This window comes from Miscanthus floridulus, chromosome 1, assembly GCF_019320115.1.
Source record: "Miscanthus floridulus cultivar M001 chromosome 1, ASM1932011v1, whole genome shotgun sequence".
NCBI classification, from domain to species: domain Eukaryota; kingdom Viridiplantae; phylum Streptophyta; class Magnoliopsida; order Poales; family Poaceae; genus Miscanthus; species Miscanthus floridulus.
In genome coordinates, this window is record NC_089580.1 from 164,652,345 (window position 1) to 164,724,433 (window position 72,089).

General features: G+C 48.3%; 1 pseudogene; it reads right to left on the minus strand.

Annotated features, from left to right (window-relative positions):
- Nucleotides 1–34,132: 34,132 nt before the first annotated feature.
- On the minus strand, nucleotides 34,133–35,095 carry LOC136500608 (pathogenesis-related protein 1-like; annotated as a pseudogene).
- Between the last annotated feature and the right edge of the window lie 36,994 nt (nucleotides 35,096–72,089).

Here is a 72,089-nt window from a genome sequence, read left to right on the forward strand (position 1 = left end):
CATGCTCGCTCTTTCCCTCGCGTCGCCGCGCCATCGCCCAGTCATGCTGCTGCCTTCTGGTAGTGCCGCGCCAACCACTGGTCTTCTCCCTTGTCACCGGTGGCCGCTGAAGCTCTTAGGGCGGAGCCATTTCATATCTTTCCTCCCTAATCCACTGAGAATCAAAGGTGAAACCCTATTCCTTCCTGATCTATGCAATGTATCAATTCTAGTTGTCTTGGATGGTTGATTGGAAGGCAAATAGTAGTTTGGATGGTGCCTTGGGGACTGATTGAGTTAGAAATCATGATTCAATCATGGAGCCAAATTAACTACAGTGGCAGTGACACACCTTCAGCATGGCAGTGCTCAACTCTTGTTTCGATGGTTGACTCACTTTATCTATTTCACTCAGCTCTCAAAGTCAAGATTCATGATTACTAGGGTTCCCTTTCAATCATATCTAGATGAATCGATGACATAGACGTGTTTATACTTGTTGAGATTGTATAATGGGCTAGGAGTTAAATTATGAAGTAATTTAAGTAGACAAGAAGAAGCAAAATGCAGTCTTGATGAAACAGCTGGTGCAGCAGTGCCACTCCCAGGCGCGGCTAGTGCCGCATGTCTATGGGTAGTACCACATCAGTTGCTTCCCTAGCTTACACTTTGACTCTTCTTGATTACTTAACTTGCTTTATAGGGTAACTTCTACTCTCCATTTGTATAGTTCCTCATTTTGGTCCATGTTTTTGCATAGATGGCCTCCGGAGGCGAAGATGACCAGAGGGGGAAAAGGAAGGTGATGGAGCCACGAGATAAGCCTACTCCTCAGCAGTGGCCATGGGAGGACAGCTAGTGGCAGCAGCAGTGCAGCGGCTAGAGGTGACCAAAGAGACAGGGGTAGGAGGTGTCAGATGATCTAGGAGGAGGAGAACTTGGAGTTAGCTGGCTACACCATCCCTCCTGGTGCTTGGCCAGCTACCCCTCCTCACCTTGAGGAATTTGATAAAGATTACATCATAGAATATTCCGAGGAGATGATTATGAGGCATCCCAATGATACTCATGCTCATCCCGTGCTCAATTATGCGGGAAAGCAAAAGATGGTAGAAGAAGCACGTGAGAACAATCCTTATGAGCAGCCAAAGGATTTGGGGCTTGACTACAGATTCTAGAATGAGTTTCATTCCAACTTGTATGCCTTAGTGATCTTCAACTCATGGAAGTTCAAGATTGTCAAGATGCAATATGTTGACTTGGAGGAGATCAAGGAGAAGGATGACCCTAAATTCAATAAGGTGATCAAGGCTTGTGAGCCCTTTGGCCTCACTGACTTCATGAGCTTCCAGTACAATTGGAATGAGGAAGTGCTAGCCCAGTTTCATGCTACCTTCTTCTATGACATCTATACCGATGAGATACACTGGATGACTAAGGGACGGTATTACCGTGTTGACTTTGTGACTTTCAGCCAGATCCTTGGTTTTGGTGAGGAGGAGCGGGGCTTCACTTATATCCATGATGAGGCTAGAGCTGAGATCCATGATATTGCTTACATGTGGATTGACAGGAGAGGAGCTAATGGTCGAGTTAGTGGCTTGCAAAGCTACTACTATATCTTGGACAACCTAATCAGGCACACCATCAATCCCAAGGATGGAGTAGCTTTAGATCTTAATGGCTATGTGAGGAATGTGCTTGCTAGGTTTGCTCCTGAAGGTGACATGTTCAATGTCCCTCGCTTCATGTGGCATGAGCTAAGGATTGCCATGGATGATGGGAGAAAGGGGCTGCCCTATGCCCCCTATCTCATGTTCATGATTGAGAGGGTCATAGGGCTATAAGTTTGACAAAGATGGTCTCCACACCATCTACAAGATTAAGAAGGCCAAAGCCTCAGATGCTAGCAAGGCAGTGAGATGCTCTCCTTTAGTTGAGGATGTGCTCGAGTCCTCCCGCTCTAGGTCCTACAAAGGTAAGAAGATGTTGAAGTTTGGGAAGTGGATCCAAGCCATTTTAACTACCTGTACCTATGCAACAAGGACCTGCATATGAGGACCGATTGGATAATCAGTGAAGCCAACCAGGAGGCTAGAGAGCATGCAGGGCTACCACCTATGGCAAAACTACCTGAAATAACACGCTTTCAGAGGCGCTCATCTTCCACTAGACACTAAGCACCTCGAAAGTGAGCTACATTGGACAATTCCATCGAGCACAGCCTAAGGGAGAACTCGAAAACAATCCATGTTTTACATCCAAATCTGATAATGAGTACGAGTTTATAATACTTAGTCCATTTCATACAACAAGAGTTCTTGGAAATTATTTATTACAATACTAGAGTTCAGAGTGCGATAATGAAACATCAGAATAAAAATAAACATCTAGCGGAAACTGATACAAGGATCCAGTCTGTGCCCACCAGAAGAATCCTCCACACAAGAGCTACTCCTCAAGCTGCACCTGCAACTGGGTAAAATAAACCCTGAGTACACAATGTACTCGCAAGATTTACCCGACTAGTGGGAATAGTTTCCTGACTCTCAAGGATATGATAGACAATATGGGTTTGCTGTTTTCTTTTTGTTTGCGAAAAGCATTACTAGAAGTACGTCCTTAAGATCAAGTTTTATTAGCAGTCATGATTACATCATTAGCTCACCATTCTAGGTAAGCACCTGTTCTACTTTCAAGCAAGGGTTGAGCAATCAGAACCATTTCACCATCTTTCATCTTCCTAGTTCTTACTACGATGCTAGACCATAGCCAAGTCGTACCATCTCACGGAAACGATGATTCACGAACCAATGTATCCTAGCTGGGTACTCCACAACACACGCCCTCAGTTTGTATCCCAGGCACAAACAATACCAACCCATTCCACTCCTGTCATGGGGTCTAGGATCCCCAGTCCAAACTTGGACTCCAAGCCCCCACACTTGAGACCCGGTCTCAATATGGTGCTTAGACCTCCACCTTTCCTCGCCTCCAATCAGTCGGTCCGGAAAGAGCTAAAACCCACTGATAAGAGCGTAACGAGCCTTCCCGCTCCCATAAGCAAGTATGTGCTTAGGATAATAAGTCTATGACCTGACTACCATCCACAGCAACGGACAATCCTTAATCGACACGAACAGGGAAAATAGTGTAACCAAGCTAAGCCCCATTGGCCAGTGGAACACAACCTGTTACACCCACCAATACCCATACCATATCCCTGCCCTGTCTCCATTTTTCCTTTCATCATTTTATTATGAGAGTAATAATAATCCCCTATTGTGAGCAATGGTAGGTTACTCACGCTACCGATAACCTAATCATAGCATCTACTCAAACCTTCACTAGTAAGACTCATAGGACAGATATATCTATGCATGTGGTTTTCATAAAATTCCTATAACATAAATGCACATCACCCATATATATTCAGTGATTATAAAAAATTAGGGTTATGCACCAGAGCTTGCCATGGGCAAGCACGATGTCAGCTGAGTCAGTCAATGGCAGCTCTAGGACCTCCTCCTGCACGAGAATCTCCTCCTCATACTCCTCGACTGATCTCCTCGAACTCATGATCACCGATGGTCACGATCTCCGCCAACTCATTCTCTACATGCATGCGATGATGATGCAACACTTAGCATGTAGGCAATAGCAACTCTTAAACTAAGAATACGCATACTAAGCTACTAAGCTAGCTCTAATGAATAAGGTACTAAGCTAACTATCATCTTCATCAAGCAAGGTGTTGGATTCAACTAACAAACCCTTAGCTTGGCAAATTAAGGATATATCTTTGTTGGTACTAGTGATTTAATGTATATTGAAACAAAGAGCATTTAACTACCCTAATGCTTAGTCTATTCTAAGGCTACAAAAATTACTAAGTGAGCACATAATAATACAATGAAGCTACTATAAAATTTTTAGGACTCAAGCTATCACCAATTTACCACTAAAAATTCCTATAACATTTAACCTAATAATATTGAGCACTCTCAAAGGATTTAATAGCTCAGTGGTATCAACATGTATATATATGAACTAAATACACTAATAGATAGAGCACAATTTTAGGAACCTAACAAAATTTGTTTCACAATTTTTGGACACCTACACGATTTCATATTAATTGCCAAAGATCAGCTCAGAAATTAAATTAGAAAACTATTTCTAATTTCCTTATGAAAAAGAAAAACGAATTCTCCCACGCGGCCCACACGTGACACAGCAGCGCGCACAGTGGCCTGTAGGCATGGCCCACGCGGAGACAGCCCACGTGCGCTGGCAATTTAGCAAAAGAGACCTCGAACTTCTCCTGAATTACAACTAAGTGCTAACACTATTTCCCCCCTCTCAAACCTTCTCCTTAACCCCCTGGCTTTCCTAGAATTCCTCCATGCACACCCCGCGACCTAGCGCACGGCGACGCGGCAGCCGGTGACACAGCGCAGCTGCGCTGGCCACTAGGGACCTGCGACAGACCACCTAACGGGCCGGTCACCATCTTTGACCTGAGCGGCTACGCTAAGCGGTGGTGTAAGGTGACACGGTAGGTAGGGGGTGTAAGGTGACCATATTTCGTCGACAATGGCGCGCCAGGTAGGGGGTGTGCATATTGCTCTCCAAGCAAACAAGATGGTCATCATCTCCGGCTCCATGGCTACGCCAAACGGCCTCACGTTCACCATCGGCCAGATCACCTAGACCACCGGCTCCGATGACGCCATCGCCATGATTACGGAGGAAGCATGGATTCAGTCTGCACCGACCACTACTTCGCTTGCATCGGCTACGACTCCGACCACTACGGCTACGGCTCCGACCACTACGGATACGGCTCCGACCACGATGGATCTAGCTCCAACCACGGTACATCTGGCTCCGACCATGCCTACGTCACCTTTAGCCACGCTGACGACCCGTCATCCATTTCCTCGCTACAAAGGGAAGCAGATCGACAACACCGACCTGCTCGACTCCATCGATCGAGTCGGCACCAAACTAACCGAAACCCTAGCTCTGGTAAGTACGATTCAAAGTCAACCTAATGAGTAGGTAACCACTACCCACAATAGATCTACCCGACCAGCTCGGACCAGTCGTCGTACGCGACTTGGAACAGATCTCGTGGTCATATCTACTCCTGAGGGGTGCTCCGCTCGTCGCCAGTCGACCTTTGCAATGGGTCTCTCGCTCTCTGAATACGAAGCCTCGACGGAGAACCACCAGGTCCAACCCTATGGCCTGCGAAATGCTGCTTCCATCTACGTGTACAACCTACAACGCCGCTCGGATCTGTGCTTTATGCACCGACCTCAGCCAAAGCCACGCAACTTCGTCAACATGGTCCGAATTGAAGATTATCAAGAAGGATCCATCCACATAGTCCGAGAGGGCAAATCCAGCTCCTCATCTGGCATCGCATCTAATGCATCTGTCCACACCGAGCTTCAGCATCGCGTAGATGAAGGCGTCAAATACGACCTGGATCTGCCAGACCACGCCCCGAGTTTTCCCCAATTTCTGTCTTTCCCACCAAGATGAGGGGATTTGATCCATGTTGTTAGTAATGACGAGCTGCCAACAGTTGGCGAAACAGAACAAGAAAGAACTGCTTGCGAAGCACGCAATATTGACCGGTTTAATCGCCGATAGATCGAAGCTGAAGCAGACCAGGAGGCACGACACATAAGGGTCCAGCCACATGACCTCAACAATGCTTTCGACAAGGTGGGGGACAAACAAGTCTTCAAGACTTTAAGCGCCAATGTAGCCATCACCATGGCAACAATACAGCGGCTACCCAATACTCCTGAGACCCAGGTAGTTCACGACGACATACAAGCTTATCTGACGGCTGCTATGCTTAGACTGCAGAGATGATGAACCAAGCCCGGGCTCCATCCATTTCAGTCGAATCAAGCCACAGCCGCCAATACTCAAGTCGCTCATAGCCACTCAACCAACGTGGCTCGCGCAACAACGACCCATCGGACAACCGACAGGGCAGAAATGGCGGTCATGATGGTGGTCGGGACGACAACTGCCACCGGGAGGATAACTGTCACGACGTTTGAGATGACAACCGCCGAGAAAACCATGACAATCGCTGTGATAACCACGGTCGTAGGGCTAACCCAGATGGCAATCGAGATCGCTGCGATGGCAATAACGATCTCCGGCATTACCTCGGTGGACGTGACCTGCGCGCTTGCATCAACCAGAGAGCCAACGATCGTGCATCTCATGAAAGCTATCGCCGTATGGAATATGACACTGCCCACGGCCCGCCGGGTCTAAAGCAGTTTACTCCACACCTTCGCTAAGTCATATGGCCCAAAAATTTCAAGCTCGAGAAACTCCAGAAGTACGACGGCAAGGAAAACCCCAAATTATGGGTCATGCTCTATGAAACTACGTGCCGATCAGCCATGGCCGATGAGCACGTCATGTCTAACTACTTCCCAGTCGCTGTTGGTCATGCAGGTCACCAATGGCTGGTTAGCTTGCTGGCAAACTATTTTGATTCTTGGCAGGAGCTCAAGCAGGCCTTCATCGACAATTTCATCGCTACTTGTGAACAACCCAGCAACAAGTACGATCTGCAACGGATCCGAGATCGGAAGGATGAACCACTGCGCGAGTACGTTCAGCGTTTCTCAGAGATGCGCATCAAGGTCCCGTCAATCTCCGACAACGAGGCAATCGAGGCTTTCATCACTGGCCTCTGCTTCCACGATGCCCTAAGGGACAAGCTCCTCCGGAAGAGACCTGAATTAGTCACAGTGCTCCTAGCCACTACCAAGAAATACGCGGATGCTGATGATGCTAAAAAGATAATTGTTGAAGAAGTAGTAAGGGTTCCACATTTCGATCACCCCCGCACCGTGACGATTACCGCGACAGTCATGGTCAGAACAACAATTTTGACCACCACAACCAGCGCAACGACCCCTGCGACCACCGTGACCAATGTAATTAGTGGCGCAAACGCTGTGACGATTACAGGAGCAAGCACGCTCAGGAAGACGACGGCGAGGTCAATACCGTTAAAAAGGGGGGTGGACATCGTAACTATGAAGACGACTACGCCAAAGCATTGAAGGGGCCCTGCCAGCTCCATCCTAAGTTAAACCATACCATGGAGAATTGCCGTGTCCTCAAAACTATCTACATGCATCAATAGGTTCTAGATACGTCTGATAAGCCTAATGACGTAGGGGAACAGCGCAACGAGGATAACGACGACGATGATGCAGACCCTCATCATAAATACGTCAAGCCAACTGATCGCGTGCACACCATCATCGGCGGCAAGGTGTCCATTGAGACCAAATGAGAATGCAAGCTGCTCGCCCGCGCTTGCTTGAACATGGCAAACACCGACAACCTTCTCACCGATCTGCAGCTCCCTTCGTGGTCTCACCATGAAATCTACTTTAGCAGGAAGGACCAATGGGCAGCCATACCTAAGCTAGGGCGTTTTCCCCTGGTCCTCGATCCTTGTATCAACAAGGTTTAGTTCAACAGGGTACTTATTGACAGCGGCAGCTCCATCGATATACTGTTCAGGAACAGCCTGCCTGCCCTGAAAATAGCCCAGGCGGACCTAAAGCCATACGAGGCACAGTTCTGGGGCGTTCTCCCCGGATAGAGCTCTACACCTCTCAGGCAGATCACGCTACCTATGCAATTTGGGACTCCGGACCACTTCCGCACCGACTACATTAATTTCGTGGTCGCTGACTTTGACGGCACCTACCATGCTATTCTCGGTCGACTGTCGCTCACCATGTTCATGGCCATACCTCATTACAGGTATCTAGTGCTCAAGATGCCTACCGAGAAAGGAGTCCTAACCCTCAGGGGCAACGTATACGCAGCTTACACCTGCGAGGACGATAGCTTCAAAATAGCAGAGGCCCACGACCTCTCTATTCGCATGGCCGAGACCATGCTCGATGCTAAGAAGACCTCAGCCGACCACCTAGAGATCCCAGACCTCGAGACTCCACGCAAGAACATCAAGTCAAAGGAGCACAAGGTGCTCCAGCTAGTCGATGGCGACTCCAGCAAAACGGCCCTTATCGGGGCCAACCTAGATCACAAATTGGAAGACGTGCTCGTTGGGTTCTTGAGGAGCAACGTGGATGTGTTCGCATGGAAACCTGCCAACATGCCTGGTGTATCTCGAAACTTGATCGAGCACTCCTTAAATATTAATAGCAAGGCCAAACCAATCAAGCAGAAGCTACGACGGTTCGCTCATGACAAAAAGGAGGCGATTAGGGTAGAAGTTACACGGCTTTTGGCAGCCAGATTTATTAAAGAAGTGTATCATCCGGAGTGGTTAGCCAACCCGGTTCTTGTACGTAAAAAGAATAATGAATGGAGAATGTGCGTTGATTATACTGATCTCAACAAACACTGCCCTAAGGACCCCTTCGGCTTACCTCGCATAGATGAGGTCGTAGATTCAACCGCCGGTTGCGAGCTGCTTTCCTTTCTCGATTGCTACTCTGGTTATCACTAGATCGCTCTTAAAAAGGATGATCAGATCAAGACGTCTTTCATCACGCCTTTCGGCGCCTACTGCTACATGACTATGTCGTTTGGGCTCAAGAACGCTGGGGCTACATACCAACGCGCCATTCAGGCCTGCCTCGTAGACGAGATAAAAGATGACCTAGTAGAGGCCTATGTGGATGATGTAGTTGTCAAAACCAAGGAAGCACATACCCTTGTCGACAACCTAAAACGTACCTTCGCGGCCCTCAATACATTCCAATGGAAGTTAAACCCAAAGAAGTGCATCTTTGGTGTTCCTTCTAGTATATTGCTAGGCAACATCGTCAGTTACGATGGCATACGCCCTAATCCAGAGAAAGTCAAAGCTGTCTTAGACATGAAGCCCCCAAAAAGGTGAAGGATGTCCAGAAGCTTACTGGATGCATGGCCGCTCTAAGCCGTTTCATATCAAGATTAGGAGAAAAAGGGCTACCATTTTTCAAACTGCTCAAAACATCCGAGAAGTTTGAGTGGTCGGAAGAAGCAGACGCTGCCTTTACGTAGCTAAAACATTACCTTACATCACCTCCAGTCCTCACTACTCCTAGAGAAGATGAAACCCTCCTACTTTACATTGCAGCAACCAATCGGGTGGTCTCCACTACCATGGTGGTCGAGCACGACGAGCCAAGCCATGCCTATAAGGTACAGCGGCCAATTTATTTCATCAGCGAGGTACTCAACGAATCTAAGACCAGGTACCCACAGATTCAGAAACTGCTCTACGCCATACTGATAACATCCCGAAAGTTGAGACATTACTTCGATGGATATCGTGTGGTGGTCATGACCGAGTACCCTTTGGGGGACATCATCCACAATAAGGATGCGAATGGGCACATCGTCAAATGGGCAATGGAGCTATGCCCCTTCTCCTTGGAATTTGCAAGCCGTACTACAATCAAGTCTCAGACACTCATCGATTTCGTCGTCGAGTGGACAGACTTAAGCACGCCTGCCTCTCCAGGATCTGACGAATATTGGATGATGTACTTCGATGGCTCTCTCAACATTAACAGTGCAGGAGCAGGAGTTCTTTTCGTGTCACCATCCAAGGAGAAGCTCTGGTACGTCCTCAGGATTTATTTCCCAGCATCTAATAATGCTGCCGAATATGAAGCATGCCTTCATGGTTTACGCATCGCGGCTGAGCTTGGTGTTAAACGCCTCCACGTCTATGGAGACTCGGCTCTGGTCATCAACCAACTCAACAAGGACTAGGACACGACCAGCGAAAAGATGGATGCATACTACAAATCGATAAGAAAGCTGGAGGGTAGGTTCTATGGCATTGAGTACATACACGTGGTCTGGGACAAGAACCAAGTAGCGGATGCACTGTCAAAGTTAGGATCATCCCGAGCCAAGATCCCACATGGCATATTCGTCCAAGACCTGCTCACGCCTTCCATTAACGACGAGGATTCCACGGTCGACCAAGCTCCAGACAAGCAATTAGTGGCTACGGTTCTAACGCTGAGCACAACCAAGCCGCCTCTGACCACTCATGAGCCAGACTAGAGAACACCTTTCATCAAGTACTTAACAGATGGCAGTGGTTATACTGATTGGATAGAAAACGAGCGCCTGATGCATCATAGTAAACAGTATCTACTCATCGATGGCAAGTTATGGCACAAAAACGCAAAGGAAGAAATCTTGATGAAGTGTATAACCCAGGAGGAAGGCGAGCATCTCCTGGACCAAATCCACTCTGGCTCCTGCGGCAACCACGCGGCCTCAAGAACACTGGTCGGTAAGGCTTTCCGAGCAGGGTTCTATTGGCCGTCAGCAGTAGCCGACGTAGAGAAGCTAGTCCGCCACTGCGAGGGTTGTCAGTTCTTTGCCAAGAGAATCCACGTACCAGCACATGAGATCTAGACGATTCCAGCCTCTTGGCCCTTTGCATGCTGGGGACTGGATATGATCGGGCCTTTCAAACTGGCTCATGGGAAATTTACATGCGTCTTCGTGCTATTGACAAATTTTCTAAGTGGATAGAATACATGCCTCTGGTACAGGCATCCTCTGAGAAGGCTGTCACGTTCCTCGACCAGGTCATCCACCGTTTCGACATACCCAACAGCATCATTACCGATCTGGGTACTCAGTTCACCGAGAACGCTTTTTAGGACTTCTGCGATGAAAGGAGCATAGTAGTAAAATACGTCTCGGTGGCGCACCCTAGAGCTAATGGACAAGTCGAGCGAGCAAATGGCATGATCTTGGACGCACTAAAGAAGAGGATGTACAGAGAAAACGACAAAGCTCCCGGAAGATGGCTCAAGGAGTTACCAGCCGTGGTCTGAGGCCTCCGAACTCAGCCCAGTCGTAACACCGGCGTCTCACCATACTTTATGGTTTACGGCGCTAAGGCAGTCCTCCCACCGGATATAGCTTTTAGATCAGCACGGGTAGAGAATTTCAACGAGGGCAAGGTCAATGAAGTATGGGAGCTAGAAGTAAACAGCACAGAAGAGAAAAGGCTCGATTCTTGTGTACGTACGGCCAAATACCTTGCTGTTTTGCGTAGGTACTACAACAAGAATGTTAAAGAACGGTTCTTCATGATCGGGGATTTGGTCCTAAAGTGGAAGACGAACCAGGCTGGTGTACACAAACTCGTAACTCCATGGGAGGGACCCTTCATGATTAAGGAAGTCACATGACCAATGTCTTACAGGTTAGCTCACCTGGACGGTATGGACGTACCAAACTCGTGGCACATTGACAAGCTCAGATGTTTCTATGCTTAACTACTGAGATATGTACTCCTCTTATACTTTTGATTTAATTCAATAAAGCAATTATGATTTTTCCGACCACTCTAATGTGTCACTTCGAGTTTTATGGTTATTCTAACTTAGCCAGTAAAAGCCGACCGCCACTCCTTCAACGGTTTTCAGAGCAGGCCTTGTCTTTGGTTCCTCCCAATATGTGCATGGGATCCGCTCTCTACGTTACGGGTGATCGACAGGTCCCCCTTGGTTTAACTTGTCTGCGTCTACGTGTGCATAGGTCACCAGACCTCACACTCCGACCACATGGAAAACTAGGGCCGCACAAACTTTTCAGGATGGTGTGTCGAGCATGATGGTACAACTAAACAGAACGTTAATATGTTCTTACTTAGTTACACCAACATAAAGTATCAAGCTTAAATACGCTTTATGCAAAGCAAACAAGCTTATAATAATATACAGTTACGTTATTACAAGCTTGCCTCAAGAGGCTCAAGTTCACAATAACACAACTATGTCCTCCTTCTACAGCTCTAAGCCTATTACATTGGCTGGTCGGGGCGCATGGCACTTACTGCTCGCCGCTTCCGATACCCTACTCGAGTCTCGGGGACTCTTGGGCTAGTCGAGCTGAAGGGGATGGCCCCACCGGTGCCTGGCTGGTCGAGACCGTAGGCTTCATTGGTTGGCTTGCAGCTGATGGCATTTCCAGCTGACTCGTCGATGGCATACCCTGTACAGGTGCTGTCCCACCTCCACACAAGTTAATATCACCAATTATCTTTGACGACAAGTCCAGCTGGGCCGTCCGAAGCTCCTCTGCCTTGTCTGGGTCTACCTCCTTCGGGTACCTAGCCTCTAGGCGCTTGAGATCGATCAGGGGGTAGTGGGCACGCACCATGCTTAGTACATGGGCACCCATGTACTCACCAGCCTCCTTCACGAACTCTTGGAACCATCCCCATGCTTGTCTGCATCTCTCGACTAGTCCGAGCTGGGGCGTCCTCGGCTCTTCCTCTGTGAGCGCCGGGTCGATAAGGTCGAGGACGGGCATAATGCCAGTTGCCACTTCTTGGCACTAGTTCTTCCACGTGTCCCGCTCCTCGGTGGCCTTGAGGCACCATGCTTTCCAGTCATCACGCTCTTTGATCATGGCCTCTAGGTGCTTCTTGGCATTGACTTTCAAAACTGAACACAGTACAAGACATCAAATGTGATAACACGACAAGGCAAGGTGGGCAACAGAATGAGAAAGGTGATCTGGAATACTTACTTTTTAGTTCCTCCTTCATTTTGTTGGTGTGGTCTTGGAGTTGAGACTGGCTGCGTGCTAGCTTCACGTTGTCCTCCTTCAGGCGACCACACTCTGCGGTCACATGGCTATTTTCCCCTTGGAGGCGGGTCACTTCAGCTTCTAAACCTACATTACAGCTGTTACTGCCAAGAATACAACAACACAAGTCCTGCACTTACAATGATAAGATGAAAATTTACTTGTTTTCTCCAGCTCTTTGTTATTGAGCTGGCCGACCAGGTTTTGGTTCTGTGTTTCTTGCTCTGTCCTCTCCTGGTCGGTGGCTTCAAGTTGGCACCACAAGCGTTCCACTTCGGCCGCCAGTTCTTTATTGGTCACCGTGATCCCTTCAATCTGGTCGAAGCACCTCTTTCGGTATTTTGCGGTTTTCATCAAGTCCTGCATACAGACAAGCTAAGTCAGATAGTTTGACTACATAACAGGGTCAAGGATTCAAGCCAAACATACCTGGACTTCTATCACCAGATGCTTGGCCGCCCGTTCGACTCTTAAGGTCTCTTCGACCTCTGGGATTTCTTCATGCATAACCCATTCGTTGTTCCGATAGTGCGACACATATACATGTTGTCGCCTATCTTGGGGATGGCCCAGGACCTCTTCTACTTCTTCCTCTTCAGCCTCTTGTTCGGGAGGCGGCGCTGGTCTAGCGTCTGCAGACTCCACGACCACCAGGGCTTTTCCATGAGCCGTCGCGTCGGCAAGAATGCTCTGTGCCACTTCTGGCTACTACTCCTCGGCTAGATCCGGTTCCCTCGGTGCCAAGGTATCCACCTTAGTAGGGTTTGTGCTCGGAGCACTTGTACTCTGCTCGGCTATCTTCTCGACCAGCCGCTCGGGGACTGATGTCTGGTCGTCTGCCCGCTGAGGTCCCGATGGAGTTCCTACTATAGGCTCCTCCATGGCTGGCTGCTGGGCAGTTTGTCCCACCATTGCTGGCAAAGTTGTGCCGCACCCGGCTAGCTGGTCGGGGTTCTCGGTGGACGCCGACCTAATATATCAGAGACAAGTTCAGAAGATAATAGTATCCAATGCAAATTACAAGCTTACATCAAAGATATAGATACTTACAGCTTCGATTTGCGGAATGATGTGGCGAAGGAGCGTCTCCTCGACCGCCCCTGCTCCGCATGCTCGGCAGGTTCCACCGGGTCTCTTTCCACCTCTGGTACAGGCGTCAGGGTTTGATGCTCGACGTTTCCCTCGCTTGTCCTCTGTGTTGTAGTGGTCGGTGATGCAACCACTGCTAGCACAAAGGAGCCACCCTGCTCCGACAACCCCATTTGTCTTCTCCTCTTTCAAGGGACAAGCTGAAAGATGTCCGCATCCTCTGCTTCATCATCCGACAGGGGGAAGATGGCTTGGTGTCGTTTGCTGGCCGCCGAACACTTGCCAGCGGCTCTGGTTGATGCGTCCTCCATAGTCTCGAGTGCCGCCCAGTGGACATCGTCGGTCCTGGCGCTGGTCTGGGTGGCTGGGCCGGTAGCTTGCGGCCAATCTACACCGGGGGGAGGCGACACGAACACTGCTGCCCGGTCACGACCATTACACTAAGACACAAAGCGGGGACAACAGTCAATTTCTGGTTACAACATGACTCTAAAGTTAAAAGGAGGCATCATTTACCTTTGGGGGAGGTCGAGCCAGCTTGAAGGCGTGCTCGATGTTGTTCAGCCGGACGTAATTGGGATCGGCCAGGTTGAATAGCCCCCCAATCCTAGCCTTGATTTCCATCTTGTCGAGCGGCTCCTTCCTGGTCCTTGTTGGATCGGCACTCCCCTGGTACTCAAAGCCTGGATGAACCCTCTTCTGGCAGGGCTGGATCCTTCGGCTGATGAAGTTCCCGACCACACTTGGGCCATCTAGCTTTCCCCACGGGATCATCCAGAGCAGTTCGGCGATCTGCTCCAGGTTCTCGGGCTTCTTTGTCTAGCTATTCTTCTTCTCTAGAATCAGCCCCATGTCGCACAGGGTGAAGGTGTTTGGCTCTTCATGGATGTAGAACCACTTCTTGTACCACTCATCCAGTGAGGTGTTCCAGGGGCAGTGCAAGTATTGTGCTTTCATGCCGTCGCGCAGATTCAGGTAGACGCCTCCGGCTATCTTCGAGCCACCACTCCCTTTCTTCTGAAGACAGAATAGGTGGCGAAAGAGGTTGAAATGGGGCTGGAAGCCACCATAAGACTCGCTGAGATGGATGAAGGTGGAGATAAGAAGAATCGAGTTGGGATGCAGATTGCAAATCCCAATCTCGTAATACAAGCAGAGACCCTGAAGGAAAAGGTTCAGTAGAATCCCGAAACCCCGTTTGAAGAAGTCTTCAAAAACCACAATCTCACCTGGTTGTGGATCGGGGAAGCTTTCTCCTTTCGGCGCACGCCATCCCGCGAGTGCCTTGTTGTGGAGCACTCCCATGGCGATGAGGTCCTCGATGGTCTGCTCATTGCTCCGCGACTTCCACCATTCCTTCACCATGACCTCGCCTTTCTTCTGGGCGTCTCTCTTCGCCATTAGTCTGTCCTTACTAAGGGGGTGGATGCAGTGGCGAGGGGATTGGCGATGATTTTCAAAGGAATAGGGTTTGGCAGGAGGAAGAAGAAGGTTGCGGCGGCGAATGACAATGGGGAACGGTGTGAGTAACTTACTAGATCTACATTATATAAAACAAAGAGCTCCGTCGTTTCATCCGCCCGAGATTATTGGGAGACGTGCGCACGTGCCTCAGATGGTTGTTCACACAACCTCGAGATCTACACCAATAAACGCGCTCCTTCGTTACCAGTGTACGCGCCTCTTCGTTGATAGTGTAAGACGGCCCACATTGACGCACCTCCATACAGGTGCCAAGCGACTGTTTGCTAGAAAAGAGTAAGAAGATAGAATGACGTACTATACCCATTTGCTTTTTTGACTAGGCGTGTCAGACTGGACTTGGTAGAGAATAGAGATAAATAAATACACTGAATAAATACATCAATGGCATTCGCGTTTTCGATGCCTGTTTCGCGCTAAGGATGGATCAAACTCTTACAATGCTCTGGGACCACCCAGACCACTGAAGTGCTCGGGGACTGCCCAGACCACTACTATGCATGGGGACTGCCCAGACCACTATCGTGCTCGTGGACTGCCTAGACCACTGAAGTGCTCGAGGACTGCTCTGACCACTAATGTGCTCGGGGACTACTCCGACCACTATCGTGCTTGGGGACTGCTCCGACAACTGATGTGCTCGGGGGCTATCCTGACCACTGATCGGAGAATCGTTCTCCTCGGCTACATGTGATTTGTACTCACATACAGTTGAGAGACATTTATTTAGACCTTGCTACAAGGCTCATACTTCGCCTTCCAGCAAGCTCGGGGACTACATCGGTACGATGCACCTGCCGGTGCATCTCGTATCGCCTGTACGACGATTGGGTTCTCAACTTAACTGGGAATTCTTTTTAGACCCTGGCACCACGTGCCTACTTCACCTACTACTAGGCTCGGGGACTAAGTGGGCACACTTCACCTTTCGGTGAATGTGTTTGTTTTTCGACCACTACGCCTCTGATGATCAAAGATGCTACGCTTAAAGACGCACTTACATTTCTTTTCAGAAATACAAGTGGGCACACTTCCTGGGACAGAAATCTTTTTCATTTTTCTTAAGAGCACCATACATTCTTCGGACAACCTATTTCTCCGGCGACGACGGTGGTCGAAAGATGTCAAGGACTTGGGCATAACTTGTCGGAGAAGGTCGAAATGGCATGTCGCAGCATAATACATGGTGCTCGGGGACTAGCTGTGGGGGTATTAACCCCTATACCCTTATGGCTAAGCTTGGGCCAGCCCAGATCGATGGGTCCGGTCCATCCAAAAGACGACGTGCGGCTCGACCAACCTGGTTGGAGTCCCACGCAAGGAGTCAAGGCAGATTTGGCGATCAAGCAGGATCCTGGTCGGTTAGAATAGGAATCCTTATCCGACCACATATGGCAATTGTAACTAACTAGGATTAGTTTCTAGATCTGTAACCCTGCCCCCCGGATTATATAAGGCGGGCAGGGGATCCCTCTAAAAAACATCTCTCATTGACATACAACAATACCAATCAGATGCAAGACATAGGTATTACGCCTTCTTGGCGGCCGAACCTGGATAAAACCTCATGTCTGTCTTGCGTCACCGTCTTGTTTGTGACTTGCGCATCTATCTGCCGACAATCTACTACCTTGGGCATACCCCTAGGTAGACTGCCGACCATATTTTGTCGACAGGCTATAGTGGTGTGCGGCCATCCACGACGGTGACACCACTGTTCTGGTGAGCTGAGGTAGCTACATGCCTAATTGGTTAGCGCGTGAGCATCAAGAGGCTACCATGGGCCAGGCCGAGGTGACGGTTGGGGTGGAGGATGACAGAGGAGGGATGGCCACGTGTGGCCGAGCTATGTGACGGCACACCATAGCGACACGGTCGCGTCAGCAATGACAGGGAGGCGGTAGCAGTTCCGCTAACGTGCCCAAGGTGGAGAGGGAGGCAAGGTGAAGCTATTGGTGCAAGTGAATTGGCTTAGGAGGGACGGTAGGAGGGCTACCCTCATCCATGGCCAAACATGACCTTAATGGCACGTTGGTGGAAAGGAGCCAAATTGGTGCTTGGCCAGGGCATCATCATGGCTATCTGAGGTTGGGTGGTGAGAAGACAGGAGGGCGAAGGTGTCGATGGGTGGAATTGAGTAGAGGTGACCGCTCTCTGGCTTGCACATGGGTGCGGCTCGACGGTGACAGAGAGATGAGAAACAGAGAGAGTAGTGGGGTACGGCTAGTGGCTTAGTGTGTGCATGCCTTGGCTGGATGTGGTTGGCACGACCATGGAGACCCACGTCTAGGCGCTAGCGGACAGGCGCATGTGTTCGCGACCGGCATGGCCCATGCGCCGCAGTGCCATCATGACAAGGCGACGGTGAGCCCGGCCATGTGCGCGCTATAGAGGCGGCATCACACTAGGCGGCAGCGGCGCAGAGACATAGAGGGAGGCACAGACATGATGGTGAGGCGACGGTAGTGGCAACAGCTGCGTCACGACGCGGGGCGGTTTGACAGTGCGGCAGCGCGGCAGGGCCGACGGTAGCACCGGCTCCGCGCGCTAGGATTTAGCGGTGGGTAGGCCACAACTAGGCCAGAGCAGCCATGGCCAGCCACACGCGGTAGCGCTCATGCATGTAGGATAGCCAGCGTGGCGACACCGAGCGCCCTAGCGTGGTGACCGATACCATGTCGTGCATTAATTTTAAAGCGCCTATAAAAACTAAACGGTTGCTTCTAGATCTTAACCATCTTCACCATGCTCAAGATGGCATATGAGGCTACCAAAGCAAGCTAGCACATGACACCTTTTCTTAACCCAATCTCGCAAAATAAATTACCAAACATGGCATTGTCTAACTGTCAACATACTTAAAATATTCTGAGTCTTTTGAGCTAAACTTGATTCCAAATTGCATTTCTTGGCTATTAGAAATGTTGGCTAGCAATGTTATTTTTCTACAGCAAGTATTTCATTGTCATCTACAAAGTTCATATTCCAATCTTTATTTAAGCACCACATATATGTTCTATATCATTTTTGTTCAATAAAAATTAGTTTTATACCCTACTTGATATATATGAGCTATTGAATCAACTTTCGTTTAACATTTTTATTGGTCATTTTAGGTTACAAGAAATTGATCTACACACTTTATCACATGCATGAACACATAAACATGATGCTCATGACATGTGTTAGTTAATGGTTTAGGGTGTAACACCGTACACCACCCCTTCCTCCAGTAGAGACATCGCCGAGGTTTGACAACCTCCCTAGCCTTTCCGACACGGAGTCAGAGGATGAGGATGAGGAGGAGGAGCAGGTATAGCTGGACCTTGAGCCTCACATGACCTTGGCCTCAACCTTGCAGTCCTTGAGGAGGAGCACCAGACACCAGCACCACACTTCGACCACCCATCGCCAAGGGAGGGCGGTAGTATCCTCCTCTAACAACGACGACAATGATGATGATGGTGGTGATGGTCTTGCTGCAGGTGGTAGTAGGGCTGCTGGTGGAGATAATGTCGACTGGGAGGGCATCCAAGAAGATGAGGAGTGAGTTCATTAGTTTTTCTTCTTTTTCTTCTCTTTTCGGTGCTTTATGCCAAAGGGGAGAAAATTAGAGGGATCAACAACTTTTCGACGCCATGGAGAGGTCGCTGCAATAGGAGCTTTCATGTTCCATCCGTTGAGAGTAGTCCGTTGAGAGTAGTCTTCGCTAGGTTGAGAGTTTGAGAGTCTCTCAAAACTCTATTTGTGTAATAATGCTACCTATGTACTTTATATATGTGAGATATGGACATGTATTGATCTATGTTGTAGCTTGTCATATAACTCTGCTAGAATGTACCTCTTTATATGTGTTACATACTGTGTGGTGCATGTTTTTACCTATGCTATTACAGCAAGTGCGGTAGTGCCGCACCCAGGCCCAGCAGTGCTGCTCTGCTACAGTGCTGTGGCTATGAAGCAACAGTGCCGCACCCAGCTATCACAACTATCTTATTGTGCATGAACTGTCATTTGCATCGCGTTTATATATTTGACACAGTGTGCAGCACCCCACAACAGCATGGATGTAGGGGGAGCCCCTTCACTTTCACTAAAGTGTGAATCTTGGCTTCTTATGCCAAATTGAGAATTCAATTCTCCATTCACATATTAAGGGGGAGGCTCTACACCCATGGCTCGAAAATCTCAGTTTTTATTCATATCTTTTATAAGCTCTAATTGGGTTGTCATCAATCACCAAAAAGGGGGATATTGAAAGTACAATCAAGCCCTATTTGTGGGTTTTGGTGATAATGACCACGTATTAGAGGACTAATGAGATTTATCGAGATGACATACAGGGAATTTAAGATCGAGGATGTTATATGAAATGGAGGTGCCCCATTTACAAATGTTGACGGCTTCAAACTCAAAGGAGGTTTAAATTCTTTTATATTTTGAATTTGAGTATAGGAAAAGCCGTACTATAAATGGGGACACAATGCTTAAGCTAATATGTGCTGCCAAGACAACCAGCACCTCATTCTTTACCCTTGCTGTCTTGCCTAGTGTGGTAGTGCCACACCTAGAGAGAGTCACTGCCACTAAGCGACATTGCCGTGACTTAAGTGACCATTGGAGGAAGGGGGTATTTATAATTTTCCCTTTCCCCTCCAATTGTTCTTTTCTTCCCCCAACCGTTCAGTTCGCACAGAAGCTGAAAAGTGCTCTTCTCTGTCCTCTATTGGTGACCTTGAGCTCCCAAGCTTCTCCATTGATTTTCCCATCAATCCTTGAGAGAAAAAGGTGCCAAACTCTATTAGAGAGCAGATCCACTAATTCCCAAACTCTAAAGAGCACTTGGTTCATGTTTTGGCCGGTGGTTGTGTTTGTTACTCTTAGAGCTTGGCTCCTAGCCGACTAGAGCATCACTCAAGGAGATTGTCAACTTATGTGGCAGCCTCGGGAGGTTTGTAACCAACTCTTTGCAGCTAGTAGACTCACCCCTCATATCAAGAGTTAACTCTCTTGACTTGAGAATGAGGAAGGATTGGAAAGCCCTAAGACTTAGTGGCTAACCTCAACAATGTGGACTTAGGCAAGCCTTAGTGGCGAGCTAAACCATGGGATAAATCATTGTGTCACCATGTGCCTGCTTTACATTCTTGTGATTCATATTGTTGTTGAGGTGATTTCTAGGGTTTGTGGCCGATCTACTTGTGTGTGGTGTTCCTACCACTTCTTGCTGTCGATCTGTATTCTACGCACCTACAGGGACCTCTGTAAACTCTTAGATTCAAGTGTCCTTTCACTCATTTTGAATTATATCTCAAAGTTGTCTGCAGATGCGGTAGTGCTATGGGCATAGAGCGGCTATGCTGCGGGTTGAATTTGACAAAAGTTCAAGTTTTGTTTTAACAGGCCTATTTAGCCCCCTCTAGGCTAACCATAGATCCTACAACATCTCTTGAAGCGTAGAAGCCGGATGAAGGCGCGCAGCAACCTTCACCTTGCCTTTGAGTCTTCATGAGCATGGATGATGCCTTAAAGATGCCACGAGGAGTGATGCCTCGTGGAGCTTCCTCTAACATCCAAGAGGGGGAGCACCGCGAGGAGCCTAGCCTACACCATCTTCTTCGATGTTAGGGAGGAGCGAGCGGCGATGAGTCGGTGGCTCCAAGCCTCCAAATCGGTACATGAGAGCTCCTAGGTCGAGATCTATGGGGCAAAGGGTTTCCTAACAACAACAAGCCACCCTTTGTCCACCAGAATTTTCTACAGATATTATGGCCTAGAAAGCCCCCGTTCACCGACCACTGGCCAGCCTGACCGCCGCGCCTTCGATGACCTAGGCCACCGATGGTATTGTTCCTCCCCATCTTCGCGAAACTTCCTATAACACCCAAGAAGAATAGCCACCGCCAGGCCACCATGGAACCTGATCTTGAAAGCCTTCTCCTAGCAATGGCGCGACCATCGGAGAGCATCATGATCCATGGCGCACTGGCAAAATTGCCACTCTCGCACTTAGTCTAAGACTGACAGATTTGGGAAAAAGGAAGGGTGAGACTCACTAGCCTCCATACCCCCTGCTTAAATAGGTGCCCTAAGGACGGTAGTGGGGGAGTTGGTGGTTGACATTAAAGGTAGACTCATGCATCGAGAGGGCTCCACAAAGTAAAGGCATGGGAAACAAAACAGTTCAAGTTCCTTGGCACCACTATCCTTATCTTTTATAGGATTCAATGACGCGCAAACGATGCATTCAAATGGGTAGGAGACTCCCACCCAAATGGTTCTTGAAACTTGGGAAGGCATTACTGCCAGCCAGTGCAACGCTCACAGTCATCCTGATAGTCGGGGCCCCTCTGATTGTACTCAAACATCTCGACACCCGAAGGCTATAGGGACTTGTGGCACCGGGAGGATTCTTCAGCTCCACGAGCCCGTCATCAAATCCTACAGGGGCTATAGTCAGATATATGCGCCTGGAGTACCCTCACCGACCATGTATCTAGCCCATCAATGGAGGATGACCGAGGATGAAGCCCGTGAGCAGTAGGCGTAGCTACCAACTTGGAGGTCACGACGTATCAAGGATATCTGCCACCATCATAGCTATGGTAGGATAGAATTGATCTGTTGTAACAAACTAGGAGTCTAATTCATAGCGCTGATCACCCTTGTTGTAACCCTACCCCTCTACCTATATAAAGAAGGGTAAGGACTCCATGGTCGTAGGGGCTAGTTCTATCTCGCGTGTCTTGACCTAAGCACCACCACCACCACTGCCGCCACCTTCCACCACCCCTGGTCCCCCTTCCTTCCCCTCTGGCATCTCATCGAAGGCCGAAAGGAGTGGGGATCCACTATTTTTCATGTTTTTCTAGTAGATTGAGTCCTTAGGGTTAGGATTTCTCTATGCCAAATATGTTGGTATTGGGGATTTATCTCCTCCTCTCCGGCAATGACAAAGGGGAAGGAAGGAATTGTTTTCTCCATGGTGGCTCTGTTGAAGATGAGGACGACGACTATGGCATCAGCAACTTCACCAGCTTGATGACATGGAGACCTTTCTTTCCGGACGACGACATCAAGGTGGAGATGATGTCCCTGCCATGGAATAATTTTCTTTGGTCTCTTCTCCGTTTTGTCATGGTTAGATCTGGCCATGATAAAGGACTAGGGAGAATAATTTTTAGATCAGTCTTCCTCATTCTTTGGTGGCTGAAAGAAGAAGGAAGACACCAGAAGGAAGAAGTTTCTCAACGCCGCCTATATGAATGTTGGACGTTGTTCATTGGGCATCTATTCTTAGGCCTTTTGCTGAGTGTTTGCCTATGCGGTCATCCAATCTGCAAAGCGTCATACATGTTTGGTTTTGAGATTTGGAGCTATTCACAGCGTGGGTATAATTTAGATGAAAATCAGTTTCTGGATATTTGTGTAATCCAGAGTGCTTGTAATGTGTTGATGTACCCAGCTATTATCTAATATAATTCTTCTTTTGTCGCAAAAAAGACTCTACGATCATCATGTCTGCCACAACACCATTATCTCATTCCAATCTACCTCGTAGGTAGGAGCAACAGCCCCTGTAACCGAGCATACGAATACAAGAAGAGTAGCAGCACCCATTGGATTAGGGTTTAGCGCGCCACCGTGCCCTGAACCAGTATAAATCCTTTTGTCTTGTGTGCTACCATCTGGATCCGTCTACGCGATCACGATGCTAGGCATTGCCAGAGCTAAATAATTCAACACCCGCCATCTCCGACGTGGTCTACAGCGGTGACCCCAATGATGAATCTGCACTGGTCTTCCATGACTTGAGGCCAGAGACCTTGTAAGGAGCTGCTAGAGATGTAGCTTGATACCCTCGAACTTCTTATTGGTGGTCTTCGCGTTTGCCGCCATGAGAAGTTCAAACTTTGTCGGCTTCATCTTCGGCGCTAGAGCGAATCACCATGGTGATGGAAAAAATTTTGGCCAAAAATTAGCCTGCTCTAAGTACTAATTGTGACGAGCTAAGATAGCAGAGGAAGAATTAGAGGTAGATTCCACAAAAATGGATAGGAATAAGAGGAATTTCAACAGCGGGAGCCCATGAGGAGGTACCTTGGTTTTAGAGTTTGGATTTCAACTAACAGAGCAAGTTCGTTACATGCCGTTTTGGCTCCCTATAAGGTGACGCAGTGTCCACTTCCCATCCAGTTTGGGTCCACCTGTCATTCCCTCCATCTTCTAGGTCCACTAGTCAACAATTGCGTTCCTCTCTCTTGTTGGATCCCAAACACCTCCGCTTCTAGCCTACTTTCATCGCAGTCTTCGCATACCCCACGGAGTCATGACAAATGCCTACTTGACCCACCTCTCTAGTGAACACTATAACTCTGGAGTCTTCATATTATTCAAAAAATAATTTCAAATTTCAACAATGACATATACACCAGAATGAAAAGTCTCAAAATATCTATTCGAAATGAGCAAACATTCCTTATTCAGTCAAACTTGCATATGATTCCAAAACAGAATACCTCATATAAACTATGCATGCCCTTTTTCTTCCCACATAGAAAACCATGAGGGTATACATAATCTCTCACAACTAAAAAGACTAAAGAGGAGACACTGTTTTGGTGCGACAAAAACTCCGCCTCACCTTCCTACCCTCCCTCGTGCGATCCCACGAGGTGATACGTCGCACCGCCAGGTGGGACCTCATCCCCACACCGTTGATCATAGCTCCTCTCCTCCCTATGGTGTTGAAGTAGGAAACAACGCTGCTCACGATTGCAGCACCTGCCCTCTTCCTCACCTAGCATCAACATAATTTGTGGAAGCAAAAGAAAATGTGAAAAAATGGGCACAAAAGGGAACATATATCAAACGATACATGCAATTACGGGAAGAGAAAAATTAGTCCCATCCCAATTGGTGTCCCCTCTGGTTTTGCATGCGTTGCATGGAAGGAACTAATTTTCTCCTTTGGAGGAAATCTACGGGCAAACAAAGAAAGTCACGGACTCCTGATTTACATAACAAACAAAACATATTCATCTCCTTTCCACGCTAACAACCAACGAACGCAATCACCTGCCGCCATTCTCATTGCCTGATGCCGTCACCCATCGTGCTCTGCCCTCGACCGAGGATGCATCCATCATCCACGTGTCGCTGCTTTGCCACTGCCTCACCGACAACACCATCTGTAAAGTAATCTACTATTCTCCCTCTGTACGCATGGTAGGGAGCCTTTCAGCACCTGCCCCTACCATGGCTACAATACAGCAATAGGGGAGCCCTTTTGGTGCCTGCCCCTACCACGCATATAGAGGGAGAGCAGCAGATTACTTTACAATTCTTCCCTTAATCCTACTGCTAACCCTAGAACCTCCACCATGCCGATCATCTTCTTCAGCTCCATGAACCAAAGACGACCGAGTGGCTTGGTGAGGACGTCCACGAGTTGCCAACCAGTTTTGATGAACTCAATGATGATCTGCCTTCCATTGACACAGTCCTTGAGGAAGTGGAACTTGATGTCAATGTGCTTTCTCTGATTGTGGAGAATCGGATTCTTCACGAGGGCGATGGTGGGATGGTTGTCCACCATCAGTGCTGCTGGGTGAGCTTCCACACCGGTTAGCTCACCCAGTAGCCGACGTAGCCACATAGCTTAGCACACTATTGTGGCCACCGCCACATACTCTCCCTCTCATGTGGACAGCGCCACCACCTTCTGTTTCAGTGATAGCCATGAGATTGTAGCTGACCCGAGGAAGACAAGCATGCTAGAGGTGCTCTGCCATCCGTCAATGTCCCCTGCCATGTTTGTATCTCTAAACATAGTGAGCTGCAGCCCACTTACACCAGTCTTGGGGAAGACGATCATCTAATCCACCATCCCCTTGACATAGCATAGCAACCGCTTCATCGTGGCCCAGTGATCCTCTCGGGGATCTCCATGAAGTGGCTAATGTAGCCCACATCGAATGCAATGTCCGACCTTGTGTGGACTAGGTAGCATAGACTACCGATGATGCTCCGATAGAGTGTTGCATCTACCTTCACTGCGGTACTGGCCTTCATTAGCTTCAGGCGCTCCTCCATCGGAGTCATGCATGGCTTACACTCAGCCATGCCGCTCCGCTCCAATAGCTTTGAGGCATACACGCTCTGACTGAGCATGAGCACCTTCTTCCCCTGTCTCACCTCGACTGAGGTAGTAGGAGAGCGCATCGAGATTACTCATTCAAAAATGAGCCACCATCTTACGCTTGAAGCTGTCTATGTCCTCCGCACATGCGCCGGTGATGATCAAGTCATCCACATAGACGCCGATGATGAGCTCCTCCTTCCCCCATCGCCGCATGTAGAGCACATGCTCGGTTGCACACTGCGTGAACCTAAGCTCGCCCAGCGTGGTGTCAAGCTTGGTGTTCCATTCTCATGGGGCCTGTTGTAGCCCATAGAGCACCTTGCGCAGTCGGAGCACCCTATGCTCCCCTTCCTTGATGGCAAAACCCGGAGGTTACTTGACGAAGACTGTCTCCACTAGCTTGCCATTGAGAAACATAGACATGATGTCGAGGTGGTGGACACACCAATCCTTCGCTGCTACAATGGCCAACAACAAGCGAACAGACTTAATTCGCACCATCAGAGCAAAAACTTCCTCAAAGTCGATGCCCTTGTGTTGGACAAAGCCTCGGGTGATGAGGCATGCCTTGTGCTTGACAATGGCGTCGTGCTCATCCTGCTTGACCTTGTACACCCACTTCAAGTCGATCTGATGACATCCTAGAGGTGGATCGACGAGCTCCCAAGTCTCATTTTCCTCGATCGCCTTCATCTCCTCCAGCATCGTCCATCGCCAATTTGCATCGTGCTCGACCAGCGCGAACATGGGTGGTTCCTTTACACTAATGAGAAGCAGCTCTAGGTTATTGAGTAGCCGACCCACCAGGCCTGAGGACCCTGTGCCACCAACGATGTCATCTAGCCTATGGAACCGCACCTCCTCACCATCATGGAAGTCATCCATGAATTCGGTGATGTCGCTTAGAGGTGAGGCAAACTCGATCGACATCGATAGAGTCCCCTATTCCACCGGAATGGTTGGCACAACACTTGGAGTGCTCAGCACCCTGGCTGCAGTGCTTGGCACTACTCCTGGACCGCTCATCAGCACTCCTAGAGTGGTTGGCACCACTGTAGGAGTGCTCAACACCAGTCTTGGAGTGGTCGGCACCACTGCAAGACCTCTCGGCTCCGCTACGGGAGCATTTGACACCTGTCCTAGAGTGGTCAGCACCACTACTGGACTGCTCGGCACCGCTATGGGAGCATTCAGCACCTGCCCTGGAGTGGTCAGCACCACTATAGGACCACCTGGCACCACTCCTAGAGTGCTCAGCACCCCTCCCGGAGTGCTCGGCACTGCCCCAAGAGTGCTTGGCTCTGTTGCTGTAGTGGTCGGCACCTCCTCTCCAGTGTCTCCACCACCGTGGATGACCAAGTGCTTGATGACGAAGGTGCTGGTGAAGCCACCAGCTTCTCTTGTGCCTAGAATGTCCTAGTCCTAGGTCGGCTTCTCATCAAACACGACATCACACAAGACAACCACCTTGCCTCTACGTGGGTCATAGAGCCGATATGCCTTGGTGCCTTCCTCATAGCCTAGGAGCACCATCGGTGTGCTCCTGTCCTTCAGCTTGGTGAGGACCGGCTTCATCTTCCTGATAGGGCCGATGCAGCCAAATGTCTAGAAGAAGGACACGCTCGGCTAGCGCCCATACTAAGCTTCGAACAGCGTCATGCCCTTCAAGGCCTTTGTGGGCGCACGGTTGAGGATAAACACTGCTATGGTCACCGCCTCACCCTAGAACCTTACCGGCATGCTCTTGGCCTTCATCATGGATCTAGCTATGCCGGCCACCATTTGGTTCTACCGCTCCACCACGCTATTCTGCTGTGGCGAGTATGGCGCGGTGTGGTGTCTACCACACCTTGATCCGCATAGTACGCAGCAAACTCCACGGAAGTGAATTCGCCGCTACGATCAGTCTGCAGCACGCGTAGCTTCTTGCCGCTCTCTGCCTCCGCACGTGCCTTGAACTTCTTGATCATCTTCGCCACCTCGTCCTTGCTCGTTAGGAGTTGTAGCCACATATAGCGACTATAATCATCCATGAGCAGGAGGAAGTACCGCCAACCACCATTTGTGGCTAGCGTGATTGGCCCATAGAGATCCCAGCTAGGTAGCTATCAAACAGCTCGCCTGCATGCTTGATGTGGGGTAGCCCTCGGACTATCTTTTCTAGCCGACCAAGCGCATCGAAGCTGAGATGGCTGAACCGGGCATGCCATAGCCATGGCTCCTTAGTGTGTCGTACTGCCAGGCACACCGGGTGCTCCACCTTCAAGTCAAGCATGTATAATCGATTATGTGAGTGTTTTACCTTCGCGAGAAGACGCCGCTCCTGATACTAAATCTTTAGGATCCCGCTCTCGATTAGTACCTCACATCCACGCTCGACTAGCTACCTGATACTGATGATGCTTGAACATAGCTAAAGATGATGGTGTCATGCTCTCAGATCACCACCCTTGAACCATCACCGAACACATCCGTCAGTGCACGGTGCTCACTGTTCTGGCACCTGAAGATGATGGTGTCACGCCCTCGGATCGCCACCCTTGAACCATCACCGAACTTTACCATGCTGGTCATGTTGCCATTGAGCTCAGAGAAGGCTTCCTTGGAGCCCGTCATGTGGTTGCTGGCGCCAGAGTCCAGGTACCACCGCTGCTCCTGCTCGTTGCCCACACGTCTAAGGTGGACTTGGGTGCGTGGTTCATCAAGGTTGACAGCCTTCAGAGCCTTGTCGTGCCCTTCCACCGCCATCACTTCTCCCTTCTCGTTGGCTTCAATGTCATGCAGTGCATAGAACATCGCCATCAGGAGAGTGGCCTCATCATCCTCATCAGCCTGTGCTAAATGAGCCTTAGCCTTCTTCTCCTACTTGAGATTTGGGCACTCCTTTGCCCAATGGCCCATCTTCCCGCAGCGCCGTTAGGCGATGGAGTCGACCTTCTTCTTCTTCTCCAAAGAAGCCTTGCCGCAGCGCCTGCCATCGCCACCGTGGCTGGAGTAGGCTTCCCCAGAATTCTTCTCCTTCATCCGAGCAGCCTACTCCTCCTCTGTCAGCAGTAGCTTGCCGCTGTCTATCGTTGCTATGGCCTGCTCCATGCGCTCGTCCACCACCCATAGATGGCCTATCACATCCTCAATGGTGAGGGTGGACAAGTCCAGCATCGTCTCTATGGAGAGAGCGATCTGGATGTACTTCACCGACACGGAGTGAAGGAACTTGGAGACCACCTCTTCTTCATCGATGGTGACGTCGTGGCTCCTCAGCTTGCTGATGAGCGACTGTAGATAGAGGGAGAAGTCTTCCACCGACTCACCATCCTTGAACTTGAGGTTAGCGTACTCCTGCTTCAGCAGCTGGGCCATCGCCTTCTTTACGCGGTCGGAGCCGACGTGCATCGCTGCAATGGCCTCCCACGCCTCCTTAGCAGAGTTCTTCGCCCCCAACAGCTCCTTGTAGTCCGCTGGCACAGCAGCGAGGATAGCCTCCAATGCTGACATGCCATCTTATTCTTTGTCGGTGCCCTTGTTAATGGCATTACAGAGCCATCATGCTCTGAGCTTGACCTTCTTAGTCATCACCCACTCGCCATAGTTGGTGTGAGCCAGCATTGGCCAACTGGTGCCACTGACCTCCTGCACCGTCGCACAACGACCTCCTGTCGTGGCTGGACAACCACAGTAGCGCCACTGCTGTCGCCCATCTCTAAACCATCTGTCCTCGCCAGCGGTTAGTCTGGCGACGGCGCTTGTACGGTTAGTGCAGTAGCAGGGGTAGGCGCCGAAAGGGCTCTAGTGCAGCGGCAGGGGCAGGCGCCAAAAGGCTCCCCTGCCGCACTGTAGCCACAATAGGGGCAGGCGCAAAACTCAGCCCTACTGTCACATCTAGTCACTGTAGCAGCCTGACAACATGGCATGTCTGTGTACTAGGATTAGATGGGTAGAGTTGTATATATAGCTTTCCACTCCAACTCAATGAAGGGAGAGAGTTTAGTTTTGCCATCTCCTCTGCAGAGCTCCGACCAACGCTGGTGCTTGTGCTGTGTGTGTGCGCTTTGTTCTCCCTCTCTCTTCTACCTCCAGCCATAGTGTGTGGTCAGGAACGACGGTGAGCGGTCGGCTCACTGGTACGGGGGATCCCTAGCCTAACACCATCCACCAGACTACCACCGTCCGCGTCACACCACCACGGTCCACAAACCTAGGGCACGACATCTCTATCTCGCTGTGGTCGCCGGAGGACTCAGAGGGGGCAAAGAGTTCGGAGGACAGCCGGTAGGGTGCTCGGCGTCTATTGTTTGCTTCTTAGTTCATAGTTGATTCGTCTTACAGTTGTCTGGCCTCTCAAATACCCTCACTCGCTGGGCTCACATACACAGAGGTTACGTTCCCATTCTAGGCCGGACACCTTAGCAGGCTGGGCCTTCCTTTGGACGCTGTGCCTTGGCCTTGGACGCTAATAGGATCACCAGGATGGGGGAGCTAACATCACTAGATGGAGTTCTAGTGAAAACAACTAGGAATGTGTTTGATTTGATGAATATCTTAGATGGGACATACTGGTTTAGGATGAAAACAGTCGGAAAATCCCTCAACCGTTTTCTACTTCTACATTTGAATACGAAGCGACACTACTACAAAAACAATTTGTAGCAACGCCTTCCTTTCTTTGTAGGGGCGGCTCTATATTGAGCCGCCCCTACAAATGGTTGTCAAATGAGCCGCCCTTACAAATGAATTTGTAGGGGCGGCCGGTGTTATCAGCAACACCTACAAATGGCCCGATTTATAGGGGCGGCTCTATATCCAGCCGCCCCTACAAATCGGGATTTGTAGGGGCGGCTCAATATTGAAGTGCCTCTACAAATAGACGTCGAGTATTAAAAATTAAGCACTAAAATTCAAATTTTGTAAACAACCTCGGATGGAGAAACAACCAAAATGAAAGTTGTAGATCTCAAAAAGTTATGAAACTTTGTAGTTGACAACTTTTTGATTTGAAATTATCTTGTCAAGGAAAACTACGTTTGAATTTTCTAAAAATTTAAAATTTGAAATTTTTAAACGACCTCGGATGGACAAACTGTAAAAATGAAAGTTGTAGATCTTGAAAAGTTATGAAACTTTGTAGTTGATAACTTTCTAATTTGAAATCATCTTGTCATGGAAAACTACGTTCGAATTTCTTAAATTTGAAATTCAAATTTTATAAGTGACCTCAGATGGAGAAACTACCAAAATGAAAGTTGTAGATCTCGAAAAGTTATAAAAACTTTATAGTTGATAACTTTTTCATTTGAATTAGTTTATGACCTCAAATAATCAATTTATGCTTAGTTTTGTATAAGATGTAGGGAACCAAAATGAAATATAGACACAAGTGATCGTGAGGTGTAGTGGTAGAGGAGTTTACGCGCGAGTGAGAGGTCGCGGGTTTGAAACCCGACCAACGCAAAGTGTGCAAAAATCGTGAAAAAAATGCTGCAACGGTGGTCCTCGGAATAATTTTTTTTTGCTATTTCCCCCTTTTATTGTTTTTTCTGAAAATTGATTTGTAGGGGCGGCTCAATATCTAGCCGACCCTACAAATCAACGATTTGTAGCCACCCTTTTATAGGGGCAGCTGGCATAATCGCCCCTACAAATGATTACCAGCCGCCCCTGAAAAAGGTTTTCTACGTAGTGCGAAAGCGGTAAAGCCGAACGCGAAAACGAACACAAACTTAGAAAATATCGAGAATTTCGAAAACGAACTAATTCGAACGGAATTATGTTGAACACGGTTGGTAAAAAAAATCAATACGAAATAGTGACCTTATGACCAAGTGCATAACAATTAACAAGTGCATGATCAAATGCATAACAATTAACAAGGGCTACAACTTTCATATAGAAAGTATCTCTATTTGACACCATATAAGAAACATATGATTTTTGTAAGGCAACAAGGGTTTGCACGCAATTAATATACTGCACAAAAATTATTTAATTTTTTAAACATCTTAACGACCTCAATGAAAAAATTGAAAACTAGAAAGTTGTAGATCTTGTCGAGACCTACAATTTTCATATAAAAATCATCTTTATCTAAGATAGTATGAAAAAATATACAAATTTTCTAAGGCCGGACTTCTGATGGGCCGAAAACGGTATAAGCCGAATTTCAAAAACGGGATATTCCGAATAAAAAGCGGAAAAGTAGAAAATGGTCGGCAAATACCTAAACCATTTCCGTCCCGTTTTCGAATTTGGTTTCTGCAGCTGATAAGCCGGCTGATGTTGATTTTTTGTGAGAGAAAAACACTGTATCATGATTGATAAGCCAAGCTAATAAGTTCAACTGTTGAAGAAGTAGCTCAATACCCTCGAACTTCTTCTTGGTGGTCTTCACGTTCGCTGCCATGAGAAGTTCAACCTATGTCGGCTTCATCTTCGACACTAGAGCGAGTCACCATGGCGATGGAAAAAATTTGGCCAAAAATCATCCTGCTCTGAGCACCAATTGTGATGAACTAAGATAGCTGAGGAAGAATTAGAGGTAGATTCAACAAGAAATGGATAGGAATCAGAGGAATTTCAGACGTAGGGTATTACGTCGATCAGACGGCCCGAACCTGTCTAAATCGTTGTCTCTGCGCCTTGTGTCACCATCTGGTTCCTGATTACACGCACCGTCTACCGATAATCTACCACCACGGGCACCCCCTCGGTGGACTGCTGACCGTATTTCGTCGACACAGGGGCAGACGCAAAAGTCAGCCCTGCTGTCACATCTAGTCACTGTAGCAGTCTGACAGCATGGCATGTCTGTGTACTAGGATTAGATGGGTAGAGTTGTATATATAGCTTCCCACTCCAACTCAATGAAGAGAGAGAGTTTAGTTTTGCCATCTCCTCTGCAGAGCTCCGACCAACGCTGGTGCTTGTGCTGTGTGTGTGCGCTCTGTTCTCTCTCTCTTCTACCTCTAGCTATAGTGTGTGGTCGGGAACGATGGTGAGCGGTCGGCTCACCGGTACGGGAGATCCCGAGCCCAACACCATCCACCAGACTGCCGCCGTCCGCATCACACCACCGCGGTCCACAAACCTAGGGCACGACATCTCTGTCTCACTGTGGTCGCCGGAGGACTCAGAGGGGGCAAAGAGTTCGGAGGACAGCCGGCAGGGTGCTCGGCGTCTATTGTTTGCTTCTTAGTTCATAGTTGATTTGTCTTACAGTTGTCAGGCCTCTCATATACCCTCACTCGCTGGGCTCACATACACAGAGGTTACGTTCCCATTCCAGGCCGGACACCTTAGCAGGCTGGGCCTTCCTTTGGACGCTGCGCCTTGGCCTTGGACGCTCATAGGATCACCAGGATGGGGGAGCTAACATCACTAGATGGAGTTCTGGTGAAAACAACTAGGAATGTGTTTGATTTGACGAATATCTTAGATGGGACATAATGGTTTAGGATGAAAACAGTCAGAAAATCCCTCAACCGTTTTCTACTTCTACATTTGAATACGAAGCGAAAGCGGTAAAGCAGAACGCGAAAACGAACACAAACTTACAAAATATCGAGAATTTCGAAAACGAACTAATTCGAACGGAATTATGTTGAACACGGTTGGTAAAAAAAATCAATACGGAATAGTGACCCATAGGACCAAGTGCATAACAATTAACAAGTGCATGACCAAATGCATAATAATTAACAAGTGCTACAACTTTCATACAAAAAGTATCTCCATTTGACACCATATAAGAAACATATGATTTTTCTAAGGCAACAAGGGTTTATACGCAATTAATATATTGCACAAAAATTATTTAATTTTTTAAACATCTTAACGACCTCAATGAAAAAACTAAGAACTAGAAAGTTATAGATCTTGTCGAGAGCTACAATTTTCATATAAAAATCATCTTCGTCTAAGATCGTATGAAAAAAGATACAAATTTTCTAAGGCTGGACTTCTGATGGGCCAAAAACGGTATAAGCCGAATTTGAAAAACTGGATATTCCGAATAAAAAGCGGAAAAGTAGAAAACGGTCGGAAAATACCTAAACCATTTCCGTTCCGTTTTCGAATTTGGTTTCTGCGGCTAATAAGCCGGCTGATGCAGATTTTTTGTGAGAGAAAAACACTGTACCATGACTGATAAGCCGGGCTGATAAGTTCAACTACTGAAGAAGCAGCTCAATACCCTCGAACTTCTTGTTGGTGGTCTTCGCGTTCGCTGCCATGAGAAGTTCAACCTATGTCGGCTTCATCTTCGACACTAGAGCGAGTCACCATGGCGCTGGAAAAATTTTGGCCAAAAATCATCCTGCTCTGAGCACCAATTGTGATGAACTAAGATAGCTGAGGAAGAATTAGAGGTAGATTCAACAAGAAATGGATAGGAATCAGAGGAATTTCAGCAGTGGGAGCCCACCAGGAGGTACCTTGGGGTTTCAGAGTTTGGATTTCAATTAACAGAGCAAGCTCATTACATGCCGTTTTGGCCCCCTTTAAGGTGACGCAGTGTCGACTTCCCATCCGGTATGGGTCCACCTGTCGTTCCCTCCTGTCTTCCGGGTCCACTAGTCAGCCATTGCGTTCCTCTCTCTTGTCGGATCCCAAACACCTCCGCTTCCAGGCCTGCTTCCGCTGCTGTCTTCGCATACACCACGGAGTCATGACAAACGCCTACTTCTCCCACCTCTCTAGTGAACACTACAACTCCTGGAGTCTTCATATTATTCGAAAAATAATTTCAAATTTCAACAATGACATATTCCCCAGAATGAAAAGTCTCCAAATATCTATTCGAAATGAGCAAACATTCCTTATTCAGTCAAACTTGCATAGGATTTCAAAACAGAATACATCGTATAAACTAGGCATGCCCTTTTTCTTCCCACATAGAAAACCATGAGGGTATACACAATTACACATAATCACACAAACAAAGCATCGTACATACCACTTATAACATCTCAAGTCCATACACCGCACACTGCATAGAGCAGCTTTATTTTGTTTTGTATGAAAAAAGAGGAAAACTCCAGGAACGAAAAAGAAAATTAAACCCAAACTTCAGGAAGGGGAATCGCATCCCAGTCCACCGATCTAGTTGTAGGCGTCGGGGTTGGCGACGAGGTAGGCCTCGGCACCCTTGAAAATGGCGGTGAGTGACTCCTTGGCCTTGGTGATCTCGTCCTTCACCTCCACGCCCGGCAGCTGCTTGAACGTCGTCTCCACCTTCGCCACGCTGCCGCCGTCGGCTGCGGGCTCCACCTTGATGTGCGACGTCGCCGTCTCGATAGCAACGCCGATGCCGCCGCCCTCGAGGAGCGTTTGCTTGCACTCGCACTTGTCCAGGTCCAGGAAATCGAGCCTCTCTTTCGTGAAGGTGAACGGCATGACTGCAAGAGCGATCGATCGCACGTCATGAGCTAGCTGTTTGATCCATCAGGCGAGAGAACATGTTGGTCTGGGCATGCCGCGGACACTTACCTGAGGTGAAGTTGAACTGCCTGACGCTGCCAACGCCGCCGTCGCCCTCCACGGGGTGGGCGCTCGCAACGACGTGGGAGGCGAGCTTGGGCGCCAGGTTGTGCCAGTCCAACACGGCGGCGCGGAACAGGCGCGGCGCGGCCACCGGCGACGCGATCTCGAGGGTCCAGCTGTTGGCGGAGGCCATTACTTCAGTGATCGTCGGCCGATGCTTAGGTGCTCAGCTACTGCTGGTGGTTTTAGGCTTGCAGCTTCTGCCTGTGTTGCCATGAGAGTGGCGGACTGAGCGCTTTAAATAGGCGGTTATGGCGGGGGTTCGTGGCGTCCGGGTTGGCTTGGCACGGTACCTTTGCTCGTCGGTCCATTAGTCCATTAATGTGGCCCGGGTTGCGGACACAAGTCAAGAAACGTGCTGCCATTCCGTCAACGTTCAACCCCTGAAGGTGTAGAATAACGCTGGTTTGGGATGATGAGCTTCTAGACCAAAAAGCATGTAAGCGTGGTGGGTTGGTGTGATTAGAAAAGAGAATTATATTGTGAGCGTCCTGACTACTTGCATCACTCTTTTTTTTTGGAAGTTAAAAGCGGCTCTAAGGGCTTGTTATTGCATCATAGGTTTGACAAAGTCGCGAGACACTAAATTTTTCGGAAGGACTAGCGCCCAGACGACCAGATGGGATGTCGTGTCTGGACGCGGCTCCAACAACTGCACCGGTCCCGTGTCAGCACCAGCGACAGCCACCAGCCGTGCCATGCAACGCTCGATCTACTCTTGCAACATCCAGATGAAACATTTGTAACATACGTCGAAAACAGATAAAACATTTGTAATATACAGTTGAAACATCATTGCAACATGTGCAACATCCTGATCTACTTTTGAAACATCTAGATGCAACACTTACAACATATAAAAGAAGATAGATGAAACACTTGAGACATGTGTATGAAAACTTGCAACATACGTGTACAAAAAATAGATGAAACATTGAGGATAGACGCTTGCAATATATGTGTACAAACATTGCAACATATGCAACATCCCGATCTACTTTTGCAACATCCGCATGAAACATACATCTGAAATAACTAAAACACATGAAACATGGGCTTGCAACATGTCTGAAAAAGCGTCTAGAAACACTTGAAACACAGCATTGTTGCGCGGCCTTTACCTACCTGGTGGGCAACTGCGGTGGCGCAGGCCTACCCTTCGTGCCGACGGCGCAAGGTGGATGGGGGCGCACGCGCAGGCCTCCCCTGCTTCCCCTTTCGCGACGGGCAAGGTGGATCGGCGCGACGCTGGATGGTGCGCGCCCGCACGCCCCCACCATGCCCGCCGTCGGCCGAGCAAGAGGAGACGCTGCCGGATTTGGAGAGGGCTCCGCCGGCCGGGGTAGGGGAGGGTCAGCAGCTTGCTTGAGCCCGCCGGCCGCGCGCCAACGGCTTGCTCAAGCCGCCATGGAGTGGGGGAGTGGCCGCCGTGGAGTGGGGGAGCGGCTGTCATGGAGTGGGGGAGGGTCACGACCGCAGCGGCGGAAAAGGCGAGCGAAGGGCGGTGGTGCGTTGGAGACACCCGTAGAGACCGATGCGAAATGGGGAACATAGTGTCGATCTATTTTATTTATTTCCTTTTTTTAGGAACTCTGTATGCGGGAGCATGCTGTGGGTCGGTCCGCAGGCCAGCTAGCCGCGTTTGGACGGACCGACACAGGATGAACGCCCTAGCCGAAGCATTATTGTAATTTTTTTACAAATTCTGGGAGGCGGTTCGTCTAAACACAAGACTCGCCAGCGTTGCAACTCATCCCCATCCTAGCTAATTCATGAGCAACCGAATTACAGACTTGAGGCACTGACATGACATCATTACAAATGAAATGGCCATGTAGTAACTCACGAGTATCCCGCTTGCAGCTAAATCCATTGAGGATGAAAGAAGGGCCTTCTTGAGCACCGATGAATCCATCTCTAGTTGTATCCGGAAGATCCCAAAATCTATCGATGATTGCAGCGCCTTTGCACACGCCGCTGTTTCAGCAGTAAGGGCATCCGGAACTGCTGACAGGCGCCCCGCACCAGCTGCCAGGGCATCATTTTGATGGTCCCTGATGATGAATCCCCAACGACCATTCAAAGTATCCTGTATGAATGCACCATCGCAATTGATCTTCATAGTCCCCGGTGGCGGAGCGCACCATCTTTGAGCTGTTAACTCCACGCCCTCGCCTCCTTCCCCTTCAGGTCCATAATGAAATTCAAAACTTGGCCAGTAACTTCCTCTCTTGTTAAACCGTGCTCCCCTTTTTTCCTCTTTTGGTGTCGCACTGTCGCTATTAACCTTATCATAAACTCTTTTCCGTTGTTTGCTTTCTCAGTTTACCATCATACAATAATTATACAATAATCCTGTAAATACACCTTTTTTATTTGTTTTGGCCAAGGGAAAGGGGATTATATTAAAACTCGGCACGGTACATTACCAAATTATATATGAAAAAATTTGAAATAAAAAAGACATAATATGCTATCCAGATTCTTCCATCGTCTTCTTCCGCAATGGCTTCCCTCGAATGCCGGAGCCAAAGTACAGTCCTTATGCCGAATACAACGACTAACCCTAAAAAATTAGAAATACCACAAGATCCAATGCTAAACGCATCTGAATAGATGAAAAAATATCGACAGTTGCATCTCAGGTACAACATATGATGCAGATTCATCATCTCTGTTGATGCCATGCCCCCATGTATCCCGATTACAGGATTTGCTGAACACCAACTCTGAATCAGAAGAGACTCGACTAGGCGCGACGACCCTATTCGAGGAAGGATATCTCCGGATTACGTGAAAACTCCAACTAGGGCACGACTACTTAGCTTGGGGACAAGTTGATCCCGGATATAAATAGCTAGCAATATCCCATGTTGTAACCATCGAATCTCAGATCGAATATCTCATCGCCCATAGGCATAGCTACATTGTAACAGCAATCTCACCGAATACAAGAATACAAAAGTAGCAACTGGACATACGGCTTTTACTCGTTTCCTGGGGGGCCTGAACCCATATAAATCTCGTGTCTCTACTGTGATTGATCTTTGCACTAAGTAAGATTCCCCAATAACCAAATATCTGACATTAAAAAACACCGATAGAGACGCGTCAGTAGGAGAATTCTACGTGAAGATCGATCATACCAATCGTCGGAGGAATTTTGTTCTCAAGATGCGGCCATCACACACCGGAATCCATCGGGTTTGCTCCAAGCTTCGACCGGACGTGACGTCAGGATTCGGGGCAGCACGCGACGTTAAGCGTGAGCAAGCAAGGAAGCTCCCATGTGGTGTATAGGGCCATGCAACAATGGAGTGCGTATACATGTATACTGATTTCCTTGCTTGTCTACGCCCTTAAAGACTCGACGTCAACCCGGATCGAAAAACACCAAACAGCTAAGTTCCATGTTTCGGTTAAATATTCTCGTATATATGCATGTCTCCAAGTATCTCTACCTGTCTTCATGACTCTTCGATGGCAGTTGCGGCTCTCATCGTCAACTCATCAGGCAAGCCAAACCAGGATCAACTCGTATGCACTCGGGCATCACGTATATGCAGGAAGACATACACTCAGGATATGGACAAGATCAACTTGCATGTACATACATCAGGCAGACCGATCCCGACTCCAACACGAGGGCAATCAGCCCCGACCGACTACGACTTCCGCGCTACCTGCCCCCGCTACGGCAAAGAATCCGGCATCTCCACAGCACGCTGCAATTCCTTTGATGGAAGGTAATTTAGCTGGTGTCAACTACGGCAAGAATTCTAGAGCTATCCATCTCAGATACAGCAACAAGACGATGCGATAGCCGGCCATGCAAGACGAGTTGATTATCAAAAGCCATGCATGTTAATTTTGGCAAGTTGCACAACCAAGCTGTTGAAGCGTGCGTAAGCCAACCTGGTGACGTCAAGCGGATCGTCGAGCCGCAAGCGGACCACGAGCGAGCCAAGTCGAGCAGCCAGCGAGCCGTCCGGGCCTCATCCATCAACACGGATATCATGACACGCCGACTACTCCACTCAGCGTCGTTCGAGCTAAGTCAAGCTCTTTATTTTAATTAAAAATTCTATAATACATGTATATCTCTCGATATCTGCACGTGTCTACACAATTACTATTGGCAGGAGCCGACCACAACCCTCATCATCGACACCCCGAGGCGGCCGTCGTCAATGTTTCGTGTCATTTTGTCGTCATTATATTTCGACTTTTGATTCCTCGTTCCGAGTGGCCCTCGTCATCAGCACACCGTGGCTCGTTGATTCGTCATCCACGTTGGCGGACGCGTCATCAAACCGGGTATACGGCGGTAGCATCACTGGCAACGGCCTATTGAGCGCACCATCGATGGACTACTTCGGGCTGTCCATGCTGTTTCTGACAACGTTATCGACAAGTACTACTCGAGCAATGTCGGCAGGCATTCTCGGGACGGTCATGCACGGCTCTCGACCTCCCGCCATCTCTCGCCATGGCAGTACTCGACAACAATTGCACCAACGTCCTGTTAGACCAGCTAAGTCACTTCCATAATTATTTTTATTATGTAACTTTTGCTCTTACTTACTATTAAATTGGCCTCCAACTTAATAGAACAAAGTCAGGGGCTACTGCACATAAACAACCATGCGCCCTCGTGCATGCCTGCTTTTTTCTTTGCGATTTAAGTACCTGCATGATATATCTATGTGTAAAGCTTTGTTAGCAACAACGACTTGCGCCATAACCCAATGCGATACGGATCACACCATCATATGGCTAGTGTCCTACGCACGGGGCTACGGTCAAATGAACAAAATGAATAACACAAAGGGAAACAACATCAAGGAGAGAAGACAACAACCCTTAAAACCACTCTAAGTACTTTTGTGACACATGTTCCACCACCTATAGTGCTTGATTGTAAGAGAGTCCATTGTGCTTAACGAAGCACTCGATCTCGAGCGAGTCCAAAGTACATCGAAGTAGTCATCATGCGAGGGTCCGAAGGCTCGACGGAGTCTTGACCTCAAGTGATCGAAGTACTCATTAATCTCGAAGTACACAATCATGCGAGGGTCCAAAGGCTCGACGGAGTCTTGATCTTGACCTCAAGTGATCGAACTACTCATTAATCCCGAAGTGCCGATCATGCGAGGGTCCATAGCGCTTGACGGAGTGCTTGACCTCAGATGATCAAGGAACTCGTTAATATTTTCCAAAGTATCATCACAAGAGGCACATTGCGTTTGGCGGAATGTTCGATCTCAAGTGATCAAAGTACTACAAACCAATAAGTCATAAAGTACCCCTTTTATTTTTACCAAACCTGAATACAATGCTCGGGGGCTACCGCAAACATTTTGGCCCGAGTATGATGGCTGGGGCTACAGAGTCACGACGCTTTCTAGTCGTTCATATAGCCCTAATTATCATATTTGCGAGTCAATTTTCTACTTTGCAGATTATCTATTACTGTTAATCCGATCGTGCCTATCACGCTCTTATATTTCAGATAAGTTCTTCAACTTTTTAAGTTTTATTTCTTGCAATCTTTTGCTCTACTCTCTACTCGGTTACCTGTTAACCCGAATAGAGAGTTGGGGACTACTACAATACTCATATCATATAACCAAAAGTTGCTGGACTAAAGCAAATCGAGCTATTTGTAGTATGCTTGTTTCAAGGGACTAACGCATGGAAGACCGCTCGAGTCTCAGCTGCTAATGCCCGAACAAACTTTGCGTACTACCAAAATAGCCTGAACAAGCTAAGGGCACTTCGTTTGGTTATATTGATTAATTTTCATTTTCGTCAATCAAATAAGCAATTTTATTGTCTTATTTTTCTTTAATATTTTTCTCTATATAACCCTTCAAGTATGTAATCGGGCTGGTCGCTAATTATTTTGTTTTAAGGATTTAAAACATGATATATTCAAAAGCTCCATCATTGACCCGAATTTACAACCGGGTTCTATCGCTCATCCACCCGAACACGTGTCCGGGCCTCGACGCTGATATGATTATCTGCTAGCACAAATATGTGACAATATCCAGAGCGTGTTCTTTCTGGAAATCCTAAGCGACTCTATACGCTCAAAGTCAGCCGCGCGGAATACATAGTGCGGCGGACCGCTCGAGTCCCGAATGCTATAAATTCCCAAATATGACTTAAGCATACTAGATAGCTAACGGAAGATGCAGACAGTCACCGCAGCGTTTACCACAGCATGCTTGCTAGCAGATATGACAGCTCAATATATGTTTGGGAAAGTCAAAGTCAGGACAATAAGAGTGTTTTGGTAATTCGAATTACCAAACACCAAACTCTTAACTCCTGAAGTCTGCATACCCGAATAGCAAGATCACGAACATTGTCAATATTCTTGAAAGAAGAGCTCGGGGCTGACAACAAACTCCCGACCAAGAATACTCGGTCGCAAAGCACCCGATTGTGAGGTGCCTGAGAAATTCCAAGAAATAAATTTTCCTAGATCCAGAGTATCTGATTGCGAGGTACCTGATCACGAGAAATTCCAAGAATAAATTTTCTCCGATTCAGAGGATTAGATCGTGAGCACCCGGTCAAGATGCCCAATCATAAAGTTCTCATCGGCCAGTCAAGAAGGCCAACCACAGGCCCGATCTACAGGAGCCGACAATTACACCAACCAAGAGGCACGGCGACGTTTTATCTAGATGCGCTTCGCCTGGAAGTTGGCTGATGTCTCGTGTAGATCGGGTCCGGCCTCCACAGCAACGTTGAATATGGCGCCCGCATGGTGCTACTCAGCGCCGATTGACACGCACACTGCACGGCAAGAAAGCTGCCCAGCCGAGAAGGATGCTTTCGGCCCCGAGGGATCCTCGTTCGGCCTCGACCAACAGACAAATACAAAACCAATCAACAGCAAGCAAAGCAAATAAGGAGTCCGTATGTCTTACAGTGCCACGCAAGCAATAAACATGTTGTGCTTCTACGTACACATGCATGCATACATGCACGAACGGCACATGACAAATTTCACACGGACCCATATTTAGCAAACTCTAGAGCCGTCAACGAGCCACAAGCGAGCCGTCGACGAGCCACAAGCGAGCCGCCGTCGAGCCGCAAGCTGTGGTGTTCGACTACTCGGCCGCGGTGACCGACTACTCACCCACAAAGGTCAAGCTGATGCTCGGGCCTCCCAAGCCCAAAACGCCAGGATCGCGTACCGACTCCTCTACTCGGCCATTACTAGAACAAGAGCTCGGGGCTGACGACCCGACTAAAAAAAGAGTTTGATCGGAAAATACCCGATTGCAAGGTACACGGTCACAAGTAATACCGAGGTGGAAATTATTCAGAGTTAGAGAACTAGATTGCGAGCACCCAATCTCAAGGTGCCCGATCATAAAGTTTCCAAATGCCAAAACTTAATTACATAAGTCTCGATGACTACGAAATGTCCGATCTCAAAGGATCCCGAGGCATATTACACCACTACCAGGGGATTGCACTATTCAAATAAGTTCATCTCTCAATGGCACAACTTTCCGACTTCCACTGATTCGGGTCTCCGCTCGAGAGTGGTTACTTAGAATTCCCCAAGAACCAAGTGCAAAGCACCCGACTTAAAAAGTCCTGAACATAAGCGAGCAATAAGTTGCGTTGACAAGTCAAGACAGCCTGGGTATGGCACTAGAACAAGCTCATCTTCCAACAGCGCACCTTTCCATCGATCTGTATAGATCGGGTCTAAGTCGCAATTGGTTACTCGGGCTACCTCTTGGTACCCAAAGTACAAACCACCCAACTAAGGCAATCCTGATTTCTTGCAGACAGTTAAACTGCTTTTGACAGACAAGCTTGGGGGCATATGTCGATGCCATACCCCCGGGTATCCTGACTACAGGCTTTGCTGAACACTGACTCCGGATCAGAAGAGACCTGACCAGGCACAACGACCGTATTCAAGGAAGGATATCTCTGGATTACGTCAAGACTCCAACTAGGGCACGACTACTTAGCTTGGGGGGCAAGTTGATCCCGGATATAAATAGCTAGCAATACCCCATGTTGTAACCATCGAATCTCAGATCGAATATCTCATCGCCCATAGGCATAGCTACATTGTAACAGCAATCTCACCGAATACAAGAATACAAGAGTAGCAACTGGACGTATGCCTTTTACTCGCTTCCCGGAGGCCCGAACCAGTATAAATCTCATGTCTCTACTATGATTGATCTTTGCACCAAGCAGGGTTTACCCAAGAACCAAATATCTGGCGGTAAAAAACACCGACAATCTTCAAACATTGATTTCCTTTCCACGACCATCGACAATGAGATCGACGACCCAGAGTAGCTGTCCTCGTTGGGAGAGCCCACAAGTACCCCTCACGTTGTAGATAAAGGCCACAAATTGGCCACCTGCCGATGAAATCAACGGCCTCAACGGTGATCTCGTCGTGGCAGTCACCGAAGCCATCGCATGAAACATGATCCTGACCGATAATCATCTGATTTTGCTAGAAGATTTATTTGGACTAAACGATAAGCAACTAGATATAAAAATTATGGTAAAAAGGATATGATGGGTCCCCTCCCATTCTTGTTCCCCGTAGATGCACCGGAAAAGAAAGAGGAGAGGGGCCCTAGGCGCAATGGTGATGGCGGTAGCAAGGTGTCAGAGTTGCGGAAGGCGGCGTCTCCTTATGTCTTGGTGGCGGCGGCTCTACGAATGACTACTTTGCATACCTCTTTTTATTCATCCTGTAAATATCATATAGGTGGACAAAGCTATATGAAAAAAAATACTTAGTGCAAACTATTAATGCAAAAAAATCCTGTGCAAATCATCAATTAGGTACAAACATAATACCCTCTAAAACATACTTCAGGTAGATGTGTTTTTTTATCGGGTACAATTTGGACGCACACAACCCACGCACTCCACATGCACACGTATGCGTGCGCGTCCGTACACACGCAAAGAAGAGATTGGGAGGCGTTGCCTCCAGTGCGCGGGAAACGCGCAGTACCACCGAACACGCACGTGTACGTGTACCCTGAAAATTCTAGAAAAAGTTCATAAAAAGGTGCGATCACCTGGGTTGAACCCTAGTGGGTTACGTCCTACTGGACAGCCCTACCACTGGACCACAGCCCATTCACAGTTGATTTTATCACAGTAGATGTATGTCGGGCCCTTAATTTGGGTCATCTGTGCATCATGTATCAGTCCCTGGATTAGTGGCTAATACGCATGATTCAAAAAAGATTGATATCAAAAGCCATTGTCATGGGGTCGGAACCGCGACAAGCATTGTTGTTCGAGTTGGTGTCAGAGTACATTTCTATGGTGGCTCGGGTGGACTCAAGAACATAAGAATCATAGAGAGGACGCAACGGCTTATCCTGGTTCGGGCCGATCGATGCCCTATGTCCAGCAACTAATGTTCCTTATACTCAAGACCACCCAAAATTGGGGGGTTACAACAGAGTGTACAGGGGGAAAGAGAGAGATTTGGTAGGGGGTTAGCTCATTGCTAATCCTGAGGTTGCCTCATCGCCGGTGGAGCCTTCCCCTCGTCGAAGAGGAGAAATATGATGGATGCGGTGGAGGGGCTCTCGGCGCCCCTCTCTGGGTTGCTCTGCTCTTGGTGCTGAGTAGGAGCAGATGGATCATGAGGAATGGAATGATCTATCTAGGATCATCCTGCCCTCTAGGATCCGACCTTATACCTTATATATTGAGATAGGTTGGGTACATATCGTTGTGGCAGCACTAGGGGATCACCGACCCAATGATGGAGTTCCCCTATCTCATATCAAAGGAGTTGCTCATGGTGCTAATGATTGGGGTTATCGGCGTAGACTACCCCGGGGCGAGTGTCGGCCCTGTCCCTTTCAGCGTCGAGCACCCCTGGCCATCCGTTCACTAGGATGATCTTGGAGCCCCCCTCTCCTCCTTCTACAGTGGAGTGGGTGTGGATGGCCGTGCCTCCGATAGGGACGGTGGACGCACCGGTGCTGGCATTCGACGCACCTTCAGCGGTGACTTTGGCTCTGGCTCCGGCGGCACACGCGATGGTGGCCAGCGGAGGGTCGTGGAGGTGCCAGATTAGTCTTGCCCTACGTGGGTGTCGGATATCTATACCTAGGTATCCGAGCCAAGGGATTATTGAGCGTCATGTCGCCTCATCCGATGGATAAGGATGCAACTATGGCCTCATCCTACCCCTAGGGGCCACGCCGCGCCTCGTCCAACTCTGAGGATGAGGTTTCTGCCTCGACCGACCCCAGGGGCCGAGCCTCGCCTCGTCCAACTCTGAGGATGAGGTTTCCACCTCGTCCGACCGCTAGGGGCTGGGCCATGCCTCATTCGACTCTGAGGATGAGGTTTTCGCCTCGTCCGACCCCATGGCGTGGGCTCTAACTCCAAGGACAAGGTTTCTACCTCATTCAAGCCCAAGGTGTAGACTTCGACTCGTCCATTCCCATGGGGAGGGCTCCGCCTCGTCCGATCCCTAAGGGTCGGATTCCATCTCACCTGGCCCCTAGGGCGAGATTTCTGCCTCGCCCATTCCCTGGGGGTCACCCTAGGGTAGGACCCAAACCGCTTCAACCACTACAGTGTGGAGGCGCACACCTAGGAGGATGTCTCGGGCATAACCTAAAGCGACCGGTGGTTGCATCAGGCCATGCTGGGAGACTCACGTCGCCCATCGCATCAATAGGCCAGCACTGTGCTGCCAACTCCCTACCTGACCAGCGTCCAACGTCTGTCAATTGGCGTCAGTTGACTGGCACTGTACCACCAGCCCCCCGTATGGCCTCTGTTAGGGGACCCTTTGACCATTACCGTCTGCTCGGATGGGATGGAAGACAAGAACGGTGCACGACGCCCGCACGTATGCAGCAGCGGCCAATAGGACCCTAGTGTGATGCCGTTGCCACCACGATCTATAGGGTCAGCGGGACCGACGTGAAGAGGAGGACGGCATGCCTCCAAGAGCCTTATTTCTTTTTCTTTTTCCTCTTCCCTTTGGCGGTGACCCCTGCTTTCCCTTGGGTTATAAAAGGGAAAGCAGGGCGTCCCACTAAAGGGGGGACCGAGGACATTGAACAAGTGCATCACACAGCATCAGTTCACTGCACCTCACCACAAACAACACATCACCAGAGACTTGGGACCAGTCCCTCTCTCGCCCGTTTGTAACCCCTACTATGAACTTTTCCATGCTAGTAACACGAGCAACAGCAACGAACTGGACGTAGGGACATTCAGTCCAAACCAGTATAAACCTCATGTCCTCTTGGTACACCATCTGAGCTAGACGCACAATAATACAAATTTACTCGTTGGTGCTTACTCAAAACACCGACAGTGGGCGAAGTCCGCCTCGCTCGTCATCCCCCCGACGGGATATGTAAGGATCATTTTTTGCTTCTTACCACACCTGTTACCATTCTTGACTCCGATGTTCACGCCGTGTGCAGGGGATTGCCCAGGAGGATGGTTGTCGAGGTCGGTTGCTCGAGCACCGGCGAGCCTCCCCGACACCGGGTTCGCCTGCTGCCACCTTCCCCATCGGTGGCCGGACCGGATCAGCGCGCCCTTCGTCGGGTGTGCCCTCCCATGGCACCCCCACTTATGCCTTCTACGGCAGCGATTGAGGCACTGTATAAGGAGTGGGAGGATGCCATTAGGGCCACGGAGGATGCCTAGAGGGAGGCCGAAGAGGAGCGGGTGACGGCGGCAGCGGTGGAGAACATGTGTGATGAGGTGCAGGCAAAGGCGGCCCATTTGAGGGAGGAGTCAAAGGTGTGGGTCAATCCCTTTCTCTATCTTTTCTCCCTGCGGATGGTGGACTTCGGGCCACGTCACGCACAGTTTTGATGTCTCAAACTTTTGCTGGTGCAGGCTCAAGGATGGAAGCTCGTTGTCTGGGCGAGCAACTTCGAGGGCTTTAGGAGGAGGTAGGCAGGCTACGGGCTTACCTTGACACCCGTGGTGTGGAGTCGAGGGAGCTCTAGGTCACAACCCTAGGCGCCTGCCACACCTTCTTCCCTAGGGAGGTGCACGACAACATGGTGGAGGTGAATGCGTGGCTCCATGCTACACCAGAACACTTTCATGAAGCCATGGAGGGTGGCATCCGGTAGGGGGCGGCTTCAGCGCTGGCCGCAGTCCACTTCCAGTTCCCAGCATGATGAATGTCCACGAGGTGGCGAAAGGCTTCCCTAGAGGTGTCAACCCCGTCAACTTGGCATTCTTGATGGCCCGCCTGGAGGACGCCACCGACGCTGTCATAGCGATCACACCCCTAGACAGGATCCTCTTTGGCCCCTCGCCTGATCGCTGAGGCGGACCTCGCATAAATAGACCAGAGTTGGAAGGTAGGGTAGGCGGCGACTAGCGAGGCAAACCTCATGATGCTCTGCGCTTACCAGAAGGAGGGGGGATTCGTAGCAATAAGAAAGTGAACCCAATATTCAACTAAAAAATGTAAGGTATGGGAATGGAAAAATGGACTGGGAAAGTTACATAGCTTTGCGTCTCCTTCCTAGGTGCTTTGTCGAGGCGGAGGACAGGCATGATGTAGCCCAGCTTGCGTTCTGGGCCCCTGGGCAGTGATTTTGGCTATGGTCTTCCTTCACGGGGAAGGTCCAATACCTTCCTCGATCAGGTCGGTCCCATCTAGGGGTCCAAGTGCCCGGATGGAGGGGTCTGTCGTGCTGCCGTAGTCGCCGGGTAAGACCGGGCGCATTCGTCTGGCTTAACCAATCGAATGCCACCGTCATCTTGGCCTCCTTCTTCACCGTCGATAAGTACCCAAGGCTCCTGAGGAGGCTTTGTTGTTGTCGCTAGGGGCTGCGTGGCTCCTGGCTATGCAATCCCCCACCTTTGGGGTTAGAGCTCTACCTCGGCGGCCTCCGGGTCGCCCTACCGAGCCTGCAAGTGGGTCACCTTCTTCTCGTAGGTGGCTTGCGAGGCTATGGGGCCCTTGGTTCGGTGGCATGAGCCCTGGTGCCTTCTTGACGAGGACTTCACCACTGGTGTGGTATCGCATACACAGTGGGGTGTAGTAGTCGATGTCGTCGGAGTCGTACTCTGGGCCATTCCCTAAGAGGATCTTGAGGAAGGTGCATGTTAAGGGGACGTTAGCCCCCATGGCACCGAAGAGGATGGCGCTACATGGCACCTCACAGCTGGTGAAGTGCTCTAGCTCCAGCTAGAAGGATGCCGCCGCATTCTGGATCCCAAAAGGTGGGTCCGGGAGGTAGTACTAGAAGCGATCGGGCAACAGGAGCACCTCGCCGATGGTGATCTGGCGGTGGATGTTGGCTAGCATGTAGAACATCTTGCACCAGTCTGACATGGTGGGGTGCAGACCCAGACCACACCAGATCTACTAGGCTAGGAGCTCAAGATCTACTCCTAGGAGGCCCGGTGTAGGCGGTGACGCCGGGAGCTCGTTACCCGTCGGCGCGACCTTGTCGAGTGGATCAAGCTTGCCATAGGAGTTGGTGACGTAGATCTGGCTCCTAAAGTGGAGGACCTGGCCCAGAGAGAAGGCACCAGCTATGATAAAGAACTCACTAGGGAAGCAGACACCGCCATCTAGGATAGTGCCGCTTGCTCTAGTGACGAGGCGGGTGGCTCCGGCCACCATAGAGCCTAAATCGCACATGACGTTGCCCCCTACCTAGCACACCAGCTGTCGTGGGGTTAGAACCACGGCAAGCATTGTTGTTCGAGTTGATGTCAGAGTACATATCTGCGGTGGCTCGGGTGGACTCAAGAACACAAGAATCACAGAGAGAACGCAACGATTTATCTTGGTTCAGGCCGATCGATGCCCTATGTTCAGCAACTAATGATCCTTATACTTAAGAGCAGCCAAAATTGGGGGGGTTACAATAGAGTGTATAGGAGAAAGAGAGAGATTTGGTAGGGGGTTAGCTCGGTGCTAATCCTGAGGTTGCCTTGCCGTCGGTGGAGCCTTCCCCTCATCGGAGAGGAGGAAGACGATAGATGTAGTGGAGGGGCTCTTGGTGCCCCTCTCTAGGTTCCTCTACTCTCGGTGCTGAGCAGGAGTCGATGGATCATGAGGAATGGAATGAACTATCTAGGATTGTCCTCCCCCTCTTGGATCTGACCCTACACCTTATATATCAAGATAGGTTGAGTACATGGCGGTTTGGGGGGTTGAGCCTATGGTCTACATGCACCAGAGTCTAGGAGGGTCTTGTAGTAGAGCTCTGTGGACCATGTCGATATTGTGGAGCCAAAGAAGCCCTGGGCATTGTCAGGCTACTCTATTCTAACACTCTACATGTCAGGCTATGTCGGCTTGGACCGGCCTCCCCTAGGTGGACCTTCTGTAATCTTCTTGGTGGCGAAGGAGGTCGGCTCTAGGGGCTGACGAGCGGGCTCGGGAGCTCCCGAGCCCCTGGAGGGCTGAAGGAAAACTTGTCTTCTTATGTCATGCCCAGTGCATGACCCTCTTAGGTGAGCAGCCGACAAGGCCACGCCCAAAGTGCTACGTCAAGGAGCCCTTGAGCCTTGGTGGCTCGTGGCGTGTCGCCTTGTGCTAGGGCCTTGGCTGGCGTCGTAGGCAGTGTTGGGGCCGAGGGCCGACCTTAGGTTTCTCGTCGATCGGGAGCCTAAGGCTCAGGCAAGCCCCCAAGCCCTGAGCAGAGGCCTTGGCATGCTCAGTCTTAGGCAAGTTCCTTAGTCTCGGGGTGCGTGTGAGCGTACCCGATGGGTATAGCCCCTGAGCCCCCGAGCAATCCTAGGGGATCGACTGGGGGGTCTCTTCGGTTGGGAACCATAGATCTCAAGGCTTAACATACCCATATGTTAGGATCTCATCAACCATACTTTTATTGCTAATGGGGAAAACACATTATAGGGTTTGGGGTTACATAGCTTAGGCCATTGGCCTTATATCATATGTTAGGGTTCTAAGATAGTGTTCCTATGTCATTGTGGCTCCACTCCTATAGGGAACTTGGAGTGCGGACTTATTCCTTAAGCGTACTCCTATATCCCAATGGTTATAGTCCTAGTGTAGCTCCTTCGTCTAGTCGTACGACTCCATCTTTGGATATACTCCAGGTATGTGCTCCTATAGCTTCTCTCCGAAAAACAAGAATGGAGGGGGTTGAGTACATAAAGTATCCCGCAAGCTCTAACTTTGGGTGGAGGTAAGGTGGATAGAGAAGGCTATATGTGGAGGTAGTTAAGGTGGTTTAGGTGGAGGTAGGGTGAAGTAATTATAATTATAGGTTGGGCCCTTGCAAAGTATTACCATTCTCACCAGTTCCTAGGGTTAATTATAATTTACCAATTTAGTAAATTGCATCTTGCCAGATTATCACCGTTTTAAGAAAAGTCTAATCATAGTATCTCATCCTAGCATCTGCCTATTCCAAGGACGTGGCTATTTGAATAGATTCAATACACTCTACAGAGGCTGTACAAATTTCCTCACAAGATAGGCACAGTCCGCCACCATCGTCATGGCTTAGACAGGTCTAACGAGACCCCGTACCTGAATGTACGTGGCCTTATATATCCATATAACTCTACCATGGCTTCTCAGGGGTTGGACAAAACACTAATATCAGGAGGATACCAAATCGCCCCATCGCATAATCTCGGATGATACCAAATCATCCCATCGCATACTTTCAGATGATACCAAATCATCCCATCACAATAGTGCAGATGTTACCAAATCATCTAGTTAAATCATAAATATGGGCTCAAATGTGGGCAAAAATCAAGGGGCTTAACGTGGAGGATCACATAGCAACCATGCCAACTGGACCATGGAAGATCACATAGCATCCATGTCTTCTCCTGATATTTCGCTGCCAACACCGGCCTCTTAGTAGAAATTATACTTCTATCTAATGGGGTGTGAGATCAAGTCTACCCATATTAGACATGTGGTTGTACATAATATCTGACTAGGCGAGAGGGACTACGAACTGGTCCTTATATGACCGAGGCGAGTATCTCCCACAGGAACCCTCACTAGATGATTCTGCCAAGGTAATCTATCCCACAAATTACCCCACTCGCCCCTTGTTAGGGTTTAGTTCAGGTTTACCATTTTTAAGTTCACAGTTATTATTCTCATGTTCATAGAGCTCATATCATATCAAGGTAGCCATTACCTTATAATCAGTGTTCACATTATCATAACCGAGCTAATGATCCATTATAATTCCATAAATTCACAAAAGAGAGTTTAGGTAATATAAGTTGAGTTGATTAATTAATGGAGATGGAGTGTGGTGGGTTCATGGTGGAGGCTAGCAAGATGTAGTGGTGGTGGAAGGGGAGTAGTTAATGGATGGTAAATGAAGTGGAGGGAAAGGGATAGGTAGGGGTTAGGACTTGCCTCCATTCGCTGATGATTATATCCTTACTTTAAGACTCCGATTCCTGTGTCTCCTGCTCCTATCTTCTAAACTCCATCGTGTTATCTCCATGTCTTCTATCCTACGCGGTCTAGCATCGACAAGCAAGAAAACACAAACAAGGAAAATAACAAGCAAGGCATGTAAAACAAGCACAAGCAATCAAAGAAAGGGAACGATCCTAGATGGGTTGGTCCTATTTGGTGATGGGTTGTTATCTAGGGTTATCATTATTATGTCAATTTGAAGTAAGGTTTGGATGAAGGGATTTCATCCATAGGGTATGGCTTATACAAGTTAAGTTAAGGTGGTGGGTTGGTCTGATGGAAAACCAGGCCACATTATTATTAGGTTACACTATTATGTGAACCTAAAAGAGAAAGCCTACCCAAGTCATCATAGATGACTTGTCTGACTTCTATAGGTCCACTAGGGTTAGTGCCACATACGCACATGTATATGTATGTGCCTTGGATTAATTAGGTTGGAAAAAGGTGGGATGTAAAGTTAGCCATACATAGGCGTATACCCGGGTGTATAGGTGTCCTATACTCGGGCATATCCATGTATGTATACATATATGCATTATTATTTTAGGTGATTGGGTGTGGGTATATTCGAGTATGTGTCATGGTGCACACACATATGTGAATATACGGGGTTAGATACTACTATGGTGATGGGTACTACTATAGTTAGTATTAAATTAAATATAAGAAAGGAAAAGCAATCAAACTAGAATTTAAATGGGCACCAAATAATAGAACAAAGGGTATGAATAATAGAGCTTGAATTATAAGATTTTTGGTGGAAAAAGCAAGTGATTTAGATTTAGGATGAAGAATATATGATTTATCAAAGATTTTATTAAGAAAAGAATATGTGGAATATAGTTTGGAAAATATTTCTAGAAATTGGAATAATGGAAATAGTATGAAATGGCTTAGGTAGGATCTAGGGTGTACCTAGTTTATTAAGAAATTTTCTAGGAATTTTCTGATGTCTAGAAAATGGATTTTCACTCCTCTGTGTACACTCTCTGGGTGTACCTAGTGTTTTGCTCCTTAACTGAGTGGCTGACGTGCAGGCCAGGATGTGTAGGGTCAGCCTAACGACACTGTACTGTGCTTCGAGCCTATACTACTCTGTGGACCTACTCTTCTCTACCCAAGTTCATGTGGACCGAGTGTTGATGTTTCTTAGCGTAAGCAGAGGAATCCGCAAACGCACGGATGCACCGTTGTAGTACTTCACCCAAAAGTATTCAGATTATCGTATTTTCCTAAAGGAACAAATGTGAAAGGATCTTAGATAGTTTGCCTAAAGAAAACAAGTAAAATGGTAGCTTGGGTAGTGAGTTTTTTCTAAGGATAGATATCCTAAGTGAAGATAACCTTGACACTATAGACTTGCTTCGGGCACCGAGTAGCATTTGGTCTGCCAAGTGAGCCCGGCCTGTAGCTCTACGTCGAACTTGGACATGGGGGATTACAAGGGACGGATAGGGCTGTCACCACCTATCGCCTACTCCTCAACTGTGGGGAATGAGGCAAATGAAGATAGCTTCTAGCCTAGACACCAGGTCTACGCTATCAACTATTACTCTAGCGCACATGTAAGGGTTATCCATCTTTATTAGGTATCTTCTACTAGAGTACCCACCACAAGGATGGATGATGAACCCACAAGTTTATAATGAATAAAGGTAACTTTCTTAAGAAATCAATGCGAAGTTAAACATGAACTTCTTACTCCAAGTAGTAAGAGGATCGTAGAGGTATAAGTGGAGGAGCTGCTAGCTCCAACACACCTTCTGCTAAGTGTAGCAAGCACACTAAGGGAGCTTGCCAACAGCACTGGCACTTTTCCAACTCTTTCCTCACCCACTCCCACTCTTATTCTAGCTCAAGCTAAGTAGTAATGAGGCGCTTTCTCTTCTCTTGCTCTCTTGTTGTGTGTTGTAGAGGGGAGCTCTACCCCTCTATTTATGCAGGGAGTAGGGCGGTGCAGCAGCTATCTTTGGTGTGAAAACCTAGCTTCCACCGCCTCTACATGCCTCCATGCCACCGCCATACAAAGGAGGGACTGAGCGTCACCACCTAGGGGTCGGGCGCCCCTTTACTGACCCTAGTGGCCACCACCTTCGCATGGTGGGTTCTAGGCTGGACTTAGAGTGTGTCCCCATGGTGCCTTCTATCTAGAATTGGAGTTCGGATAGGCTACTTTGTGTTCCTTGGCCCAGGTACGCATTCCACTTTTCCCTAATTGCACATTTTCTCATGTATTTCATAGCTGTGTCCTGAAAAACATACTCATACCAAAACTTGTGGAAAGTGTGAGTTAAAAGCCCTAATTCTAAGTTTTGGCATTCTTATTTGTTTATTTTGTTTAAATGTTGGCGGTAGGACCATGAGTTTAAGCACCGCCAACAAGCTCCCCCACACCTGGTGTTTGCTCGTCGTCGAGTAAAGTCTAAGGACTAAGCGGGTTCATCTCCTTGATTTGAAATATGTATACAGGTTTTTCCAAGTTTCACCATAAACTTGTGAACTTCCAAGTGTCTACCAAAATATCTTGAGTAATTAGAAAGTGGAACAGCTGGATTCAAATCTTTTGCTCAACTCATGTTTAGAAACTTGGGTTTTTTGCATGGTTTTTGAAAATAAAGATAGTTCATGTTCCTTGAGTGATTCTCTCAAGTCACTCAATTTTGTAAGTAGTTCCTCACCAAGGCATATTTTTGTTGTTTGCCTTTTTTGAATCATCCTACTTCTAAGGCTTATATGGAGCGTAGGTGGGGATGAAGTTTGTGGCACACTTACCTTGTGTATGTTGTAAGGTCAAATCCTAGATCCTCTGGAGGGAAGCGTCATACTCTTAGATCAAAACAGTTCAAGTGTGTGGAAATGTGGTGGACCTATACTCCTCTTTTTGATATGATCTTTTCTCCTAGCTTTATTTTGTGACATGGCTAGCATTATATTTTTATGAGCCTTCATTGTGCTCATCTTTTGTTTTTTTCAACACGTTGGAACCTTCATGTGTTCCAAAAATTTTTGGGGACCTTCATGTGTATCATTTTTTTCAATACTTTGCATAGCCTTTCTGTCTCTCTTACTATGCTAGGGAGATCATATCCTTAGAACATGGAGTATTTATGTGATGGTAATGAAAGCATGTTTTAGCGTATCCCCAAAGCAGGAAGAGCTGCTATATGTGGCGTGTACATGAGTTTTGATCTTGGGAGCATGAAAAATCCCTCAACAGTGATCAGAGGACTTGGCAAACTCAACACAAGATAAGTTGCATATGTAGAAGGTTATGTCAACCATGAATATGTATGGCTTTCGCGGGACATTTAATTTTTCACTCAAGGAACATGCTATTTGCATTTTAATTTTTCAAAGATAAATCCCAAGCATTTTACACAAGTGAGCAAATTTCATATCATCCTGCTATTTGTCAAATTCCAATTACTTAGATAAAGAGGGGTCCCTAATCTGAGTGTTCACAAATCTTAGGAATTTTAGCAAGGAATAAACAGTATACAAACTTTTAATCATAGGAAGATATGGAGATGGAGCATCACTTTTTATTTTAATGTGTTTGATTTCAGTTTTAAAATTAAAATTGAGCGAGAGAGAATTGTACAGACCGTGATTTTTGCGTGTGTTGTTTATCTATGTGAATTGGAGGTGATTGTGGTGCCTCCCCCGCACTTGTACTTGTCTTTATTTTACGTTTTGACTGAAAAAGAGTCCAAAAGACAAGTGTAGACAAATAATTCTAAAAGAAATCTTTATTCAATCATCAAAATGAGAGGCGCATTACATGATTGGAATTTAAAGAAAATGATCAGAATGAAAGAACTAAGAAAGGTAAAACGCGCGCCTATTTATTTTGGGTAAGAGGAATCTATGGGTCAAGAGCGTGCTCTACCCTTGTAGTTCTTGCCACTTTAGCCAGCCTACGCCTAAAGCTAAAGCAATAAACGTTCAATTCATGCTCAAGGCCTTTGATCTTAATCTAGCTATCATCTACATGGCCTCTAAGGAATCTCACTTGCTCGTGGACGCTTGTAATTTTGTTATTTAGCAAGGTAATTTTAGGATCTTGGGGAGGTAAAGACTCTTCGTCCTCTTCGAAGATGGCGCATGATTTTAGGACTGGATGCGTATTGAACCTCTTAATCCTAAGGGGCTTGGATGATGAGCCAGCTGTCTCTTTTGAGCCAGACTTTTGAGCGGGGTTTATTGCCGACCCTTTGCCTTTTCCTAGTTTGCGCATGAGCCCCTTCTCTCACCCACCATCAGGCTTTTGTATGCCCACTACAGTATAGCTATGACTAAAAATTGTGTTGCCCGAAGGCATTACATGAACACTTTTCGTCGCACTTTCTAGAATTTTTCTCTTGAGGCTATCGGCCCCCAAAGCCGATTTGGACCACACACTCGAGCCTCCACTTTCCCCGCTAAAAAGTGAGGGCATGACGGCAAGTGGAGCCATCAAGACAGCTCTCGCTTCCTCTCTCACAAAAGTGTTTTTTGGGACTGGGTTGATGGCCTGTGGAATTCCCTCTAAATTGTAGGTGGAGCTAGAGCTGGTGTACAACGCTAGTCTTTTGTCGGCCATGGCTCAGCTAGGATTGCTTGGAAGCAATGCTTTGTGAGGAGGGAAGAGGAAGGCTTTGTGTGATATGAAGAGAGGCCTAAGGTAGCTTTATATAGAGGTTTGGCTCTGTGAGATAGAGTTATCTTGTGCCAAAACCCTAAGGATAGCATAGCACCGAGTCATGAGAGTCTATCCCTACGGACAGCGCGCGATAGGAGCCAGGAGGGGGTCAACTGACCCTAGGGGTCGCCCGCCCCCTAAGGAGTGCTGCCCTGACCAGGGCTTTTTCTAGATGTTCTTCCATGCATGAAATATCTATATCCCTCAGTTTTCTAATTTTGTCTTTCAAATTTTTAAATATGCTTAGCAATTTTGCATGTATTTCTCTTAAACAAGACATGAGCAAGGTATTATTTTCATATAGTCCATGATGATGAATGAAAAATACATGTGAGTAGTGCAAGAATATTTTAAATTTTCATATATTTGCAGTGAATTCATTAAAAGAGATTAAATCTATTTTGTCAATTTCTTGATCAATATCATGGGAAGGTTCTAGGAAAATTTTTAATCTTTGACCATTAACTTTAAAAGTGTTACTGCCATTGTCCTAGATGGTGATTGCGCCATGTGTTGATGAGTTGACGATGGTAAACGGTCCTTCCCATTTGTTGTAAAGCTTTCTGTCGATGAAATATGGTCGGCAGTCTACCTAGGGGTATGCCCAAGGTAGTAGATTGTCGGCAGACAGATGCGCAAGCCACAAACAAGACGGTGACGCAAGACAGACAAGAGGTTTTATCTAGGTTCGGCCGTCAAGAAGGCATAATACCTATGTCCTGCGTCTGATTGTATTGATGTATGTCAATGAGAGATGTTTTTTAGAGGGGTCCCCTGCCCGCCTTATATAGTCCGGGGGTAGGGTTACAGATCTGAAAATTAATCCTAGTCAATTACAATTGCCATAGGTGGCCGGATAAGGATTCCTATTCTAACCGACCAAGATCTTGCTTGTTCGCCAAATCTATCTTGACTCCTTGTGCGGGACTCCGAACAGGTTGGCCGAGCTGCACGTCATCTTTTGGTGGACTAGACCCACTGATCCGGGCTGGCCCAAGCTTAGCCGTAAGGGTATAGGGGTTAATACCCCCATAGCTAGTCCCCGAGCACCATGTATTATGATGCGACACGCCATTTTAACCTTCTCTGAATAGTGAGGCTTGAGTTCTTGATATCTCTGACCACCATTGTCACCGGAGAAGTAGGTTGTCCAAAGAATGTATGGTGCTCTTAAGAAAAAAGAAAAAGATTTCCGTCCTGTGAAGTGTGCCCACTTGTATTTCTGAAAAGAAATGTAAGCGCGTCTTGAAGCATAGCATCCTTGATCATCAGAGGCATAGGGGTTGAAAAACAAACACATTCACCGCAAGGTGAAGTGTGCCCACTTAGTCCCCGAGCCTGGTAGTAGGTGATATAGGCACGTGGTGCCAGGGTCTAAAAAGAATTCCCAGTTAATTTGAGAACCCAATCGTCATACAGGCGATACGAGATGCACCGGCAGGTGCATCGTACCGATGTAGTCCCCGGGCTTGCTAGAAGGCGAAGTATGAGCCTTGTAACAAGGTCTAAATAAATGTCTCTCAACTGTATGTGAGTACAAATCACATGTAGCCAAGGAGAACGATCTCCGAGCAGTGGTCAGGACAGTTTCCGAGCACGATAGTAATCCTTACAATTTAGTCAAAGCATAGGGGTCGATTAAATAAACACATTCGCCGCAAGGTGAAGTGTGCCCACTTAGTCCCTGAGCCTGGTAGTAGGTGACGTAGGCACGTGGTGCCAGGGTCTAAAAAGAATTTCCACTAGAGTTAAGAATCCAATCATCGTATAGGCGATACGAGATGCACCGATAGGTGCATCATACCAATGTAGTCCCCGAGCTTGCTGGAAGGCGAAGTATGAGCCTTGTAGCAAGGTCTAAATAAATGTCTCTCAATTGTATGTGAACACAAATCACATGTAGCCGAGGAGAACGATCTCCGAGAAGTGGTCGGGATAGTCCCCAATCACGGTAGTGGTCGGAGCAGTCCCCGAGCACGGCAGTGGTCTAGGCAGTCCCTGAGCATTGTAATGGTCGGAGCAGTCCCCGAGCATTGTAGTGGTCGGAGCAGTCCCCGAGCATGGAAGTGGTCTGGGCAGTCCCCGAGCACGGTAATGGTCAGAATAGTCGCCGAGCATGGTAGTGGTGTGGACCATCCTTTAGCACAAGACATGCAGCGAAGAAACGAACGCCGCTTGTAGTATTATTTGGTTTATTTTTTTATCTCCTTACTCTGTCAAGTCCAATCTGACACGACTGGTCAAAAAAGCAGACGGATATAGCACACCATACTGTCTTCTTGCCCTTTCTAGCAAACAGTCGCTTGGCACCTGTAAGGAGGTGCGTCAGTGTGGGCCCTCTCACATTAGCAATGAAGAGGCGCGTACACTGGTAATGAAGGGGTGTGTTTATTGGCATAGATCTCGAGGTTGTGAAAACAACCATCTGCAGCGCATGCGCACATCTCCCAAGAATCTCGGGCGAACGAAACAACGGAACTCTTGGTTATTTATAATATAGAACTGGTAAGTTACTTTTTACTGATCCCCATTATCATTTGCCGCCGCAGCCTTCTTCTTCCTCTTGCCAAACCCTATACCTCTGAAATCATCACCAATCCCCCTCCACCGTATCCACCCATTTAGTAAGGACAGATTAATGGCGAAGAGAGATGCCTAGAAAAAAGCTAAAGTCATGGCGAAGGAGTGGTGGAAGTCAAGGAGCAACGAGTAGACCATCGAAGACCTCGTCACCATGGGAGTGCTCCACAGCAAGGCACTCGCAGGATGGCGTGCGTCGGAAGGAGAAAGCTACCCCGATCCACAACCAGGTGAGATTGTGGTTTTCGAGGATTTCTTCAAGTGGGGTTTTGGGGTTCCAGTGCACCCTTTCCTTCAGGGGCTCTGTTTGTATTACGAGATTGGGATTTGCAATCTACATCCCAACTTGATTCTTCTTGTCTCCACCTTCATCCATCTTTGCGAAGCATATGGTGGCTTCCAGCCCTATTTCGACCTCTTTCGCCATCTGTTTTGTCTGCGGAAGAAAGGAAGTGGTGGCTCGAAGATAGCAGGAGGCGTATACCTCAATCTGCGTGATAGGATGAAGGCCCAGTACCTACACTGCCCTTGGAACACATCGCTGGATGACTGGTACAAGAAGTGGTTCTACATCCGCGAAGAGCCAAACACGATCACCCTGTGCGACGTGGGGTTCATTCCGGAGAAGAAGAACAGCTGGTCGGAGAAGCCTGAGCACTTGGAATAGATCGTGGAACTGCTTGGGATGATCCCGTGGGGGAAACTGGATGGTCTAAGCGTGGTCAGGAACTTCATCAGCCGAAGGATCTAGCCTTGCTAGAGGAGGGTACATCCTGGCTATGAATACCAGGGTAGCGCAGATCCAATGAGGACTAGGAAAGAGGCGCTTGACAAGATTGAAGTCAAAGCCAAGATTGGAGAGCTATTCAACTTAGCCGATCCAAATTATGTCAGATTGAGCGACCTCGAGCACGCCTTCAAGCTGGCCCGACCTCCCCCAAAGGTAAATTACGCTGCCTTGTACCCGTAGAGTTATGTTGTAACAAAAACTTACTGTGTTGTTGCCTGTATTTTTCTCATATTAATGGTCGTGACAGAGCAGCAGTGTTCATGTCTCCACCCCCTGGTGTGGATTGGCCTCAAGCTGTCAGCCCAACCACCTAGACCAGCGCCAGGATCGAAGACGTCGACTGGGCTATACTTGGGGTTGGGGAGGAGGCAATGGCCAGGGCTGCTGGCAAGCGGCCGGCAGCCAGCAGGCATCGTCAGGCCATCTTCCCACTGTTAGATGATGAAACAGAGGATGCAGACATCTTTCGACTCATCCCTCGAAAGAGGAGGAGACAACTGGAGTCGACGGAGCAGGGTGGCTCCTCCGTGCTAGTGGAACTCGCATCACCGACCACTGCAATGCCGAGGACAAGCGGCAAAGGGGTCGAGCATCAAGCCCCGGCGCCGGTACTGGTCGTGGAAAGTGACCCGATGGCACCCGCAGAGCACGTGGAGCAAGCATGGACGAAAAGACGCGCCTTCGCCACATCATTCCGTGCTTCCAAGATGTAAGTATCTGTAACCTTGATGTAAGCTTTCAATTTATATTGAATACTATTGTCTTCTGAACTTATCTCTGATATATTAGGTCAGTGTCCACCGAAAATCCCGACTAGCTAGTTGGGTGCAGCATGGCTTCGCCAGTAATGGCGGAGAGAACTGCCCAGCAGCCGGCTATGGAGGAACCTGTAGAAGAAAATCCACTGGAACCTCAGCAGACGAGCGGCTAGACGACAGTCCCCGAGCAGCTGGTCGAGAAGAGAGCCAAGCCAAGTACAAGTGCTCTGAGCACTGACCCTACTGAGGGGTATACTTTGGCGCTAAGGGGACCAGACCAAGCCGAAGAGCAGCAGTCGGAGGTGGCACAGAGCACGCTTGCCGATGCTACGGCTCGTGGGAAAGCCATAGTGGTTGTAGAGACTACAAACTCCAGACTAGCGCCGCTTCCTGAACAAGAGGCCGAAGAGGATGAAGTAGAAGAGGTCCTGGGCCATCCCCAAGACAAATGACAACATGTATATGTGTCGCGCTGGCAGAACGACCAGTGGGTTATGCATGAGGAAATCCTAAAGGTCGAAGAGACCCTAAAAGTTGAACGAGCAGCAAAACATCTGGTGACGGAAGTCCAGGTATGTTTGGCTTAACCACTTGATCCTGCTATTTAGTCGAATTGTCTGACTTAGCTTGTTTATATGCAGGACTTGATGAAGACCGCAAAGTACCGAAAAAAGTGCTTCGACCAGATTGAGGGGATCACAGCAAGCAATAGAGAACTGGTGGCCGAGGTGGAACGCTTGCGCCACCAACTTGAAGCCGCTGACCAGGAGAGGACGGAGCAAGAGGCACAAAACCAGAACCTGGTCGTCCAGCTCAGTAACAAAGAGCAGGAAAAAATAAGTAAGTTGTCATTTTATCACAGCAAGTGCATGACATGTGTTGTTGCATTGTTGGTAGTGACAGCTGTAGTGCAGGCTTAGAAGCCGAAGTAGTCTGCCATGTGGCTATAGAGTGTGGTCGCCTGAAGGAGGACAATGAGAAACTAGTGCGCGACCAGTCTCAACTCCGGGACCGCACAACTAAGATGAAGGAGGAACTGAAAAGTAAGTGTTCCAGACCACCTTGTTCATTCTGTTGCCCGCCTTATCTTGTCGTGCCGTTACATTTTGATGTCTTGTATGGTTTGTAGTTTTAAAAGTTAATGCCAAGAAACATCTAAAAGCCATGATGAAAGATCATGACGGCTAAAAGGCGCAATGCCTAGAGACCACCAAGGATCGGGACACATGGAAGAACAGGTGCCAGGAAGTGGCAACTAGCATTTTGCCCGTCCTCGACCTTATCGACCCAGCGCTTATAGAGGAAGTGCCAAGGACACCATAGCTTGGACTGGTCGAGAGATGCCGAAAGGCATAGGGATGGTTCCAAGAGTTCATGAAGGAGGCGAGTGAGTACACAGGTGCACATGTGCTAAGCATGGTGCGTGCCCACTACCCCCTGATCGATCTCAAGCGCTTGGAGGCTGGGTACCTGAAGGAGGTAGACCCAGACAAGGCTAAGGAGCTTTGGATGACCCAGCTGGACCTGTCATCAAAGATAATTGGCGACATTAACCTGTGTGGAGGTGGGACAGCACCTATACAGGGTATGCCACCGACAAGTCAGCTAGAAACGCCATCAATTGCGAGCCAATCGACGAAACCTACGATCTCGACCAGCCAGGCCTCAGCGGGGCCATCCCCTTCAGCTTGACCAGTACAAGAGTCCCTGAGACTCGAGTAGGATATCGGAAGCAGCGAGCAGTGGGTGCCGCGTGTCCCGACTAGCCAATAGAATAGGCTAGAGCTGTAGAAGAAGGACGTAGTTGTGTTATTGTAAACTTGGGCCTCTTCAGGCAAGCTTATAATAACATAACTGTATATTATCATAAGCTTGTTTGCTTTGTATAAAACGTATTTAAGCTTGAAACTCATTTTGGTGTAACTAAGTGAGAACATGTTAATGTTCTGTTTAGTTGTACCATTTTACTCAACACGTCATCCCGAAAAGTTTGTGTGGCCCTAGTTTGCCATGTGGTCGGAGTGTGAGGTGCGTGACCTGTGCACACATAGACGTGGACAAGTCAAACTAGGGGGGACCTGCCGATCACCCGTAGCGTAGAGAGCGGATCCCATGCACGTGTTGGGAGGAACCGGAGACAGGGCCTGCTCCGAAAACCGTAGAAGGAATGGTGGTCGACTTTTATTGGCTAAGTTAGAATAACCATAAAATTTGAAGTGACACATTAGAGTGGTCGGAGAAATCATAATAGCTTTATTGAAGTAAATCTAAAGTTCAAGAGGAGTACATATCTCAGTAGTTAAGCATAGAAACATCTAAGCTTGTCGATATGCCATGAATTTGGTACGTCCGTACCGTCCAGGTGAGCTAACCTGTAAGACGTTGGTCGTGTGACTTCCTTGATCATGAAGGGCCCCTCCCATGGGGTTGCGAGTTTATGGACACCAGCCTGATTTGTCTTCCACTTCAGGACCAAGTCCCCGACCACGAAGAACCGCTCTTTAACGTTCTTGTTGTAGTACCTGCGCAAATTAGCAAGGTATTTGGCTGTACGTACACAAGAATCAAGTCGCTTCTCTTCTGCACTATTCACTTCTAGCTCCCGTACTTCATTGACATTGCCTTTATTGAAGTTCTCTACCCGTGCTGATCTGAAAGCTATATCTGCTGGGAGGACTACCTCAGCGCCGTAAACCATAAAGTATGGTGAGACGCCAGTGTTACGACTGGGCTGAGTTCTAAGGCCCCAGACCACAGCTGGTAACTCTTTGAGCCATCTTCCGAGAGCTTTGTCATTTTCTCTATACATCCTCTTCTTCAATGCGTCTAAGATTATGCCATTTGCCCGCTCGACTTGTCCATTAGCTCTAGGGTGCGCCACCGAGACATATTTTACTACTATGCTCCTTTCATTGCAGAAGTCCCAAAAAGCGTTCCCGGTGAACTGAGTACCCAGATCAGTGATGATGCTGTTGGGTATGCCAAAACGGTGGATGACCTGGTCGAGGAATGTGACAGCCTTTTCTGAGGATGCCTGTACTAGAGGCATGTATTCTATCCACTTATAAAATTTGTCAATCAGCACAAAGACGCATGTAAATTTCCTAGGAGCCGGTTTGAAGGGCCCAATCATATCCAGTCCCTAGCATGCGAATGGCCAAGAGGCTGGTATTGTCTGGATCTCATGCGCTGGTACATGGATTCTCTTGGCGAAGAACTGACAACCCTCACAGTGGCGGACTAGCTTCTCTGCGTCGACTAATGCTGATGGCCAATAGAACCCTGCTCGGAAAGCCTTACCAACCAGCGTTCTTGAGGCCACGTGGTTGCCGCATGAGCCAGAGTGGATTTGGTCTAGGAGATGTTCGCCATCCTCCTAGGTTATACACTTCATCAAGATTTCCTCCTTTGCATTCTTGCGCCATAACTTGCCATCGACGAGCAGGTACTGCTTACTGCGACGCATTAGGTGCTCATTTTCTGTCCGATCAGTGTAACCGCTGCCATCTATTAGGTACTTGATGAAAGGTATTCTCCAGTCGGGCTCATGAGTGGTCGGAGGCGGCTCGGTGGTGCTCAACGCCGGAACCGTAGCCACCAATTGCTGGTCTGGAGGCTTGTCGACCATGGAATCTTCCTCTTCGATGGAAGGCGTGAGCAGGTCTTGGATGAATATGCCATGTGGGACTTTGGCTCAGGATGATCCTAACTTTGACAGTGCATCCGCTGCTTGATTCTTGTCCTGGACCATGTGTATGTACTCAATGCCATAGAACCTGCCTTCCAGCTTTCTAATCGATTTGCAGTATGCATCCATCTTTTTGCTGGTCATGTCCCAGTCCTTGTTGAGTTGGTTGATGACCAGAGCCAAGTCTCCATAGACATAGAGACATTTAACGCCAAGCTCAACCGCAATGCACAAACCATGTAGGCATGCTTCGTACTCGGCGGCATTATTAGATGATGGGAAATAAATCCTGAGGACATACCGGAGCTGCTCCTTAGATGGTGACACAAAAAGGACTCCTGCTCCCACATCGTCAATGTTGAGAGAGCCATCGAAGTACATCGTCCAATACTCGTCGGATCCCAGAGAGGCAGGCGTGCTTAAGTCTGTCCACTCGATGATGAAATCGACGAGTGCCTGAGACTTGATTGTAGTATGGCTTGCAAATTCCAAGGAGAAGGGGCATAGCTCCATTGCCCATTTGACGATGCACCCGTTCGCATCCTTGTTGCTAATGATGTCTCACAGAGGGTACTCAGTCATGACCACCACACGATATCTGTCGAAGTAGTGTTTCAACTTTCAGGATGTTATCAGTATGGCGTAGATCAACTTCTGAATCTATGGGTACCTGGTCTTGGACTCATTGAGTACCTCACTGATGAAATAGATTGGTCATTGTACCTTGTAGACATGGTCGGGCTCGTCACGCTCGACCACCATGGCCATGGAGACCACTCGATTAGTAGCCGCAATGTAAAGCAGGAGTGTTTCATCTTCTCTGGGAGTAGTGAGGACCGGAGGTGATGTAAGGTATTGTTTCAGCTGTGTGAAGGTAGCGTCTGCTTCCTCCGACCACTCAAACTTTTCGGATCCTTTGAGCAGTTTAAAGAATGGTAATCCTTTTTCGCCTAATCTTGATATAAAACGGCTGAGGGCGGCCATGCATCTGGTAAGCTTCTGAACATCCTTCACCTTTTTGGGCGGCTTCATGTCCAAGACAACTTTGACTTTCTCTAGGTTAGGGCACATGCCGTTGTGACTGACGATGTTGCCAAGTAGTATGCCAGAAGGAACACCAAAGATGCACTTTTTTGGGTTTAATTTCCACTGGAATGTGTTAAGGGCTGCAAAGGTGTGTTCCAGGTTGTCAACAAGGGTATGTGCTTCCTTGGTTTTGACAACTATATCATCAACATAAGCCTCGACGAGGTCATCTTTTATCTCGTCTTTGAGGCAGGCTTGTATAGCGCGTTGGTAGGTAGCCCCGGCGTTCTTTAGCTCGAACGACATGGTCGTGTAGCTATAGGCGCCAAAAGGTGTGATAAAAGATGTCTTGATCTGGTCATCCTTTTTGAGAGCGATCGGGTGATAACCAGAGTAACAATCGAGAAAGGAAAGCAGCTCGCCACCGGTGGTTGAATCTATGACCTCGTCTATGCGAGGTAAGCCGAAGGGGTCCTTAGGGTAGTGTTTGTTGAGATCAGTGTAATCAACGCACATTCTCCATTCATTATTCTTTTTGCGTACAAGAACCAGGTTGGCTAACCACTCCGGATGATACACTTCTTTGATAAATCCGGCTGCCAAAAGCCATGTAACTTCTACCCTAATCGCCTCCTTTTTGTCACGAGTGAACCATTGTAGCTTCTGCTTGATAGGTTTGGCCTTGCCGTTGACATTCAAGGAGTGCTCGATCCAGTTCTGAGGTACACCGGGCATATCAGCAGGTTTCCATGCGAACACATCCATGTTGCTCCTCAAGAACTTAACGAGCGTGTCTTCCTATTTGGGATCCAGGTTGGCCCCGATAAGGGCCATTTTGCTAGGATCACCATCGACTAGCTAGATCACCTTGTGCTCCTTGGACTTGATGTTCTTGCATGGAGCCTTGAGCTCCGAGATCTCTAGGTGGTCGGTCGAGGTCTTCTTGGCGTCGAGCATGGTCTCGGCCATGCGAATAGAGAGGTCATGAGCCTCTGCTATTTTGAAACTATCGTCTTCGCAGGTATAAGCTACGTACATGTTGCCTTGGAGGGTTAGAACTCCTTTCTCGGTAGGCATCTTGAGCACCAAATACCTGTAATGAGGTATGGCCATGAACTTGGTGAGCGACGGTCGACCAAGAATAGCATGGTAGGTGTCGTCGAAGTCAGCGACCATGAAGTTGACATAGTCAGTGCGGAAGTGGTCCGGGGTCCCAAACTGCATAGGTAGTGTGATCTGCCCGAGAGGTGTAGAGCTCTGTCCGAGGAGAACACCCTAGAACTGTGCCTCGTACGGCTTGAGGTCCGCCTGGACTATCTTCAGGGCGGGTAGACTGTTCTTGAACAATATATCGATGGAGCTGCCGCCGTCGATCAGTACTCTATCGAACTGAACCTTGTTGATATAAGGATCGAGGACCAAGGGAAAACATCCTGGCTCAGGTATTACGGCCCATTGGTCCTTTCTGCTGAAGGAGATTTCGCGGTGAGACCACGGAGGAAGCCACGGATCGGTGAGGAGGTTGTCGGTGTTGGCCACGTTCAAGCAAGCATGGGCGAGCAGCTTGCGTTCTCGTTTGGTCTCGATGGACACTTTGCCTCCGATGATGGTGTGCACGCGATCAGTTGGCTTGACGTACTTGTGATGAGGATCTGTGTCTTCGTCGTCGTTATCCTCATTGTGCTGTTCCCCTACGTCGTTAGGCTTGTCGGATGTATCCAGAGCCTGTTGACATGTGTAGATAGACTTGAGAACGTAGCAATTCTCCATGGTATGGTTTGACTTAGGATGGAGCTGACAGGGCCCTTTCAATGCTTTGGCGTAGTCGTCTTCGTAGTTACGATGTTCGCCACCTTTTTTAACGGTGTTGACCTCGCCGTCGTCTTCCTAAGCACGCTTGCCCCTGTAATCGTCACGGCGGTTACACCACTGATTACGTTGGTCATGGTGGTCGTGAGAGTCGTTGCGCTGGTTGCGGCGGTCAAAATTGTCATTCTGACCACAGTTGCTGCAGTAGTCGTCATGGTGTGGGGGGTGGTCGGAGCACGGAACCCTTGCTGCTTCTTCAATAATTATCTTTCTAGCGTCATCGATGTCCGCATATTTCTTAGCGGTGGCCAGTAGCGCTATGACCGATTTAGGTCTCTTGCGAAGGAGCTTGTCCCTTAGGGCGTCATGGAAGCGGAGGCCAGTGATGAAAGCCTCGATTGCCTCGTTGTTGGAGATTGATGGGACCTTGATGCGCATCTCTGTGAAACGTCGGACGTACTTGCGCAATGGTTCATCTTTTTGATCTCGAATCCATTGCAGATCATATTTGTTGCTGGGTTGTTCGCAAGTAGCAATGAAGTTGTCAATGAAGGCTTGCTTGAGCTCTTACCAAGATTCAAAGTAGTTTGCTAGCAAGCTGACCAGCCATTGGTGACCTGCATGGCCAACAGTGACTGGGAAGTAGTTAGACATGACGTGCTCATCAACCATGGCTGATCTGCACGCAGTTTTGTAGAGCATGTCCCATAATTCGGGGTTCTCCTTGCCGTCGTACTTCTGAAGTTTCTCGAGCTTGAAGTTCTTGGGCCATATGACTTGGCGAAGGTGTGGAGTAAACTGCTTCAAACCCGGTGGGCCGTGGGTAGTGTCATATTCCATACGGCGATAACTTTCATGGGATGCTCGATCTTTGGCTCTCTGGTTGATGCGATCGCGCAGATCGCGTTCCCCGAGGTAGCGGCGAAGATCGTTATTGCCATCACGGCGATCTCGGTTGCCATCTAGATTAACCCTACGACCGTGGTGACCACGGCAATTATTGCAGTTATCTCGGCGGTTGTCACCCCAAACATCACGGTGGTTGTCCTCCCGACGATGGTTGTCATCCTGACCACCATCATGACCACCGTTAGCGCCTTGACGGTTGTCTAATGGGTCGTTGTTGCGCGAGCCATGTTGGTTGGGTGGCTATGAGCAACTTGAGTATTGGCGGCTGTGGCTTGATTCGACTAAAATGGATGGAGCCTGGGCTTGATTCACCAGCTCTGCGGTCTGAGCCATAGCAGCCATCAGATAAGCTTGTATATCATCACGAACCGCCTGGGTTTCTGGGGTGTTGGGTAGCCGTTGCATTGTCACCATGGCGATGGCTACATTGGCGCTTGGAGTCCTGAAGACCTGTTTGTCCCCTACCCTGTCGAAAGCATTGTTGAGGTCATGTGGTTGGACCCTTATGCGTCGTGCCTCCTCTTCTGCTTCAGCTTCGATTTGCCGATGATTAAACCGGTCAATATTACATGCCTCGCGTGCAATCCTTTCTTGTTCTGTTTCACCAACTGCTGGGGGTTCATCATTGCTGACAACGTTGATCAAATCCCCTCGCCTTGGTGGGAAAGAAGGGAATTGTGGGAACCCCGGGGCGTGGTTTGGGATATCCAGATCATATTCGACGCCTTCATTGTCGTGATGCTAGAGCTCGGTGTGGATGGAGGCATTAGATGTGATGTCAGACAAGGAGCTAGAGTCACCCTCTTAGACCATGTGGACGGATCCTTCTTGATAATCCTCAATTCGGATCATGTTGATGAAGTTGCGTGGCTTCGGACGAGGTCGATGTACAAGACACAGATCTGAGTAGCGTTGTATATTATACGCGTAGTTGGAGGTAGCGTTTCGTAGGCCGTAGGGCTAGGCCTGGTAGTTCTCCATCAAGGCTTCATACTCAGAGAGCCAGAGTCCCATCACGAAGGCTAGCCGGCGACGAGCGGAGCGCCCTTCAGGAGTAGATATGACCATGAGATCTATACCAAGTCGTGCAGGATGACTAGCCTGAGCAGGTCAAGTAGATCTGTTGTGGGGAGTGGTTACCTGCTCATTAGGTCGACTTTGAATTGCACTTACCAGAGCTAGGGTTTTGGCGAGTTTGGTGCCGACCCGATCGATGGAGTCGAGCAGGTCGGTGTTGTCGATCTGCTTCCCTTCGTAGCGGGGAAGTGGACGAAGAGTGGTCGGCATGGCTGAAGATTATGCAGGCGTGGTCGGAGCCAGATGTACCATGGTCGGAGTCCGATCCATCGTGGTCGAAGCCATATCCACCGTGGTCAGAGCCGTATCCACCGTGGTTGGAGCCATAGCCGATGCAGGTGAAGCAGTGGTCAGCACAGACTGAATCCATGCCTCCTCCGTGGTCATGGCGATGAAGTCGTCGGAGCTGGTGGTCTAGGTGATCTGGCCGACGGTGAATGTGAGGCCGTTCGGCGTAGCCATGGAGCCGGAGATGGTGACCATCTTGTTTGCTTGGAGAGCAGTACGCACACCCCCTACCTGGCGCGCCACTGTCGATGAAATATGGTCGGTAGTCTACCTAGGGGTATGCCCAAGGTAGTAGATTTTCGGCAGATAGATGCGCAAGCCACAAACAAGATGGTGACGTAAGACAGACACGAGGTTTTATCTAGGTTCGGCCGCCAAGAAGGCATAATACCTACGTCCTATGTCTGATTATATTGCTGTATGTCAATGAGAGATGTTTTTTAGAGGGGTCCCCTGCCCGCCTTATATAGTTTGGGGGGCAGGGTTACAGATCTAAAAACTAATCCTAGTCAATTACAATTGCCATAGGTGGCCGGATAAGGATTCCTATTCTAACCGACCAAGATCTTGCTTGATCGCCAAATCTATCTTGACTCCTTGCACAGGACTCCAAACAGGTTGGCCAGGCCACACGTCGTCTTTTGGTGGACCGGACCCACTGATCTGAGCCAGCCCAAGCTTAGCCATAAGGGTATAGGGGTTAATACCCCCACACTTTCCTTTACCGAAGAGCTTGACTCAGGAGTTGAATAGTAAGACTTTGTCTCCCTCCTTGAATTCTTTTTGTTGGATTTGGTGGTCGTGCCATCTCTTGGCTCTTTCTTTGTAGAGCCTGGAATTATGGTATGCTTTCTCAAGCCATTCTTCTAGCTCGGATATTTGTTTCTATCGATTCTTGCCAGCTAGCTTTACATCCATGTTCTAGTTCTTGATTGCCCAGTGGGCTTAGTGTTCGAGCTCGACTGGTAAGTGACAACTTTTTTCATAGATGAGCTAGAATGGTGACATGCCTATGGGGGTTTTGTAAGCTATCATGTATACCCAGAGTGCATTAGGAAGCTTTTCTTCCATCCCTTCCCCATTTCATTGACCGTCTTCTATAGGATATTTTTGATTTGTTTGTTTGAAGTTTCCGCCTAACCACTGATTTGAGGGGGGTATGGGGTGGTGACATTGTGCTTGGCCCCAAGCTCCCTTAGGAAGGCTCTAAAAGTCCTATCGATGAAATAAGACCCCCCATCGCTTACCACCATCCTTGGTGTTCCAAAATAAGGGAAGATCACTTCATGGAACATTCTTCTTGCATGCTTGGCGTCGGCAGCTCTGCATGGCAACACTTCCACCCACTTTGACACATAATCAATGACAATGAGGATATACTCATAGTCTTGGGACTTTTGGAATGGCCCCATGAAGTCAATGCCCCACACATCAAATATTTCTATTTGAAGATTCACTACTAGGAATTCCACTTCTATGACGAATCCAAAACCATCATAAAAATTACTTTTTATGATGAAAATTTTGGTTTCATCATAGATCACCATAACGAACCTTGAATCCCCTTATCTATGATGAAATCAGGTATCATCACAAAAAAAAACATCACAGAACAACACATGATTTTGTCATAGATCACTTGCGCGACTGTTCCTGCTCGTCTGTGACGATCTTATTCGGAACTATGACGAATAGGTCTTGTCATTGAATTAATTACTGATCTATGATGAACAATATTTGATATGTAATGATGGCACTTCATCATAGATCTCCACACGGTACCTTCTCCATCCGACGTGTACTTGTGGGAGCTATAGTTACTCATCCGAGACACTTGTAGTTCACCATAAAAGTCTCCGTTCGATCCTTTCTCCATGCGACGTGTACCTATGGGACCCTTCTCCACCTGATCTGTGGGACCTAAACCTGTGTGGCCTTTCTCTCTATCCATTTGACCTATGGGACCTGACGGCTTGCATATCACTTGTGCTTGTGGACCCTTCTCCATCTGACTTGTGGGACCCGATGACACCTTTCTCCATCTTTGTTCGACCTATGGGACCCGACGGTTTGCGTGTCATGTGTACCTGTGGGACCATCTGACCTTTGGGACCCGATGGCTTATGTGTCACATGTACCTATGGGACCTTTCTCTATCTCCATCCGACCTATAGGACCATAGGACTTGCGTGTCACTTGTTGCCGCCGGGGTTTAATAAATTCAAACTAAAAAAACCATGAGATCTGGGAGTTGAACACGGGACCCAGAGCAAGGAATAGACCGTCTTCACCATTGCACTAGATTCCTGGTTGTGTTGACATGTCTTTAGAGTAGTATATGTTCTCTGTGTGGATAGGTTGACTTATATATTGGATATATCCCTATCCCCTACAAGTGGAAACAAATCTGTGCCCATTGGATTTGCCAACGAAGGATCCCCAGTGTGCTGTGGTGGCTTAGGATTCCTTTTGGAGGCTAGGAAATGAGTCTTCCCTATGGAGCGCGGTGGCATTGGCATCCATGTCCATCATGTGCCATGGTAGAGGCGACAGATATGATCCGCATGTCTCCTTTCTTGCCTTTTCCTGTTTGCTTCATTGTTTTGGTCCTGACTTGAACATGAGGTATACAAGAAACCTAGTAGCATTTTGGATCTGGTTAGGCCAATGATGATGAAAAAAACTAGGAGGTGGCACTATTTGGTTTTCTGCCAATGTGTGTCACTTGCAGATCTGTCTAGGCAAACAAACAGGCCCTTCGCTTCTACCTTAAACTATTTTTTCTGTCTAGTGCTTGCTTGATTCTACATTTTTGTTTCATATGATCTAGTGCCACCAGTGAGTCCTTATGGTATTTTGAACTTGTAACATATCTGAGGCCACATTTCTGTGCTAATGATGTCAACATGGTTGTTGGATGTATTAGGATGCAGCTCATATGTTTGCTTTCTATGTCTTCTCCTTGTTGACAACCAAGTTATCCATTTGGTTCCAAACAATATGAAGGCATCAAAAGCAAATCGATGCTTTGTGTCCATCATTCACATGATTGAGGCCACTAATTAATGTCTAAGTTGCACATGTTGCTACCGATGTCAATGATGATCACTGTCACTTGTTCACTGAC